The sequence below is a fragment of the Arachis stenosperma genome, chromosome 7 (genome assembly GCF_014773155.1).
Source record: "Arachis stenosperma cultivar V10309 chromosome 7, arast.V10309.gnm1.PFL2, whole genome shotgun sequence".
In the NCBI taxonomy this organism is placed as follows: domain Eukaryota; kingdom Viridiplantae; phylum Streptophyta; class Magnoliopsida; order Fabales; family Fabaceae; genus Arachis; species Arachis stenosperma.
Window position 1 is genome coordinate 71,748,275 of NC_080383.1, and position 72,089 is coordinate 71,820,363.

At 34.4% G+C, this 72,089-nt stretch overlaps 4 protein-coding genes and 1 non-coding gene across 6 annotated transcripts; 2 read left to right on the forward strand and 3 right to left on the reverse strand.

Annotated features, from left to right (window-relative positions):
• The first annotated feature begins 15,525 nt into the window (after positions 1-15,525).
• LOC130943095 (small nucleolar RNA R71) lies at positions 15,526-15,633 on the forward strand. The gene has a single exon (XR_009071629.1). It is a non-coding gene; the product is annotated as a small nucleolar RNA R71 (small nucleolar RNA).
• A 3,895-nt stretch (positions 15,634-19,528) lies between these two features.
• On the reverse strand, positions 19,529-21,377 carry LOC130939908 (uncharacterized). The gene is made up of 2 exons (XM_057867975.1): positions 20,099-21,377; positions 19,529-19,992 (listed from the first exon to the last, which is right to left on the reverse strand). The coding sequence occupies exons 1-2, from the start codon at positions 21,375-21,377 to the stop codon at positions 19,529-19,531; spliced, it is 1,743 nt and encodes a 580-aa protein (XP_057723958.1).
• A 23,165-nt stretch (positions 21,378-44,542) lies between these two features.
• LOC130939910 (uncharacterized) lies at positions 44,543-45,124 on the reverse strand. The gene has a single exon (XM_057867976.1). The coding sequence runs from the start codon at positions 45,122-45,124 to the stop codon at positions 44,543-44,545; it is 582 nt and encodes a 193-aa protein (XP_057723959.1).
• A 7,756-nt stretch (positions 45,125-52,880) lies between these two features.
• Positions 52,881-57,507, reverse strand: LOC130941601 (DNA repair protein RAD51 homolog 3). Of its 2 annotated transcripts, XM_057870162.1 has the most exons (9): positions 57,349-57,507; positions 57,099-57,203; positions 55,043-55,165; positions 54,838-54,871; positions 54,655-54,725; positions 54,340-54,566; positions 53,988-54,119; positions 53,611-53,677; positions 52,881-53,516 (listed from the first exon to the last, which is right to left on the reverse strand). In XM_057870162.1, exons 1-9 carry the CDS (start codon positions 57,458-57,460, stop codon positions 53,341-53,343), a joined length of 1,047 nt encoding a protein of 348 aa, XP_057726145.1. In that variant the 5' UTR covers positions 57,461-57,507; the 3' UTR covers positions 52,881-53,340. The 2 variants fall into 2 exon arrangements, with proteins under 2 accessions (XP_057726145.1, XP_057726146.1); XM_057870163.1 differs by lacking the exon at positions 57,099-57,203 and having other exon boundaries at positions 57,349-57,501.
• Positions 57,508-63,128: 5,621 nt separating this feature from the next.
• Positions 63,129-63,908, forward strand: LOC130939911 (uncharacterized mitochondrial protein AtMg00810-like). Its single transcript, XM_057867977.1, has one exon. The coding sequence runs from the start codon at positions 63,129-63,131 to the stop codon at positions 63,906-63,908; it is 780 nt and encodes a 259-aa protein (XP_057723960.1).
• Positions 63,909-72,089: the final 8,181 nt, after the last annotated feature.

The following is a 72,089-nucleotide window of genomic DNA, read 5'->3' on the forward strand; positions in this document are numbered from 1 at the left end:
TTCGTCTTTACAATCTCACAGATCTGCAAGAATTCAGTTAAAAACTGATAAGGATCTTCAGATGGAAGTCCATAAAACTTGCAGTTTTGTTGCATTAAAGCAACTAGTTGAGGCTTAAGCTCAAAGTTGTTGGCTCCAATGGCAGGAATGGAGATGCTTCTTCCATCAAACTTAGACACTGGCTTTGTGAAGTCACCAAGCATTCTCCTTGCATTATTATTATTTTCGGCTGCCATCTCCTTCTCTTGTTCCAATGTTTCTGAAAGGTTACCTTTAGAATAATTTAATTTAGCTTCTCTTAATTTCCTCTTCAGAGTCCTTTCAGGTTCAGGATCAATTTCAACAAGAGTATCTTTTTCCTTGTTCCTGCTCATATGAAAGAGAAGAAAACAAGAAAAGAAAGAGGAATCCTCTATGTCACAGTATAGAGATTCCTTTATGTTAGTAGAAAAAGAAAGGGGAGAAGAGTGAAGAAGAATGGGTTCGGATATTTAGATGGAGAGAGGTGAAGAGAAGTGTTAGTAATTAAATAATTAAATAGAATAAGAAAAGAGAAGGGAGATTTTGAAAATAATTTTGAAAAAGGGGTTAGTAATTTTCGAAATTTAGAGATAAAATGTAATTAAAATTAAAATATGAAACATTTAGTTAATTAAAAAGAATTTTTTTTGAAAAAAAGGTGAGATATTTTCGAAAAATTAGAGAGGGAAAAGTAGTTAGGTGGTTTTGAAAAAGATAAGAAACAAATAAAAAGTCAAATAGTTAGTTGAAAAAGATGTTAAAATCAAATTTGAAAAGATAAGAAGATAAGATAAGATAAGATATTTTTGAAATCAAATTTTGAAAAAGATAAGATAAAAAGATAAGATTTTTAAGAAAAAGATATTTTGAAAAAGATTTAATTTTAAAATGACTTAACTAACAAGAAACTACAAGATAAGATTCTAGAACTTAAAGATTGAACCTTTCTTAACAAGAAAGTAACAAACTTCAAATTTTTGAACCAATCACATTAATTGTTAGCTAATTTTTGAAAATTTGATATAAAAATAAGAAAAAGATTTTGAAAATATTTTGAAAAAGATTTTTGAAATTTTCGAAAAATAGAGAAAAAAAAATGGAAAAGATATGATTTTTGAAAAAGATTTTGAAAAGATAAGATTTTTTTAAAATTGAAATTTTGACTTGACTTGTTAGAAATAACTAATTTTAAAAATTTTTGACCAAGTCAACCCAAAATTTCGAAAATTTGGAGGGAAATAAGGAAAAGATATTTTTTTTTATTTTTGAATTTTTAAAGATGAGAGAGAAAAACAACAAAAATACTCAATGCATGAAATTTTTAGATCAAAACAATGAATGTATGCAAGAATGCTATGAATGTCAAGATGAACACCAAGAACACTTTGAAGATCATGATGAACATCAAGAACATAATTTTGAAAAATTTTTTGATGCAAAGAAAACATGCAAGACACCAAACTTAGAAATTTTTAATGCTTGGAAAATATGAATGCAAAGATGCACATGAAAAACAAGAAAAGACACAAAACAAGAAAACATCAAGATCAAACAAGAAGACTTATCAAGAACAACTTGAAGATCATGAAGAACACTATGAATGCATGGAATTTTCGAAAAATGCAAGAAAAATTTTTTAAAGCATGCAATTGACACCAAACTTAAAAATTGACTCAAGACTCAAACAAGAAACACAAAATATTTTTGATTTTTATGATTTTCTAATTTTTTTGGATTTTTATTAATTTTTTCGAAAATATTTTTGGAAAAACGAAAAAGAAAAGAAAAATTTTGAAAAAGTTTTTGAAAAGAAAATTACCTAATCTGAGCAACAAGATGAACCGTCAGTTGTCCATACTCGAACAATCCCCGGCAACGGCGCCAAAAACTTGGTGGACGAAATTGTGATCCATGTTCTTTGTATTTGTATGAAATCATTATTATGGCACCAGTTGAATTCACAACTCCGTTCAACTAACCAGCAAGTGTACTGGGTCGTCCAAGTAATAAACCTTACGTGAGTAAGGGTCGATCCCACAGAGATTGTTGGTATGAAGCAAGCTATGGTCACCTTGTAAATCTCAGTTAGGCAGATTAAATTTGTTTATGGTTTCGAAAATTAATAATTAGAAGAAATAATAAAAGGGATAGAATACTTATGCAGATTCATTGGTGGGAATTTCAGATAGGCGAATGGAGATGCTGTATGGCTCAAGAACGTCTTCTCTCCTACTGCTTCAACTCAATCCTTCTTACTCCCTTCCATGGCAAGCTGTGTATAGGGGTTCACCGTTCGACGATGGCTACTTTTAATCCTCTCGGGAAAATGGTCCTCTGCGGCTGTCACTCGCATGGCTAATCGTCAGGAGGCATCACACTGGCCGAAGGCTACATCCCATCCTCGCAGTGAAAACTACGCTCACGCGCTCTGTCACAGCACAGCTAATCACTGGTTGGTTCCCGCTCCTACTGGAATAGAATTCCTTGATTCTTTTGCGTCTGTCACTAACGCCCAGCACTTGCGAGTCTGAAGCACGTCACAGTCATTCATTACCGGAATCCTACTCGGAATACCACAGACAAGGTTAGACTTTCCAGATTCCCAGGATCCTACTCGGAATACCACAGACAAGGTGAGACTTTCCGGATCCTCATAAATGCCGCCATCTATCTAGCTTATACCACGAAGATTCTGTTGGGGAATCTAAGAGATACACATTCAAGCTCTGTTGCATGTAGAACGGAAGTGGTTGTCAATCACGTGCGTTCATAGGTGAGAATGATGATGAGCGTCACATAATCATCACATTCATCATGTTCTTGGGTGCGAATGAATATCTTGGAATAAGAATAAGAGAGATTTGAATAAAAGAAGATAGAATTGCATTAATACTTGAGGTACAGTAGAGCTCCACACCCTTAATCTATGGTGTGCAGAAACTCCACCGTTGAAAATACATAAGTAGAAGGTTCAGGCATGGCCGAATGGCCAGCCCCCATGATCTGAGAACTAATCGTCCCAAGATGTCAAATACATTAGTTAAATGTTCTATTTATAATAAACTAGCTCCTAGGGTTTACATGAGTAAGTAATTGATGCATAAATCCACTTCCGGGGCCCACTTGGTGTATGCTTGGGCTGAGCTTGATCAATCCATGAGCTGAGGCTTCTCTTGGAGTTGAACTCCGAGTTATGACGTGTTTTGGGCGTTCAACTCCGGATCATGACGTTTTTCTGGCGTTTAACTCCAGACAGCAGCATGTACTTGGCGTTCAACGCCAAGTTACGTCATCAATTTCCAAATGAAGTATGGACTATTATATATTGCTGGAAAGCTCTGGATGTCTACTTTCCAACGCCGTTGAGAGCGCGCCATTTGGAGTTCTGTAGCTCCAAAAAATCCATTTTGAGTGCAGGGAGGTCAGATTCCAACAGCATCAGCAGTCCTTTTGTCAGCCTTTTTCAGAGTTTTGCTCAAGTCCCTCAATTTCAGCCAGAATTTACCTGAAATCACAGAAAAACACACAAACTCATAGTAAAGTCCAGAAATGTGAATTTAACATAAAAACTAATGAAAACATCCCTAAAAGTAGCTTGAACTTACTAAAAACTACCTAAAAACAATGCCAAAAAGCGTATAAATTATCCGCTCATCAACCACTTATACGGAGTAAGGTTTAGCGTCTTTTCTGATCATAAGAGTCTCAAGTACATCTTTGATCAGAAAGAGCTAAATATGCGCCAGAGAAGGTGGATGGAGTTGCTTAAAGATTATGATTTCGAGTTGAGTTATCACCCTGGAAAGGCGAACGTGGTAGCAGATGCTTTGAGTCGGAAATCTTTAACAATTGCTTGGATGAGAATCAAGGAAGAAGAACTAGTGGATAAGTTTGTAGATCTTAAGCTGGATATTAGTGAAGTTGCCGGAAGAGCTTGTTTGAACCAGTTACAGATTTCAAGCACGTTTAAATCAGAAATACAAAGGGCTCAGCAAGATGAGCAGAAGTTTCAGCAATTGTTTCAACCAGTTGGTGATAAGAGACGCGAAGAATTCACTAAGGATGATGAAGGGTTATGGAGATACAAGGGAAGGATTTGCATACCAGATGTCGGGAGTTTGAGGCAAGACTTGCTGTTGGATGCTCACAACAGTGGGTTTTCTATTCATCCCGGGAGCACGAAGATGTATTATGACTTGAAGAAGATGTTCTGGTGGCCGGGGATGAAGGGTGATGTAGCTACAGTGGTATCCAAATGTTTGACCTGCCAGAAAGTGAAGATAGAGCATCAAAAACCGTCAGGAATGCTACAACCACTTGAGATTCCTCAGTAGAAGTGGGAAGGAATTGCTATGGATTTTGTTACCGGTTTACCGAGGACTAGGTCGGGGTTTGATGCAATTTGGGTGATCGTAGATCGCTTAACCAAATCCGCTCATTTTCTGCCCATCCGACTAAACTGTTCTATGGAGGAATTGGCAAGATTATACATCAAGGAGATAGTGAGGTTGCATGGTGTGCCGTCAAGTATAGTATCGGACCGTGATCCCCGATTCACATCAAGGTTTTGGGGAGCTTTCCAAAGAGCTTTCGGTACGAAGCTATCTCTTAGTACCATGATGTGGAGCATTCAACCCGGGAGTTGGGATCGTTACATGCCATTGGTGGAGTTCGCATATAACAATAGATTTCATGCAAGCATTGGGATGGCTCCGTATGAGGCTTTGTATGGACGAAAGTGTCAGTCTCCACTTTGTTGGTATGAATTTGGAGAAGTAAGTGTTTTGGGTCCAGATTTGATAGCAGAGACTACTGAGAACATTAAGAAGATTCGTGCAAGGATTTTAACTGCCCAAAGTCGACAAAAGAGTTATGCGGATCAGAGAAGAAAACCCTTAGAGTTTGAAGTGGGAGAACATGTATTCCTTAGAGTTACACCGACAACTGGGATTGGAAGAGCAATCAAGACCAAGAAGTTGAACCCAAGATATATAGGACCGTTTGAGGTTTTGAAGAGATTCGGTCCAGTGGCGTATCAAGTAGCTTTGCCACCTCATCTGTCTAATTTGCATGATGTATTCTACGTGTCACAGCTCCGTAAATACACGTCGGATGCGGCTCATGTGTTGGAGCCTGAATCGGTCAAGTTGAAAGAGAACTTGACTCTCCAAGTGACACCAATGAGGATCGATGACACTAGTGTGAAGAAGCTGCGAGGAAAGAATGTCCTATTGGTTAAAGTTGCTTGGGAGCGAGCAGGAGTAGAAGAGCACACTTGGGAATTGGAGTCTGAGATGCGAAAGGATTATCCCGAGCTTTTCTCAGGTAATTCAAATTTTGAGGGCAAAATTTCTTATTTGGTGGGGAGAATGTAAGAACCGCAACTAATTAACTGGGTAATTAAGTGAATTAATTGCTCAAATTAGATTCCGAAAGGTTAGAGAGAGAATTTGAGGATTTAAAGGTGATTTTTGGACTCAGTGGGTCTTTCTGAGTCAGAAAATGTGCTTTCTACGAAAAACCGTAAAAAAAATTACGAACCGGCAGTTGAACCGGTTCAAGTCTGCCCAGTAGCACACAATAAAAAGTGAAAACCGTCAAAAAACTTAGAAAAACATTAGAAATGGAGAACCGGGCTTTAATTTTAAAGGTTTGGCCCGAAGTTAGGCCAAACGGGCTAAAAACGCTAACGGGTTGGACCGGGCCCAAGTTGGGCCCAAGCCCAACATATAAATACACTTAAATGAACCCATTTCAGCCACTTTCACCCTCATAACCTAAACACAACAGCAGCTGAAGTGAGGAGAGAGGTGAGAGCTTTCCACCATTGTTACTATTCACTTCAAACTTCCCAAGCTCATGTCTTGAGCTACGGAGCTCCGATCGCCGCACCGTTTGCGGCTACGCGTTCCTTGTGAAGAGCTCTACAAAACCCATCCAAGAAACCCTCAAGGTAATCACGAAATCCTTCCAGTTCTGCTCTTCAAAATTTCGGGTTTTATTAGAGTTTTGGGTTAAATGGGTTTTTGTGATTTTGGATGTTTAGGTTTGCTCTAATCCTTGCATAGCTTTGGATTTGTGTTGTCAAATCTGTTGGGAAAGGTAAGAGCTCTTAAACCCTTGTGAGATTATGCTTATGTTGAACCCTAGGTTGATTTGTGGTGATTTATATGTATATAGTTTGATTATTGTGGCTTTGGGAGCTTTTGGAAATTATTTGTGCTTGTTGGAGTGGATTTGAAAGCTTGGATTGTGGTTGGAAGCTTGTTGGTGCTCATTTTGAGTTTGGGTGCATAAAGGGAATCAGCCAAGGTATGGTTTCGGTTTCCTCTATGTAGTATATAATATTCATGGACACATAGGCTAGTGACCAATAGGATAGGTTGAACTAAAATGATGGTTGGTGTGGTAAATGTTGATGAATTGATGAATGTTGAGTTGATTGTGATGAATTATAATGATATGATGATGTTGAATGAATGTATGGATTGGAAGTTGGTTCTTATGATGATTGTAGTGTTATGATTTATGAAATGGTGGGCTTGATGGTGATTTTGATCATAAGTGTTATATGGTTGATGTTGGAATTGAGAATAATGAAATGAGAAGGAAAATGTGGTGAGATTGATGTATTATGCTATAACAGGTACATTTTGATGAAAAATGGAGCTTTGGATGGTTTGGTATTATTTGGTATGGGTATGGTGAGATAGAGTGGTAATTGTGAAGTTTGGAAAAATTGAGTTTTTGGTGAACTTTGTTCGATCATAACTTTTGCCTCGGTTTTTGAAATTGATTGAAAATTGTTTAGAATTAAAGATCTTTGAAAACTCTTTGAATCGGTATAAAGTTTGTGAAAATTGGAATTTTGTAGAGGAAGTTATGATCATTCAAAGTTGGTGTTAAAAATCTGAAATTTTACAAAGTTGCAGAGTTTCATGATTTTTGATATGTGCGGGTGCACACGTCTTGTTTCTCAAAAATTTATTTGTTTTCAACTATTTTGCCTTCCCAACAAGGTTGTAAGCTTCTATAACACTATTTTAAGACGTTTGGGCCTAGTTTTGAGTATTAGAACATGGGATATAAATTAAGGGCTCTAGTACATGATTTTAAGATAAAATTAGAAAACGGAGGCATAGGTTTCTGGCGTGCTGAGAATGGTTTGACGTTAGGTGAAGGATGATTGGTATATGAGATGAGGAATGATGGATCTATGTATACTGAAAATGCTTTTGAAAACCACTGGAATACTATTTTTACATGACATTTTGAGACGCTATGCGCCTGGCAGGGACGGTGGTTAATCCTGCCTGTCGAGGTAGCGGCGGCGGCGTAAGGACGGTGGTTAATCCCGCTTACGTTGAGATGTGAGGTCTGAGGCAAGAATATCCCGCTCGCATCCCTTCGGATCTATAGGGCGAGCAGGCGCCGGTACCTGGACAGTGATCCGGGCACTATATATCGGGGGTTCCCATATGAGAAATCCGAAGGGCGACGTCTCCATGGAGATGTGTCGGGTTGGCAGTTGAACCGACAATGTGATATCACAGCCAATAGGGCAGGCATTCATCATATGCATTTCTTATCTGCTTGTATGCTTTGTCTACTTGTAATGGTTTGCCTAATTGAATAACATGCTTACTTGCTATCTGAATTATTTGCCATATATGCTACTACTTGTGCTTTATTTGCTTTGAACATTATCTGTGTTTTCTGCTGGGATTGAGGAGGTTCGGAAGGCGTTGGCGATGGGGTCGCATGGAGGATCGGTTGGTGAAGGCTGTGGGATAGCGGTGTTTGGTTAGAATAGAAATGCCTTAAGATAGATAACCTGGTTTATTTAAGTCAAGTTGGTATATTATGCTTAAATGTTTTAGAATGCTTTAAGTTGAATCTTGTGATGGATATGAAGCTTAGGATTGCCTTTGGCGTCCCGGGGTCTTATATCCTATATCACTGGGAACTGTTACCATACTGAGAACCTCCGGTTCTCATACCATATTGTTGTTGTATTTTTCAGATGCAGGTCGCAACCCACCTCGGTGAGTTGCTTTGGTTGGTGACAGGAGCGGAGAATCTTGGATCATTTTGGAGTTCTTTTTGGTTTATTTTGTTTATACATCTCTCTTTTTGTATTTTATTTTGCCTAGAGGCATGTATTCGAGAGAACAAAACTTGTATAAGCTGTTTTCACTGTATGGTTTTGTGTATCAGTATATGGCTAGCCGGCTTAAACTCCGCGAGTCATGGCTAGTTCTCTATGATATTATATATTTATCTTTTGTTATATCTTATCTGTTTCTTATGCCTTAAGCTAGTAGCTCCGTTAGTACGTTTAAGCTTCGAAATTCTGTTTTTGAGCTATATCTTTCATCGGGCTTCTAGATTATACTATTCTTTCTATATATATATTATGTATGAGTTTAGAACTGTCGTAATCTCTGATTAACCTTGGCTTTACGACGCGAGGTAAGGCTTAGGCTAATTAGGGTGTTACACTCCTCATCTTCAAGGGACTTCTTTGTGACTCTATTTGTGATAGGGTCCTTAACCTTTTTCTTTTGGGATTTCCTTCATTGTTCATCCTGTATAAAAGAAAAAGTCAAATAAAGCATCAACATAATTCAATTGCATGAAGAGAGAAAAATAAAGCATCAAAACTAATAAAGAACTGGGCATATGCATAATCATATGGCAGCCATATAATAAAGTAAACAAACCTTAAGATTTCATGAACAAATAAAGCTTGATGGACAAATAAATCATATAGCAGCCACATATTTTAAGAGGCTTATGGCAAACTACTGTCATATCAATTTTTGTAATCATATGGCAACCACATATAAAGCATCACGAACAAATAAAGCATCATAGACAATTTTTGTACTACCTCAATTTCAGCTTCACTGTCAAAATCATTAAACTCTATTTCTTTGTGGTTAGGTTTGATCTTGTTCGGTGTCACATCAACAATAATGGGTCGCACACCCTATCTAACTAAGTCTACCTCGCCAATATCACTCAAGGGTATCGGACTATTCGCCGATTCATGTGGCTCTCTTATGTTAGGGTCAAACTGTAATTGGACACCAATGTTGAACAAGTCCCTTGGAACCGTTTTCATCACATAATGCTTCTGGGGAATATATGGATCTTTCACATAAAAGCACTGGTGTGCTTGGGTTGCCAACACAAATGGTTTGTCTTGGTAACATTTTTTGTTGAAATGAACATATGTCAGACCATAATAATCTTCCTCAGCCATAAATCACTCACACTTAAATAACACAACTTTAAATTGGCTATAATAGTCTAACTCGATAATATCTATGATTCTACCATAATATCTTATATTGGCCTTGATTGTTTTTTCCTTAACACTCGCAAAGCTTGTAGTTTCAGCTACCACAGTGATACCACTGTTTTGCGTTTTTCGCATCACTTCTCGCTGCTTAGTATGAAATCTGTACCCATTGACGACATAAGCAAAAAATGATTTTGCAACTTTATTTGGACCCTTTGACAACTGTCATATACAACTGGGAACATCATCCTTCATGGCACGTCCTGTAAACCAGTTTATAAAGTCTTCATTCTGATCTTTAACAACGTTTCACTTTCGCTTCCGCTTGTCTTGCTTTTGTTGCTCACCATGTTCTCTACAAGGGATGTATATTATTATGTAATACTACCAAAATTAGTCTAAGGAATAGAACTAATAAAAAGTGCAAATTTACCTCATGTAAGGCTCCACGTTAACGCAATTGTTTAATACATATGCATTAGCTTGAAGTAGTGACTTCTCGTCCAAAATAATTAGTTGCCCTTTTTTTCCACCCAATGGACTTCCCTTGTTTGTGAACAAGTTTGAATCAGGCTCTTTGGTTGAAGTGCCTTCATCATTATTCTGAGATACTCTATTGAATCTTGTTTTCACTTCCTCATGCAAATATCTTGAACAAAAAGTTAAAAACTCTTCAGCCAAATAACCCTCCGCTATTGATCTGTCTGGACGACTTCTATTACGTACATACCTTTTTAGTGTGCACATATGGTGCACGAAATTGTGATCACTACTTTTACATAAAACAATCCCCTGGTAATGAATCCAAAAACTTGGTACTCAATACCATGGCATAAACACAACTTCGCACAACTAACCAGCAAGTGCACTGGGTCGTCCAAGTAATACCTTACGCGAGTAAGGGTCGATCCCACGGAGATTGTTGCTATGAAGCAAGCTATGGTCACCTTGTAAATCTCAGTCAGGCAGACTCAAATGGGTATAGTGATAAACGAATAAAGCATAAAGATAAAGATAGAGATACTTATGTATATCATTGGTGAGAGCTTCAGATAAGCGCATGAAGATGCCTTCCCTTCCGTCTCTCTGCTTTCCTACTGTCTTCATCCAATCCTTCTTACTCCTTTCCATGGCAAGCTCATGTAGGGTTTCACCGTTGTCAGTGGCTACCTCCCATCCTCTCAGTGAAAACGTCGCCTATGCTCTGTCACAGCATGGGTAATCAGCTGTCGGTTCTCGGTCAGGCCGGAATAAAATCCATCGATCCTTTTGCGTCTGTCACTAACGCCCCGCCTGCTAGGAGTTTGAAGCACGTCACAGTCATTCAATCATTGAATCCTACTCAGAATACCACAGACAAGGTTAGACCTTCCGGATTCTCTTGAATGCTGCCATCAGTTCTCGCCTATACCACGAAGACTCTGATCTCACGGAATGGCTGGCTCGTTTGTCAGGCGAGCACTCGGTTGTCAGGCGATCAACCATGCATCGTGTATCAGGAATCCAAGAGATAAACACTAGAGCCTTTGATTGCTTGTAGAACAGAAGTGGTTGTCAGTCACCTTGTTCATGAGTGAGAATGATGATGAGTGTCACGGATCATCACATTCATCAAGTTGAAGAACAAGTGATATCTTGGACAAAGAACAAGCGGATTTGAATAGAAGAACAATAGTAATTGCATTAATACTCGAGGTACAGCAGAGTTCCACACCTTAATCTATGGTGTGTAGAAACTCCACCGTTGAAAATACATAAGAACAAAAGTGATCATTGGTTTCGGCCCCAGAGAGGGAACCAGAAGAACCAAGATGAAAATACAATAGTAAAAGGTCCTACTTATAGAAAACTAGTAGCCTAAGGTGTACAAAGATGAGTAAATGACATAAAAATCCACTTCCGGGCCCACTTGGTGTGTGCTTGGGCTGAGCAATGAAGCATTTTCGTGTAGAGACTCTTCTTGGAGTTAAACGCTAGCTTTGGTGCCAGTTCCGGCGTTTAACTCCCATTTAGGTGCCAGTTCCGGCGTTTAACGCTGGAATTTCTGAGGGTGACTTTGAACGCCGGTTTGGGCCATCAAATTTTGGGCAAAGTATGAACTATCACATATTGCTGGAAAGCCCAGGATGTCTACTTTCCAACGCCGTTGAGAGCGCGCCAATTGGGTATCTGTAGCTCTAGAAAATCCACTTCGAGTGCAGGGAGGTCAGAATCCAACAGCATCTGCAGTCCTTTTGAGTCTCTGGATCAGATTTTTGCTCAGATCCCTCAATTTCAGCCAGAAAATACCTGAAATCACAGAAAAACACACAAACTCATAGTAAAGTCCAGAAAAGTGAATTTTAACTAAAAACTAATAAAAATATACTAAAAACTAACTAAATCATACTAAAAACATACTAAAAACAATGCCAAAAAGCGTATAAATTATCCGCTCATCACAACACCAAACTTAAATTGTTGCTTGTCCCCAAGCAACTGAAAATCAAATAAGATAAAAAGAAGAGAATATACTATAGACTCCAAATTATCAATGAAACTTAGCTCCAAATTAGATGAGCGGGACTAGTAGCTTTTTGCCTCCGAACAGTTTTGGCATCTCACTTTATCCTTTGAAATTCAGAATGATTGGCTTCTTTAGGAACTCAGAATCCAGATAGTGTTATTGATTCTCCTAGTTAAGTATGATGATTCTTGAACACAGCTACTTATTGAGTCTTGGCCGTGGCCCAAAGCACTCTGTCTTCCAGTATTACCACCGGATACATACATGCCACAGACACATAATTGGGTGAACCTTATCAGATTGTGACTCAGCTTTGCTAGAGTCCCTAATTAGAGGTGTCCAGGGTTCTTAAGCACACTCTTTTTGCCTTGGATCACAACTTTATTTCTTTCTTTTTCTCTTTCTCCTTTTTTTCGTTTTTCTCTCTTTTTTTTTCGTTTTTCTCCTTCTCTCTTTTTTTTTTGTATTCACTGCTTTTTCTTGCTTCAAGAATCATTTTTATGATTTTTCAGATCCTCAGTAACATGTCTCCTTTTTCATCATTCTTTCAAGAGCCAACAATTTTAACATTCATGAACAACAAATTCAAAAGACATATGCACTGTTCAAGCATACATTCAGAAAACAAAAAGTATTGTCACCACATCAAACTAATTAAGCTAGTTTTAAATATGAATTCAAAATCCTGTACTTCTTGTTCTTTTGTAATAAAAACAGTTTTCTTTTAAGAAAGGTGATGGATTCACAGGACATTCATAACTTTAAGGCATAGACACTAAGATACTAATGATCACAAGACACAAACATAGATAACATAAGCACTAAAACTCGAAAAACAGGAAAGTAAAGAACAAGGAGATTAAAGAACGGGTCCACCTTAGTGATGGCGGCTTATTCTTCCTCTTGAAGATCTTATGGAGTGCTTGAGCTCCTCAATGTCTCTTCCTTGTCTTTGTTGCTCCTCTCTCATGATTCTTTGAGGAGGAGGATCTCTTGTTTGCTCCATTCTTTTCTTAGTGATGGGCTTGAGGTCATGCCTTCTCAGTTAAACCGGCTTCCCTCTTGAATTTCTCTTCCATTGGGTGTCCTCTTCACAGATGTCTATGAGGACTTGGTCCAACCTTTGATCAGAGTTGACCCTTCTTCATGGCCACAACTTCATAGACGTAGTCTTGATGCACCCTTGAGATGAATCTCTCCATCTCCCATGACTCGGAGGAGGAAGCTTTTGCCTTCCCTTTCCTCTTTCTAGAGGTTTCTCCGGCCTTGGATGCCATAAATGGTTATGGAAAAACAAAAAGCAATGCTTTTACCACACCAAACTTAAAAGGTTTGCTCGTCCTCGAGCAAAAGAAGAAAGAAGAGAGTAGAAGAAGAAGAAATGGGGAGAGGGAGATGGCTTTGTGTTCGGCCAAAGAGGGGGAGAAGTGGTGTTTAGTTTGTGTGAAAATGAAGGAGTGAAGAAGGGTTTATGGGGAAGAGGTATTGAGGTGATTGGTGAATGGGTGAAGAAGAGAGAGGGTGGTGGGGTTGGTGGGGATCCTGTGGGGTCCACAGATCCTTAGGTGTCAAGGAAAAGTCATCCCTGCACCAAATGGCATTCAAAATCACGTTTTGAGCCATTTCTGGCGTTAAACGCCGGGCTGGTGCCCATTCCTGGCGTTTAATGCCAGGTTCTTGCCCTTTTCTGGCGTTTAACGCCAGTCTGGTGCCCCTTTCTGGCGTTAAACGCCCAGAATGGTGCCAGACTGGGCGTTAAACGCCCAACTGCTAGCCTCACTGGCGTTTAAACGCCAGTGAATTCTCCTCCAGGGTGTGCTATTTTTCTTCCTGTTTTTCATTCTGTTTTTGCTTTTTCAATGGATTTTGTGACTTCTTATGATCATCAACCTACAAAAAACATAAAATAACAAAAGGAAATATATAAAATATAATCATTGGGTTGCCTCCCAACAAGCGCTTCTTTAATGTCAGTAGCTTGACAGAGGGCTCTCATGGAGCCTCACAGATACTCAGAGCAATGTTGGAACCTCCCAACACCAAACTTAGAGTTTGAATGTGGGGGTTCAACACCAAACTTAGAGTTTGGTTGTGGCCTCCCAACACCAAACTTAGAGTTTGACTGTGGGGGCTCTGCTTGTCTCTGATTTGAGAGAAGCTCTTCATGCTTCCTCTCCATGGTGACAGAGGGATATCCTTAAGCCTTAAACACAAAGGATTCTTCATTCACTTGAATGATCAGTTCACCTCCATCAACATCAATCACAGCCTTTGCTGTGGCTAGGAAGGGTCTGCCAAGGATGATGTTTTCATCCATGCACTTCCCAGTTTCTAGGACTATGAAATCAGTAGGGATGTAATGGTCTTCAATCTTAACCAAAACATTCTCTACAAGTCCATAAGCTTGTTTTCTTGAGTTGTCTGCCATCTCTAGTGAGATTCTTGCAGCTTGTACCTCAAAGATCCCTAGCTTCTCCATTACAGAGAGAGGCATGAGGTTTACACTTGACCCTAAGTCACACAGAGCCTTCTTGAAGGTCATGGTGCCTATGGTACAAGGTATTGAAAACTTCCCAGGATCTTGTTTCTTTTGAGGTAATTTCTGCCTAGACAAGTCATCCAGTTCTTTGGTGAGCAAAGGAGGTTCATCCTCCCAAGTCTCATTTCCAAACAACTTGTCATTTAGCTTCATGATTGCTCCAAGGTATTTAGCAACTTGCTCTTCAGTGACATACTCATCCTCTTCAAAGGAAGAATACTCATCAGAGCTCATGAATGGCAGAAGTAAGTCCAATGGAATCTCTATGGTATCATTTTGAGCCTCAGATTCCCATGGTTCCTCATTAGGGAATCCATTGGAGGTCAGTGCACGCCCATTGAGGTCTTCCTCAGTGGCGTTCACTGCCTCTTCTTCCTCTCCAAATTCGGCCATGTTGATGACCTTGCACTCTCCTTTTGGATTTTCTTCTGTATTGCTTGGAAGAGTACTTGGAGGGAGTTCAGTAACTTTCTTTCTCAGCTGTCCCACTTGTGCCTCCAAATTCCTAATGGAGGACCTTGTTTCAGTCATGAAACTTTGAGTGGTTTTGATTAGATCAGAGACCATAGTTGCTAAGTCAGAGGGGTTCTGCTTAGAATTCTCTGTCTGTTGCTGAGAAGATGATGGAAAAGGCTTGCCATTGCTAAACCTGTTTTTTCCACCATTATTGTTGTTGAAACCTTGTTGAGGTTTCTCTTGAGTCTTCCATGAGAAATTTGGGTGAGTTCTCCATGAAGAATTATAGGTGTTTCCATAGGGTTCTCCTAGGTAATTCACCTCTTCCATTGAAGGGTTCTCAGGATCATAAGCTTCTTCCTTAGATGAAGCATCCTTAGTACTGCTTGGTGCATTTTGCATTCCAGACAGACTTTGAGAAATCAAATTGACTTGTTGAGTCAATATCTTGTTCTGAGCCAAAATGGCATTCAGAGTGTCAATCTCAAGAACTCCTTTCTTCTGGCTTATCCCATTGTTCACAGGATTCCTTTCAGAAGTGTACATGAATTGGTTATTTGCAACCATTTCAATGAGCTCTTGAGCTTCTGTAGGCGTCTTCTTCAGATGAAGAGATCCTCCAGCAGAGCTATCCAAGGACATCTTGGATAGTTCAGATAGACCATCATAGAAAATACCTATGATGCTCCATTCAGAAAGCATGTCAGAAGGACATTTTCTGATTAATTGTTTGTATCTTTCCCAAGCTTCATAGAGGGACTCTCCATCCTTCTGTCTGAAGGTTTGGACTTCCACTCTAAGCTTACTCAATTTTTGAGGTGGAAAGAACTTTGCCAAGAAGGCATTGACTAGCTTTTCCCAAAAGTCCAGGCTTTCTTTAGGTTGTGAGTCCAACCATGTCCTAGCTCTGTCTCTTACAACAAAAGGGAATAGCATCAGTCTGTAGACCTCAGGGTCAACCCCATTAGTCTTGACTGTGTCACAGATTTGCAAGAACTCAGCTAAAAACTGATGAGGATCTTCCAATGGAAGTCCATGGAACTTGCAATTCTGTTGTATTAGAGAAACTAATTGAGGCTTAAGCTCAAAGTTGTTTGCTCCAATGGCAGGGATAGAGATGCTTCTCCCATAGAAGTCGGGAGTAGGTGCAGTAAAGTCACCCAGCACCTTCCTTGCATTGTTGGCATTGTTGTTGTTTTCGGCTGCCATGGGTTCTTCTCCTTTGAAGAATTCGGTCAGTTCCTCAACAGAGAGTTGTGCCTTAGCTTCTCTTAGCTTTCGCTTCAAGGTCCTTTCAGGTTCAGGGTCAGCTTCAACAAGAATGCCTTTGTCTTTGTTCCTGCTCATATGAAAGAGAAGAGAACAAGAAAATATGGAATCCTCTATGTCACAGTATAGAGATTCCTTGAGGTGTCAGAGGAAAAGAAAAATGGAAGACAGAGGTAGAAAATTCGAACTTATCAAAGAAGATGGAGTTCGAATTTTGCATTAAGGAATAGTGTTAGTCCATAAATAGAGGGATGTGAGAAGAAGGGAAGTAATTTTCGAAAATTAGGTAAAAGATTTTAAAAACATTTTGAAAAACACTAGTTAATTTTCGAAAACTAAGAGTGGGAAAGAGATCAAGTGATTTTTGAAAAAGATTTTGAAATTAGAAATCAAAAAGATTTGATTGAAAACTATTTTGAAAAAGATGTGGTTAAGAAGATATGATTGGTTTTTTAAAAAGATGTGATTGAGAAGATATGATTTGAAAAACATTTTAAAAAGATTTGATTTTAAAAATTAATGACTTGCCTAACAAGAAAAGATATGATTCAAACATTAAACCTTTCTCAACAGAAAAGGCAATAAAATTGAAATGTTCAATCAAATCATTAATTGTTAGCAAGTATCTTTGAAAAAGGAAAGAAATTGATTTTGAAAAAGATTTGATTGAAAAGATTTGATTTGAAAAAGATTTGATTTTGAAAAACTTTGAAAACTTGAAAAAAAATTGATTTGAAAAACAAAATCTTCCCCCTTGTGCCATCCTGGCGTTAAACGCCCAGAATGGTGCACATTCTGGTGTTTAACGCCCAAAACTATACCCTTTTGGGCGTTAAACGCCCAACCAGGCACCCTGGCTGGCGTTTAAACGCCAGTCTGTCCTTCTTCACTGGGCGTTTTGAACGCCCAGCTTTTTCTGTATAATTCCTCTGCTGTATGTTCTGAATCTTCAATTCTCTGTATTATTGACTTGAAAAGACACAAATTAAAAATATTTTTGGATTTTTAATAATGAGGAATAATCAAAATGCAACTAAAATCAAATAACAATGCATGCAAGACACCAAACTTAGCAGTTTGTATATTATTGACACTAACAAAATGAGAATGCACAACAAAACACTCAAGTCAATAGAATTCAAAGATCAAAACAAGGAAATCATCAAGAATTACTTGAAGATCCTTAAGACACATGAATGAATGCATGCAATTGACACCAAACTTAAGATGAGACACTAGACTCAAACAAGAAACATAAAATATTTTTGGTTTTTATGATTTTGAAAATTTTTTTTTTGTGCTTTTTTTCGAAAATTATATGAAAAGAAAATAAAGGTATCAAAATTCTTAATGAGAATTCCAGGAATCATGCAATATTAGTCTAAAGCTTTAGTCTAAAGGAATTAGACATAGCTAGCCAAGCTTCAGCAGAACATTGCATTCAAGAGCTAAATTGATGAAGATCAATCAGCTTTGGTGATCATAAGAACATCACCTTGAAACACTAGAATTCATTCTTAAAAACTCTGAAGAAAAATACCTAATCTAAGCAACAAGATGAACCGTCAGTTGTCCATACACAAACAATCCCCGGCAACGGCGCCAAAAACTTGGTGCACGAAATTGTGATCACTACTTTTACATAAAACAATCCCCTGGTAATGAATCCAAAAACTTGGTACTCAATACCATGGCATAAACACAACTTCGCACAACTAACCAGCAAGTGCACTGGGTCGTCCAAGTAATACCTTACGCGAGTAAGGGTCGATCCCACGGAGATTGTTGCTATGAAGCAAGCTATGGTCACCTTGTAAATCTCAGTCAGGCAGACTCAAATGGGTATAGTGATAAACGAATAAAGCATAAAGATAAAGATAGAGATACTTATGTATATCATTGGTGAGAGCTTCAGATAAGCGCATGAAGATGCCTTCCCTTCCGTCTCTCTGCTTTCCTACTGTCTTCATCCAATCCTTCTTACTCCTTTCCATGGCAAGCTCATGTAGGGTTTCACCGTTGTCAGTGGCTACCTCCCATCCTCTCAGTGAAAATGTCGCCTATGCTCTGTCACAGCATGGGTAATCAGCTGTCGGTTCTCGGTCAGGCCAGAATAAAATCCATCGATCCTTTTGCGTCTGTCACTAACGCCCCGCCTGCTAGGAGTTTGAAGCACGTCACAGTCATTCAATCATTGAATCCTACTCAGAATAGCACAGACAAGGTTAGACCTTCCGGATTCTCTTGAATGCTGCCATCAGTTCTCGCCTATACCACGAAGACTCTGATCTCACGGAATGGCTGGCTCGTTTGTCAGGCGAGCACTCGGTTGTCAGGCGATCAACCATGCATCGTGTATCAGGAATCCAAGAGATAAACACTAGAGCCTTTGATTGCTTGTAGAACAGAAGTGGTTGTCAGTCACCTTGTTCATGAGTGAGAATGATGATGAGTGTCACGGATCATCACATTCATCAAGTTGAAGAACAAGTGATATCTTGGACAAAGAACAAGCGGATTTGAATAGAAGAACAATAGTAATTGCATTAATACTTGAGGTACAGCAGAGCTCCACACCTTAATCTATGGTGTGTAGAAACTCCACCGTTGAAAATACATAAGAACAAAAGTGATCATTGGTTTCGGCCCCAGAGAGGGAACCAGAAGAACCAAGATGAAAATACAATAGTAAAAGGTCCTACTTATAGAAAACTAGTAGCCTAAGGTGTACAAAGATGAGTAAATGACATAAAAATCCACTTCCGGGCCCACTTGGTGTGTGCTTGGGCTGAGCAATGAAGCATTTTCGTGTAGAGACTCTTCTTGGAGTTAAACGCTAGCTTTGGTGCCAGTTCCGGCGTTTAACTCCCATTTAGGTGCCAGTTCCGGCGTTTAACGCTGGAATTTCTGAGGGTGACTTTGAACGCCGGTTTGGGCCATCAAATCTTGGGCAAAGTATGGACTATCATATATTGCTGGAAAGCCCAGGATGTCTACTTTTCAACGCCGTTGAGAGCGCGCTAATTGGGCTTCTTTAGCTCCAGAAAATCCACTTCGAGTGCAGGGAGGTCAGAATCCAACAGCATCTGCAGTCCTTTTGAGTCTCTGGATCAGATTTTTGCTCAGATCCCTCAATTTCAGCCAGAAAATACCTGAAATCACAAAAAAACACACAAACTCATAGTAAAGTCCAGAAAAGTGAATTTTAACTAAAAACTAATAAAAATATACTAAAAACTAACTAAATCATACTAAAAACATACTAAAAACAATGCCAAAAAGCGTATAAATTATCCGCTCATCAACATGTATCTCTCAATCGGATACATCCATCGAAACTGGATGGGACCAACTAACCTTAATTCATTAGCTAAATGAATAGGCAAATGAACCATTATATCAAAAAAGGTAGGGGAAAAATCCTCTCCAACTAGCACAAAGTCTCTACAATCTCTGACTCTAAACCATTAATCTCTTCTAAAGAGATTTCCTTTTGACATAGCCGACGAAAAAAGGAACACAAGCGAACTAGAGGAACAGCAACATGATCTGGAAGAATGCTCTTGATTGGTATTTGCAACAGGTAATGCAACATGAAGTGAGCATCATGAGTCTTGTAACCATAAAGCTTTCTCTCTTCTTGTTGTACACAACGAGAAATGTTTGAAGCACTTCCATCAAGCAATTTTGTTTTCTTCAAAACACCGCAAAAAATGGATTTCTCGCCTTTGGTCATGGAGAAGCATGCTCTAGCAAGTTTAATTCTTTTGCCATCCTTTGTATTTATTGGGTGAAGATTCTTTCGAATGCCCATCTCTTTAAGATCATAACGAGCCTTTGCATGATCTTTTGTCTTTCCAGGAATATCCAATAAGGTACCAATTATACTGTCGACTATGTTTTTTTTCGATATGCATTACATCAAGGTTGTGCATGAGCATACAATGCTGCCAATATGGTAACTCAAAAAATATTGATCTTTTTTTCTATTGGCCATTACTTTTGCTTTGCGTCTTCCCAAGGGCATTATCTATTGACTTTAGCATATCTAGAACCTCTTCACCTGTTAACATTCGTGGTGGATCCCTGAATTCTGTTTTTCCATTAAAAGATCTCTTGTTAGACCTCCATGCATGATCAACTGGCAAAAATCTCCTATGGTCCATGTAAACTGCCTTTTGGCTATGTTTCAAGTAACAAAAAGAAGTATCATGGTTACAACAAGGGCAAGCTAGCTTCCCTTTCGTACTCCAACCGGACAACATCGCATACGCAGGAAAATCATTGATTGTCCAAAGAAGTGCATCATGCATTTGAAAGGTTTCTCCCTTAAAAGAATCATATGTATCTATTCCTGACACCCATAGCTCCTTCAGCTCTTCCATCAATGGTTGTAAAAAAATATCAGTATTATTTCCTAGTGAACAAGGTCCAGGTATGAGTAAAGAGAGCATGCAGTATTCTGACTTCATGGACATCCAAGAGGGGAAATTGTACACCATTAAGACAACTGGCCATGTGCTATATGACACGTTCATAGTTCGAAAAGGATTAAAACCATCACTTGCAAAACCAAGGCTCAAGTTGTGAAGTTCTTTTGAAAAGTTTAGGTACCGAGTGTCCAAGTTCTTCCATGCTTGGCCATCAGCAAGGTGCCTTATGCAACCGTCTTTCAAACGCTGCTTATCATGCCACCTCAATGCCTCTGCTGTGTTTGGGCACATAAAAAGCCTTTTAAGCCTTGGTATTAAAGAAAAGTATCTTAAGGTCTTTACAGCAACCTTATGAACTTTATTCGGAAGCGCAAAGTCATCTTCGTTGCCTTCCATAGTAGGAGTCTGATTATATCGAGACTCTCTACAGATATGGAAAACTGAGTCATTTATGTACTCATTCCAATACAGCATGTAGTCATTAGGACATGCATCAATATTTTCATAGTCAAGACCCAAGTCTTTAACCATATTCTTAGCTTTATTAGAAGAAGTGGGAATGTTCAAATCAGTTATAGCTTCTTTCAATAACTCCAAGAGGGAGGTAAAAGATGTGTTACTCCAACCATGCAGACACTTCAAGTGGTAAAGACGAATGATAAATGATAGTCTCGAAAATCCAATAGTACAATTCGGATATAATTCTAGACCTGCTTCATCTACCAGCTTATAAAATCTCTTCGCATCTTCATTCAACCCGTTGTTTTCCTCTTCAAGATTTGTCATATTTCCGAATGCATCACGCAGCAACCCATCAATATCATCAACGCCCCCTCGATCATCCATGTCACTATCTACAACTGTTGGGATTACTGATTCCCCATGATTAATCCATCGTTTATAACCTTCGACAAACCCATAGCAAATAAGATGCTCATATACGTCTTCTCGTTCACACCAATAAGTGTTTCTACACTTTGCACATGGACATTGGATTTTTTTTCCAACCGGTTTTCCAATTACTCGTTCTCAAATCTTGGTAAATCCATCCAATCTTTTGACAAAACATGATTAAACCTAAGAATGCAAATATCTGAACTTACTAAACATGATCTAATAGGTCAATTATAGTGACAATCTAGCTACCATATATCCGCTTACTACGCTAGTTAAATGTGCTATCAAATTATTATATATGGCAATTATGAGATAAACTTACTGCTTAGTTCCTTCATTTAGAGATGCCATATGAAGTTGTTATAAACGGTGCCGAGCAACTACTCAATTTTTGTTGTCTTTACCAGTACGAAAAAATTATCCTGTACACAAAATAAAGTCAAAATAATCAAGTTCAGAAAGGGAATACCAAATAATGCCCAATTTTAAGTTCCTATATTAATGTACATTTTTTTTTGCACTTATTAAGTTAACTTTTTTTATTAACATGGGTTTGCATCTAAAATAGGCAGAATAATTCCCATTAGTGTTCCATGATCTTAATATATACATAATATAGAGTAACAGTGCTAAGTGCTAACTAATAATGCAGTGTAATAATGGGGAATAAGGTTGAGCTTTAAATTACCGAGTCAATGTTACAAAACTGACGAGCTCAAAGGGACAGATTAGACTTCAGAAACCAAAAACATCGTCACTTTGTGGAGGTATAGTCGTATAGACTCATGAAATAGACCTGTGAACAAGAATTTTCTATACATGATTTAAAAAATTTTCTATACAGTAGCATAACAAATAATCACCCCTAAATTAATTCAAACCAGCAGCATAACAAAATCACTAATCACAAATCACGAATCACTTATCACAAATTCAAAATTCAAAACACTCAGTGCCATAAGTCCATAACAAAACAACAACTTAATAAGTCACCAATCAACATTTTATTATTACTTTATTTATTTTGTGTAAACTATCTATTAGAGTGTACTTTTCTACTATGGCTAAAACTCAATAAAACAAATAAAAACTTCACATAAATATAAACAACAGATAGAAGGAGTCGAACCATAATACTACGACATGAACAATTGAAAGCAGAAATTTATATCCCTTTCTGTACATAAGAAAGAAAATTAAAGACCACAATCCTTATAAATCATTAGTTTGTTAAGTGTTAGGCTTAGTAGTTGAAGAAACATAATAACAACATACTAGTTATGGTCACATTAAGGCAAGTAAGCAACAATTCCACAAAACTGTTAAGTTAAAATCAGTATAATACCATGACCATAGTTCTACTTATTCTTCACTTCTATGATCTGACTATTTAAATAAGAAAACTCCCTTCAAACAAGATTTTGAAATTCACTTTTACCTACAGCCAAATCCATATCTCAAAATTAATCAACCTTTGGCACACTAATACACATTCAATTGAAGAATAACCTTATTCAAATACACAAAAACCACCTTATTGATTTAACACTTTATTAAGCACTCTGGTTGGCAGAATATTATAATACACAATTTGATAGAAGACTCAATATGGTTTACTAAAAATTAAATAAATGTTAAAAAAAATCTAACCATCAACAGAAATTATCAACAATATCAGTGACTATAATACCAAAATTTCATTGAGCATGAATTCAAAGTTTTTGCAATGCAAAACCCCATAAACCTTAAAATTGAAGACGAAAAAGGAATAAAACCTAGAAAGAAACATACCATATGGTTACGAAAAATAAATTAAGAAAATCTAAAACGGAAAAGGGAAACGACGTACCAAGCAGCACCAAGATCTGAGACACCGAAGGAGACGCCGTAGATGAAGATGATGTGCTGAGCTTTCTGGATTTTGCAAAACAGGGAAGAGAAAGAAGAGACCGTGCTGAGGAGCTTGGGACGGCGGCAGCAATGGGGGGCTAGGGTTATGAATTGGGGAAAGAAAGAAGGCCAGGGGGGATTTCAATTTCCTTCAGTTCTTGTTCACCGTGTTACGAGTAGGTTTAGAAAATGAGTGTTTAATTTTTTTAAATTAAGATAATAAAATTGATATATTATATAAATTACAAATTTTGTAATAATGAGCCTTTTACTTTTATTTTTTACAGAATTATTTTATCCAACATACCAAGAATTAATTTATCCTACGCATTTAAATAAACGAACAAAATTAACCACTCAAATAATTTAAATTAATTATGATATGATGAATCTTTCATTTTAATATTCTACAATTATTTTAATAAGTTTTAAATCATTTTTTAATTTAAAATTATCAATAGTATTCAACCTAATTTTATATTTATAAAATTAGATTTAAAATTTTAATATTTAAAGTAAATTATATAAAATTATTATTAGTTTTTAATTATTAAAATTTTTTAATTTTAAAAAGAAAAAATATTTAAAATAATAAAAAATACATAAAAATCTTAATTAATTAAAACTCAAGTGATTAAAACTGTGACCATAGACCACTTTAGGTCACCCCCAAAACCGTAACCATAAACCATTTTAAGCCACACTTCTGAAAAACCGTAACCATAGATCTTTTTTTATCACTGTAAAAAACCGTGACCATAGACACCTTTAGGTCACCCCTAAAACCGTGACCATAGACCTTTTTAGGCCATCCTTCTGAAAAATCGTGACTATAGACCCTTTTTGGTCACTGTAAAAAACCATGACCATAGACACCTTTAGGTCACCCCCAAAACCGTGACCATAGACACTTTTAGGCCACCCCCAAAACCGTGACCATAGGCCCCTTTAGGTCACCCCCCAAAACTATGACCATAGACACTTTTAGGTAACCCTTTTTAAAAACCGTGACCATAACCCCTTTTTGGTTACTATAAAAAACCGTGACCATAGACACCTTTAGGCCACCCCCTAAAACCGTGATCATAGACCCTTTTAGGCCCCCCAAAACTATGACCATAGACCCCTTTAGGTTACCCCCTAAAACCGTGACCATAGACCCTTTTAGGTCACTCTTTTTTGAAAAACCGTGACCATAGCCCCTTTTTGGTCACTATAAAAAACCGTGACCATAGACCCCTTTAGGTTACTCCCAAAATCGTGACCATAGACCCTTTTAGGCCACCTCCTAAAACCGTGACCATAGACCCCTTGAGGCCACCTCCCAAAACCGTGACCATAGACCCTTTTAGGTCATCCTTTTTTGAAAAACCGTGACCATAGACCCCTTTAGGTCTCCCCTCAAAACCGTGACCATATATTCTTTTAGGCCACTTTTTTTTAAAAAACCGTGACCATAGGTACTTTATGGTCACCCTTTCCAAAAAAACCGTGACCCAAAAAACTGTGACCATAGACCCAAAATGTTGTAGTGTGAAATGTCTTGTGTATACAAATGAAAATGGAGAACTTGTCAAGGAAGTCTGCTCAAATTTCCTGTGTAAGGATCAATAGTTTGAGTTTTTAATGTTTCTATATGTGTTCTTAATGAAATTCAGGTTTAAATTTTAGCCTTTCTTTTTAGAACTTATGTTGTTATTTATTCAGGTGACTTGAAACCAGGAGCTAAAGTAAAGATTACTGGACCTATGGGAAAAGAAATGTTTAAGCCAAAAGATCCCAATGCTACTATCATCATGGTACATCATTATTTTAATTCAAAAATGCAGTGCTTGATGATCCCTTTATTTACACATCCTTGCTGTTGTTTTGAGTTTCATAGTTGATTATGCAAATTTTTTCTATGCAGTTGGCAATTGGGACTGGAATTGCTCCATTTTGTTCGTTTTTATGAAAAATGTTCTTCGAGAAGCACGATGATTATAAGGTAAGTGAGCCACAAAAACAAATTAAAATTAAATCCGATGCCTAGACAGTGAAAATGACGATGTAAATATATTGTATGTATATGCTCAAAGTCTATGATGCTGTCCAATTTTATTCCAACTAAATGGAAATGCTTAATTCTATCTTTGTGGATATTTTAAGAATTATCAACTATACTTAGCTAGTAAGCATAGGCAAAATAAAGCATTTGTTGCTTTAGAAACACGAAAAATTTAATATACTAAATATGTTTGTATCTGCTGGTTTTATTTGATAGTACAATGTAGTCCTTTATTTACTAGTTTTATCTGCTGAAGACCATGTGCCAAGTTTCACCAGATGCATCATCCCCAATGATATATGATTTTATGTGACAAGCACACTTGCACATGAAGTTTAAATTCTTTTAGTTATATAATAGTGGAAGAGCAGTGTTTTTCATTCTTTTTGCCTTCTAAACTTTCAGGATGATTTGCTCAAGGGTTAGGAGTCGGACAAAGTAGATGTCACCTTACTCCCAGAAGAGCTGGAATCGCTGGGTAATGTCTTATCTACAAATTTTTTTTCTAATTTATTTTTTGGTGTCTTAATTTTGTTGGCTATGTTAACTTTGTTTTTCCAAAGTGGAAAAGTATGATTTATTACTTATGTTGGAACTATACAGGTATGAAGAAGCAAGGAAAGAAGAGAGGACATGTAATCAGCGTGAAGATTACAGTGACATGGTTGCAGAGGTATGTAACTTTCAGCCTTCAAAATTATTCTTATAGTGTTTCTCATTGGAATTTGACAATTTTTGCCTTTTTTTCTTTATGATTCTTTCTCCATTTCTTTGGTACATACAAAACAATTCGATTATCTTCTCTTACTCAAGACTACCTCTTTCTCTGAACAATTCAATCCGCTAATAGAGTGTCATCTTTGGGGACCTCTTGCTACCTCAAATTTTATCCAATTCTTCTCAATAATACTATCTGGATATTCCACTTGTGACAAATTATCACTAGTTATAAATCACTTTTTTAGCTTTTTCATCAAATTAAACCTAATTCCACTACGATCACAGTTTAGGTACCTATTGCTTTGATCAGAAAAGGAATTAACAAAATCTCCACTACTACTATTCACAACTGGTTAGGGGCTAGCTGGCTTATCAAAATCCATTGGTGAATATGTGTTCTTCAATTCATTTCTTAAACATGAATTCACCCACCTCAGGTATGCAAGCTCCTCAACCTCATTTAATATTCTCTATCCTTAGTTGTCAATTAGAATTGAATTAAATCATAGATGATAAATGATGAATTATTATTAAATTCATTCAAAATGCTAAAAAATGAATTATCCACTATGAAACACAAATACTTCATTTTTACTTGTGTGTGTGTGTTGTCTCTATGTATGCATCTCATATTTGTGCAACATAAATCATCCAAAATAGAGGATGGTTACCTTTAAAGATTTGGCAAGACAAGACAACTGATATTCAAGAGAAGAGAACCTGTAATGAGACTTCTCTTCTGCATCTGCAGCTCCATATTGACCCTCCTCAACTCAACAACCTGGCCTTAAGCTCAAGATCCTGCATTGAACTATCCTTTTTCTTTTTAACCACCAGTTCATCACTCTCAGAAGAGACACAGGTCAATGTAGCAAGTTGCTCAGAAAGGTCATGTTTTTCTTATTCCAATAATGCTACCTTCTTCACAAGCTCATCAACCTTAGCATGATATTCATTTGAGTAATTAAGTTGTTGTACCGGTTATCCAGTGAAGCATGTTGTTTCTTCTCAACATAGACTTGTAGTATTTGTGTTGTTTAAATTTGTATTATATGTTATTACTTTTCAAGAAAAATTTGTGTATAAATATTTTATTTTATAGTAATTAATTTTAGTATATTTATATTATGTACAATAATAATTATTATTGGTAAAAATAATTTAAAATTAAAAAATAGGTTGTTATTTCTAAAAGAATGAGTATAATTAAAAAAGTCTTAAGATTTTAACAGCAATAGTAATGACAACTAAAAGTGAATAACATTACAATTTTAGAATTATTTTCAGTGACTATATAAATTGCTGATAAAATAGGTTTTAGCGGTAATAGTAATAGCCACTAAAAGTGAATAACATTGCAATCTTAGAATTATTTTTTGGTGTTCATATGCATATAAATTGCTAAGAAAATGGCCGCTAAAAATTATATATTTTTTGCGGCCATTAAAAAGGTATTTACCGGCAAATGTTATAATTGTCGCTAAAACCTTTTAGTGACAAAGCATAAGATGGCTAATGCCTAATTGCCGGTAAATGTATTGACGACTACTTTTATTGCTGCTAAAAGCAAAATAAATGGCCACTAAAAGTAATTTTTTTTCCTAGTGAATTGGTACGATGAGAAGGTAGAACTTGTTTTGGAGGATACCCAGATGAGGAAAGCTGGGCTGTGTAGTGAGATAGGAAAGCTTGTTCTGTGAAATAGGTATAGGTATGCAATTGAGTTGTTTGAGATTTTGGAGCTTGAATGTGGTGGTAGATATGCTGGTTCTAGTACTTATGATGTTTTGACGAATGTTTGTGTTGGTTTGAGATACATCAGAGGGGTTAAAAAGGTGTTTAATTTTATGATTAGTAGTGGGTTTGAGTTTGATTTGTATATGATGAATAGGGTGTTGTATACGCATGTTAGATGTGGTTTGAAATGGGAATCGTCGAAGCTGTTCAATAATATGCCAAAGAGAGATAAGGTCTCATGGAAAATGATGATTGGTGGGAGGAGTTTAATGATCGCAGTCCTCATACTTTATTTACCACGGTCAAGGTAGCTGTCAGGTTAGCTCTTATTTATGTGGGAAGACAAATTTAAATTCATTCATGCACTTTGAAGATGATAGTTTTGTGTCTTGTTTAATTAAGAGATTCATTTCATCTTATGTGGTGTTGTAGTGCTAGCTATTGTTGTTGTGTTTTGACTTTTGAGATCAATTCAAGTAGGTATCCTTTAAATATGGTACAATATTCAACCTTTTATTACAATAATTTAAAAAAATAAAACAAACACATCTAAAAATTATGAATAGATTTAGTGTTTTTTTAAAATTAAATACATATTTAAAATACAAACTAAATGAAATAGAAATTTAAAGTTTAAATTTTAAATTTCTGTTTCAGATTTAATATATTTAATTATTAATATATTACAATTTAAATACACATACAAATAAATTAATTAAAATTCAAAATTTCAGATTTTAAAATTCTAAAATAAATCTTAAATCATTTAATTATTAACTAAGCCTATACAAAATTCTGAAGGAATAAGAGAAGTCACATTCTAAAACTTAGAGGCGCGCATCGAAAACCCAAAGAAGTCATGCTCTGCCGTCGTTCATCCACGCCACCCTCCTCCTTGGCGCTCATCCTCGAGGCTGGCTTCCTCCTTGGCGCTCATCCACAATGCCGCATTCCTCTTCGTCAATGCTTCAAACACACCCAACTATCATACACTACACCACTGTCTATGTCCGCCACTTTATTTTGAAGCAAAGTATGGAGTATTATACATTGCTCGAAAGCTCTGGAAGTCAGCTTTCCATAGGCGTTAAGAACGCTCTATTTGGACTTCTGTAGCTCCAAAAAAGCTCTTTTGAGTGCAAGGAGGTCAGATGCAAACAGCATCTGTAGTGCTTTCTCTGTCTTTGAATCAAACTTTTGCTCTAACTCCTCAATTTCAGCCAGAAAATACCTGAAATTGCACAAAAACACAAAAACTCATAGTAGAATCCAAAAATATGAATTTAACACTAAAACCTATGAAAACTTAATAAAATTTAAATAAAACTTGCTAAAAACTATATGAAAATGATGCCAAAAAGCGTATAAAATATCCGCTCATCATGTGTCAAACACTGTTGAGCTAACAAAAAGAGCAGAAGAGGTAGTATACAGGAGGGCCAATAGGAGAAACAAGAAAATATAACACTGTTCAAATATAATTAGCTATCAAAATGGACATAATTTTTGCTCTTTAATCTAGGATGTCATCTCTTTATTTTTCATGTTGTACTCAATTAGCCATATTTATTTTGCTATATTTATCTTTTTCTTAATTATTCATTCCTTGTGCATAAATTATACTTGGTTATAGTAGGTAAAATTTTTTGCAAATGCCAACTAGATTGATTTTCAACACATCCAAAATAATTTTTCTTCTTCATCTCTTGCATAATATAAGAAATTGTGTACAGAATTTGAGTAGTATGTATGTACTTCAACACCGTAAAAAGTTGTGTTCATAATATACTAGATGTTTGAAAACTAAAATGGGTAGAATTCAATTTACGAAATTTGAGATGAGTATAAAACTAAACTGGATTCAATTTAATACTGGTACAATTCAATTTACTTATTTTATTTTTTTACTCATATTTGATTCTTGAAAATTATATATAAGAAAAAACCTTGAGACCTACTGTCATCTAAAGGACTTTTTACGTGACTTTTTTAGTTCCACAATTTATTAGTCATTTAATTGAGAGAGAAAGAATTTTTGCAGTTTCATTCAAATATAATTAATTATCAAAATAGACATATTTTGTTCTTTAATCTAGGATGTCTCTCTTTATTTTTTATGTTGTTAGGATACTCAATTAACCTTAAATATTTTGCTATGTTTATCTTTTTGTTAATTATTCATTCATTGTGCATAAATTACACTTGGTTATAGCAAGTAAAATTTTTTCCAAACGCTAACTAGATTGACTTGCAACACATCGAAAATAATATTCCATCTTGAAAAATGGTTCCTGCATACATCTAAAACTCATTCATTTGAACCAATGAACCTAGCCTTTACAACTATTAAGTAATATAACACAAGTAAGGTTCTCTATGTTAATTAAACAAATTGCTATTTAAAAAATGAGTAACATACTCTAGCTTTTTACGACACATCAAAAAGAATATTTTAGCTCTACAAAAAAGAAATAGAACACATCCAAAATTTATATGTACAAATAAAATTGTCAACAAATAGAAAATAAAAATCAGGATGCACTCCAATATGAAATTGGGATTTAGAATATGTAAATGCCGGAGCTGCTATTGCATGTGTTTCCTATAGTCATTATTCCTATAAGAATGCGCCTACAAACAAATACAACAAACTAATATTAACAAAGAATGAATGAATACAACTTAATATATAAATAAAAAATTCTCTGAGGAAAAAATCTTACATGAATAAAAGGGTTCTGGAATGAATTCAACAATGTTGTAAATCCAACTGAGCTTAGGGAATTCATTTGCGTATTTGTGGCATGATGAAAATGATCAGAGATACAAGAAAAGGTGTTGTCGGTAAAACAATCTTCTTCAATAGGAACAAAATCCTGCATCCATACATGAACGATATTTAAATTACAGAATACAAAACTTATAACACACTCTCCAGAAATAAACACTAAAATAAACCTTAGGGTGTTTACTAGCAGTAATGCGTCTCTTGGTGGCCTTATTTAAATGTTTGTCTCCTTCAATAGCTGCAACTTCCTGTACATATGAAAATATCTTAAATTCAACAGGCTAAACACTTGAAAAATATAAACAGAGAAAGATAATTGTGTAAACCATGGCCGTCATAACTAACCTTTGAATGTTTACTACTAGCTCGACATTTCTTAGTAGCCTTCTTAATTTTCCAGTCCATATCCGCCTCGAGTCTCTTGAAGCTTGGATGCCCCCTAGGTGCCACATGAGGAGGACTCCGCAGAGCATTTAATCGATCAGGACACTCACTTATGCGTACGCTTTCTGAATGTTTTGCCCAATGTTCGCTAAGTCCCATTTTAGCACTCGCAAAAGCGGAACGCAATATATCAGCCTCCTCCTTGTCATGCACAAAGTCCTGAGCCACATTGTAGAAGTCAACACACAGTCCCCTAAATATATTCATGTTTTCATCAGAGCGCCGTGAGTCATAACTACTTCTAATATGGGTGTGCTTGCGATAAACATTCTTGCTCCACCGAGATAGTATATAGGACGAGTTCACCTTGTCAACCCTACAATGGGATAAAACCGATAGGACATGGAAATAGAGGATACCATATGATTCAAACCTAAAGCAGTTGCACCTAACCTGGTGCAAAATAGGACAAAACACAACTTCATACTCGCTATAAACAGACATCCCCTTTACTATCTTCTATTGAGTCACTTTATAGAAGTATTGGTTGTTCTTCACTACCCTTGGAGACAGGTTGTAGTCGCACTTTTTGATAAATTCGGCTTGAACATCGCAAAATATGAAGTTGGTGTACTCATATTAGAACTGCTTCTCAATAGGAGTGTTTGATACACATGAGATCAGGTCCCTATTGTCTGCTGCATCGCATTCCAACTCCTGTTGTTCCTTATCTTCAAGACAATTGCCATATTGGTACACATATTGAATTAAGCTGCTCCTACACGTTAGGTACTTATCAAAGAAAGTATGCATGCTTTCACTCTATTATGTACTCCTCATGTCAGTCCAAAATTTGTGCTCTAGAAAAACAAGGACCCATATATTGCGAATATGATAAATACTGCATTTTGAAACACATATTTGCTATTAAAATACTCACATATGTTGTGACACTAAACCTGTATGAAAGGATATTTATCATAAGTTCATTTCTTTCACAAAATCTTGTCAACAATTAAAACGACAAATAAACAGACCAATCAAGTTTTGAATGTGTATTCATACCATTGAGCCAGTTGTTGTCATGAAGGGTGTACTCTTCAATGAAGTCATACCATGAACTTTCAAATGATTCTCACGAACGAGACTCCTAAATAATCTCGTTCATTGTAGCTCTAATTTCTTCATATCGGCTCAATCGTCAAAGTTTATGTGGTATCTTCTTCATGATGTGCCAAATGCGCAATCTATGCCTGGTGTTTGGCATGACATTTTGAATGGCTGCTGTCATGTCCCCGCACTGGTCAGTTAAGATGTCATCTGGTGTTTTTTCCATAGATTTTACAAATGTTTGCATGAGCCATTCAAAGGATTCAATATCTTCATTGCCCAATAGAGCACACTCGAAAAGACATGACCTTCTATGGTGATTGACGCCTATAAATGCTGCAACTGGCATCTCAAACCTATAAAAAACACCAACACATAGGACAATCAGTGAGCTTGTAAGTTAATGAATCCTTAAAAAAATAAACCAAGAAAAATAAGTTACTTGTTGAACTTGTATGTGGTGTCAAATGACACCACGTCACCAAAGTACTCGTAAGCAGCTCTTAATTGAGCATCCACCCAAAATACATGCTTGAGACTATTGTCACTATAGACATAAATATCATAAAAGAAATTTGAGTTCTGCTCTTTCATCCTCGTAAAATAGTCCAGCATCTCTTGCGCATCAGTATCATCTCCATGGATTCGGAGTTTACCAGATATATAATTTCTAACATCCTTCTCCAGAAATTTCATATTAGAATGACCACCAGCTTCATTAGCAAGCGCCTGAAAAGTCTTCGAAGGTTGTATACCAGCCTGGTCGTTGCACTCAATGACATCCTTAACGTGCATGGAGAGTTTCCTATTTTTCTTAAACATCCATGACAAACTGGGATCACACCGGTACATGTGAGCTAATTCTACCTTCGACAGTCTCCATTGTCCAAGCTCTTTGTCAAGTTTCACATAGATGCGAGCTTTATAGTATACAAATGAGACTATGTTTGACCTTTGGATTGCCGGATTCTTCTTTGTTCGGTATCCATCTCTATTGCACTGTATGGATTGGTTAATAGGTGTCCTTCCATTCTTGTCGAAGTTAATGTTTCTTATATGAGACTCGAATCCCACTTTATTGGCATAGTTGTAGTAAAATTGGCGTGCTTCTTCGAGGGTTCCAAATAGCATTCCCACTTTTGAAATCTTCTTGTCAGAAATAGTGGGATGAATTATGACCTAAAAAAACAAAACATAATGACAAAGATTGTGGCACAAGAATGACAAAATAATATACGTATACATATATATTTATAGTGTCATTGCTCGGATATTTGGATGTGTTTATAGGAATATATTAAAATATAACATATAATTAGCATGCAAGTCAAAAAGTCGGCCATAAATATCAGAAGAATAAATTATTACATTATCAAAAATTTTAAAAGAAAAAATGTCAACTACCTCAGTCGTGCACTCAGTCTCTGTAGAAGAACTGTTTGAACTATTATATATATTTGTATCGTCCATATCAATATGGTTATCAAATGAGTCAATTTCTTCTGACGACAGCTGCGTGTTCAAGTCTATCACAAATGCTAGGTTGATGCCCTAAGATTATAAATAAAATTATGGTCATCATAATATTAGGAAAAGAAAAAATTGTAATTGATTAAAATATATACAAATTAATAACTAGATATTCATATTGGTTAAACATTTTGGATTAGTAAGACCAAAGAAAAAAAAAACACATCTTGGATTAGTTTAGGACCGAAACCGATAGCAATAGTTAAAGGTTTTGTTTTTGTATGGAATGTAATAATTTAACTAATTTATCAATCCATTGGCATTAACAACAGTGTGGTATGGATAATAATAAATATTTGTCATAAAAACTAACCAATTAATTTAAAAAAATTTGTATATCCTAAAATCAAAACTTAAACAACCAAAATATATCTATTTATTTACATATTAATTACGATCTATTTAACAATCTATCTATCTACTTATACTTAATACAGTAAAACTATATTTATCTTTAAATTATTTTCTTGTGTTTATAGCATTTGAATAAGAAAGCATATAGGTGTGTTTTCACCGCACCGAACATATGCATGTTGATACGTATTATGTCAAATAATAATAAAATGAGATACGACATTTTATTGTAGAATTTTATATTTATTTGATAAATTTTTGGATGTGTTCTAAAAATATTTTGAGTACGATTGTATTATTTTGTATGTGTAATAAACTTACGGAATAAACTAATTTTAACCATTACCTAAAATACCAAACAATAACATCAATAAAAAAAATTAAAATGAATAAATATTAATGCTCAAACAAGTAATAAATCTAATTAATACTATGATAATATATGTTAGATATATTTTTATTCATAAGATCTAAAAAACTTAAATTAATTGTTGATTTTAATAATTTTGAAAACATTAATGTTCAAATAAGTAACAAAAAACATCTAACTAATAATTAAATAATAGATATTAAATGCATTTTATCGAATAAAAAATTAAAAGATTAATTGTATTATTGACATTTATATTTAAATTCTAGAATTTTATGATTTGGATGTGTTTCAAAAATATTTTGATTTTCTGTGCTTCTTTACTCAAACTAATTAAGTACAAATTACTTTATTTGTAACAACTCTATTATTAAAATCAAATAAGATCAACCTTATTGTAATTAAATAAAGATAGATTATTATGTTTATTTTTAAATATAATTAAAGACGTTGGACATAATATTTCTTAACAAACTAGAATAAAATAAATAAAAATACAAAATAGATTATCACATAAACAATGGGACAAATAATAATAATAATAATAATAATAATAATAATAATAATAATAATAATAATAATAATAATAAGATGAAGAAGGTGCTACCTGGCTTTACCGATGAAGACGTTCTGGTTGAGCTCCAAGACGAGAAGGTGCTTCCATGTTATCGCTGTTAAGAATGTAACCTAAAAAAAAAGAAGAAGGAACTGTGTTTCTTATATGAAGTAACATAAAAGAAGGAAGAAAATAATAACTAACTATGAAGTGGGTAGGGATATTTTCTTAGAGGTATAGTGCTCTGTTAGAGTTAAAAGTATTCTGTTAGGATTTTCTCAAACGAAGCCTCTATGCCATCAAGGCTTATAGTGATCAAGGTGATTAGCTTTCCACTCTTTTCTTGTGAGCATCTGGTTGACCAAGTCTTTTTCATGAAACTCTGTATGCCAGAAACAAGGAACACTAAAGACCAACATGGGGAATCAAGTGAAGAGGAATTAGAGGAGATTGTCTTTTTGGAGGAAGAAGATATATCAAAAGGTGTGAATGCTTGCACTAACAGTCTCTATGGTAGAATTTTTTCTACCAGAATATTCTTGATTGGAACCATGGAGAATGCACTAAAGGCAATCTGGGGTAAACCAGAAGGATTCAAAGTCTACGATATGGGCGATAACAAATTCCAATTTTTCTTCTTTAATGAAGTGGATGTAATTCGTATTGAACGTGGAGCACCGTAGCTGTTCAAAGATTATGTGCTTCATGTCAAACGGTGGAATAAAGAGTATAGCCCTAATGTGGAGATCATAACTAGTTTTTCGGTTTGGACACAATTTTAGGGATTGCCAGAGCCGTATAAAATGCTAGAAGTTGCCAGGAAGTTGGGGGAATGGATTGGCCCGGTGGTAGAGGTCAGACTCTTCCAAATGAGGGGTAGAGAGACAAGGATTCTCAAAGCGAAAGTCAGTATGGAGGCAAACTGAAAAGTTAAAGATAGCTTAAAAATTGCTGGGCTGAATAGGAAGGAGATGGTGATTGGCATTTGATATGAGAGACTTGGGATATGATGTCCTTATTGTGCTCGCATGGGGCATGATGCAAAACACTGTCACAACCTGATAAGAGAGATGGAGGCTGATAAAGTTACATAAGACAGAATAGGAGAATGGGTGAAAGCCAGTTAAATTGGTGTGCGTATATTGATAGAAGGGAAAAATAACCATAACCATTCCAATCTAACGCAGAACAGCAGCACACAGAGAAAGAAAAAGCCCGTTCTAAGTTGTCTTTTAGAGGAGTTTGCTGGGATGAACATGAAGGATAAAGTGGAAAAAGAGAAAGTAAAGACACATTCTGCATTACCAGCATTTCTCTTACCCCAAAACCGTGAAGATGAGACTGAGAAGATGGAGGTTGTTGTAACTGCAGAACCATCTCCTATGGCTGCCCGGGACAAGTACCCGCAGAGTGACCCTGAACAGAGCCCAGAGATTGGAAACGGTAAGAAGTGGAAGAGCCTTGACAGACAAGGACCATACTCAATAGAAGCCTAGTTAGGAATAAAGAGACAACTGAAGAATGAGGGGACGGATGAGTCTCCGAAAAGGGCCAGATTCGAAGAAGAACAGCTAACATGTTTAATGGTGGAGGGTACTAGCCTTCAAATGGTACCAAAGACACCATGAAAGTTTTAGTGTAGAATTGTCGGGGTTTGGGGAGACCCCTGACTATCAACAATCTTAAAGGAATAAGTAAGCCCCATTCTCCCGAGATTGGTTTCCTTAGTGAGACAAAGAATCAATCTCGACAAGTGGAAGCAAAACTTCGTTCATGTGGCTATGGTAATTGGAACATTGTGGACCCGATTGAGGTGGCTGGTGGCTTAGTTTTGGGATGGAGGGACACTATCAATCTTCATATCCGAAATAGTGGTGATTACTTCATAGCAGCAGAGGTTCATGACACAAGCAAGAACCAGATTTGGGGACTCATTGGAGTTCACCTAAATAGCTCATACACTATTCGAGACTCTCAGTATAATGAGCTATTCTCTATTATTCAGCAATTCCAAGGTAGAGTGGTTATTATAGGTGACTTTAATGCTATAGCCGAACAAGAAGAAAAATAGGATAGTAGTGAAAAATCAACAACCTCAATTCTAGCATTCAATAACTTCATTAATGTTAATGAGTTATTGGATATTGGAATGGTGGGTCATCCCTTCACATGGACAAATAGAAGGCAAAGTTCAGAATTAGTACAAGAGCGACTGGATCGCGGGTTAGTTGGATTGAGTTGGAAAACACAATACTCGCGTGCTATACTAAACAGGCTTTCAGAATTAGGCTCAGATCATGCCCCTTTCTCTTGGAAACTGATCCCCAAATCTGGCACAGTAAACAAAGGTTTAAATTCCAAGAGCAATGGTGTTATGAAAGAGAAGTCAGACAGATTGTGGCGGAGGCCTGGGGGTTGGAAGTAGAAGGCTCAGTAGTGTATTCTTTGGCCCAAAAACTAAAGCATTATAGACACAGGATAGTCCAATGGCAGATCCACCACAAAACTAACTCAAAACGAGAGATTGAAGAGTTATAATCAGCCATAGAGGAACTTCGGGCAGGGGGAGTTCATGGTGTTCACGAGCTGAATGGATTGGAAAAAAAGTTAGAACTGGCGTTCAATAAGGAAGAAAGCTATTGGAGAGAGAAATCTCGTGTCAAATGGCTCAAAGGGGACCAGAATACAAAATTCTTTCATCAGAAATTTCAGTCTCGGATGCGGAAGAATAGAATTTAGAGATTGATTGGTCGAAATGGTGAAGTCGCATCCCAACCAGAACAAATAGCAAGAGTGGCAGAGGAGTACTTTCGAGATATATTCACATCCAATGATACAGCTAATCCAAACCGGTTCCTTGAGGATTTGGAGCCCAGGGTTACAGCTTCCATGAACCGGAGGCTCCAAAGACCAGTTTCTATAGAGGAGATCAAACGTGCAACTTTCAGTGTCTATCCTCAAAGTGCTCGGGGTGATGACGGTTTCACTGCGAAATTCTTCCATTCCTTTTGGGATATTGTAGGGGGCGATGTGTTTAAAGCTGTCAGGAGTTTCTTCCATAATGGTCGGATCCTAAGAAGTTTTAACCATACTCATATCTGTTTTATCCCTAAAATTCCTGATGCCAGCACTATGAACCAGGTGAGACCTATTAGCTTATCTTCTGTTATATACAAAATTATTTCTAAGGTTATGGTGCATAGAATGCAGAGCATTATGAATAAAGTCATTAGTCCTAATCAGAGTGATTTTTTAAAGGGGAGACTTATTTCAGACAATATCCTTATTGCACATGAATGCATGCATTGTTTGAAAAGTAAAAGAAGTGGTCTGGACTCTAAATGGCTATTAAGCTTGATATGAGCAAGGCATATGATAGGATGGCAATTTCTGTGGTTTATTATGGAAAAGCTAGGCTTTGATTCAAAATGGATTAACTGTACAAGAGAACTAGTAACGACTGTTTCTTACTTTGTAGTTGTGGAAGGACAACCTTTTGGTTTTTTCAGACCAAATAGGAGTCTTCGCCAAGGCGATCCTCTATCTCCATATCCTTTTCTTTTCTGTGCAGAAGGACTATCCTTCTTGCTACACAAGGCAGAGCAAAACAGGAAAATTCAAGGTGTTCAGATTAATCGGAGATGTCCATCAATTAATCACCTGCGTTTTGCGGATGACTTTATTTTATTTTGTAAGAGTTCAACTGAGGCAACCCAGAAGATTTTGGAGCTCTTAGACAATTATGAGAGTTTCAGTGGTCAAAAGGTGAACTTAGATAAGTCTGCGGTCTTCTTTAGTCATAACACCCCCCTAAGAAACTAGACTTAACATTGCTCACAACCTCAATATTACTCATATCGGAGCCCAAGATAAACATTTGGGACTCCCCTCTGTTGTTCAAAAATCGAAGGAAGTCATGTTTGGAGACATTAAAGATAAAATTCAAAAGAAGATACAAGGCTGGAAAAGAAGTTTGTTATCATCTGGTGGGAGGCATACTCTATTAAGAGCGGTTGGTGAAGCAATTCCCATATACTCGTTATCTTGTTTTAGACTCCCGAATACTTTACTCGATGAGATTCATAGAATGCTGTCTCAATTTTGGTGGGGCCAATGAGGCTCAAAAAGGAGGATCGTATGGATTAAGTGGGATACTATGACAAGACCCAAAAAGAAAGGTGGGCTCGGAATAAAAGATTTACGGGCACAGAACCTAGTTCTACTCAGAAAACAGTACTGGCAAATTGCTAAATACCCTAATTCAAATATTTTCAGATTACTAAAGGGCAAATACTTTAGATATAGTGATATACTGAGAGCTGAGTTAGGTAATGTACCTTCTTGGAGTTGGCGCAGCATCTTAGAGGGCCGAAAAGTGGTTGAAAAGGGCTTGTCATGGAGAATAGGTTCTGGAACGTCAGTTAGAATTACCCAAGATCCTTGGTTGCCTCCCCTGGTGCCATTCATTATTCCCTTATCAGGCTTCCAGCAGCAACCTAACCATTCTCTATTCTATGTCAGCGATCCAATGACTCCTGATCGAAGATGGAACCAAATCCTAATAGAGTTCACCTTCACTGCGGCTATTAGCCTGAGAATCCTGCCAATAACACCAGCAAAAGGGAAAGATAAAATTAGTTGGATCTGGTCCAAACCAGGAACATGCAAGGTAAATTCAGGTTATAAAATTGCTTATTCTTTCTACCATCCACCACTTTTTCAATTTCCCAATCTTTCTAAAATCACAAAGTCTGGGATAGTCTGTGAAAAATAAAGTTGCCGCACAAGATAAAGATTTTTCTGTGGAAATGCTTATATGAAAACTCCCGGTGATGAGCTTATTGCATAACAAATTCCCAGGCACTCCTGGTACTTGTCCTTGCTGCCTAGTCCAAGAAGAAACCATCTGCCACTTTCTCTTTCAATGCACCCTTTCTATAGCAATTTGGAGATTATCGTTGATTAATGATATATGTGGAGCGATTGCTTAGAGTCCTTCTTCCATTGGTGGCAAAAAGTTTGCATGCATGGGACTGGGAATTCGGATGGATGCCAACTAAACATACTTCTGGTAGTGCTCTGTTGGAATTGCTGGAAGGCAAGAAATTGGTACGTCTTTGACAAGGAAATGTGCTCTGATCTGCAGATAAAATGGCTCAAGATTCTCACAAACTAACTAACAAGATTTTGGAAGCAAGTCTAACTTGTTTTTTTGGTTCCCGTACTTGAGTGCTTCACCACATACTGTTACTCTTTTGTTTCTCCTTATCTTTAATTTTTTTTGCTCTGACACCTGTATTAATGTCATTTGGGAGGCCCTCATTCTTTATATTGTTTCCAATTTTGAATCTCTTGTTATTTTTTTTAAGTTCTAATAAATAACATATATTTTTAAAAAAAAATTATGAAGTAGGTAGAAAGTTAGAGAAATTTTAGTTTTTTAAATTTAAATTTAATTTAATTATAAATATATATTAAAAAATAAGAATATGTTTCAATAAAAAAATAATTAAATAATATTATATTGATCAAAGCCTAAATTTTGTTATACAAATAGTATTTTTCTTTTGAGATATCTGTTGCTGTGTATTGTGTTGTTTGGTGAGTGAGTGTATGTTAACTAATTCTGTCTAGTGGAGTTCAATTTTTCATTTTTTTTGTATACTTGTAATTAATGTGCTTATTTCGTATAGTGCGACTACAATTAGTGCTTTTGAACTATAAAAAAATGATATATATATATATATATATATATATATATAATAAAATAAAAATTTATAAATTTAATGGCTAAGAGCAACATTTTTTTCATACAAATTAAATAAAGAAAAAGAAACAGAAAGTAAAAATAACACAGAATTTTCGTGTTATTATTTTTAAAATTATGTATTTTTAAAAAAAATGTGTTTATTATAAAAAAAATAAAATTAATACAAAAGTTTGCATTATTATATACAAAAGTAAATACTAAATAATTACATACACAAAATAAAAAAGTTCATAAATATTTAGTTATCGAACACAATAATTTTGTTACATAATAAACATAAAGGAGGAGGAGGTGAAGGTAGACATGGAGGGGAGAAAAAAAAATAATGCATAATTTTTGTGTTATTATTTATAATAAAGCTATCTTTTCTTTTTCTCAAAAATTTATGTATTTTTTGTCAAGAAAAAATTAATAAAAAATACATAAAGTTTTGAACAAAACACGTAATTTTATAAATAATAACAAAAAAATTATGTATTATTAATATTTTGTTTTTTGTTTTTTTTTTTAAATAAATACATAAATTTTTAAAACATAATATATAACTATATAAGTAATAATACAAAAATTTTGTGTTATTTTTTTCCTCTTCTTTTTCATTTTATTTTTTTCTTCTTCTTCTTTTTCTTTCTCTTCTTTATTTATATAACGAAAAAAAATGTTTGGCAATTAAAAATTATCAACTTTTTTATTTTATATTATTTTTTTACATAATTATACAGCTTTTTGTATCACTTGTTTTACAATAGACCCAAATTTTTTAAAAGAAACACATAACTTTATAAATAATAATAATACAAAAATATTGTGTTCCTCCTTCATCATATTTGACAATTTAAAATTTATAACCTTTTTTTTTTGCTAAGATAGGTTGTTTTATTAAAATAATGAAAGGTCCAAATTTGGACAACAGACAAAAAGAAATTGGAATAGTTTCACCAGCGTTTACATAAGAATAGAGGCTATTACAATTTGGGGAAAAGGCAATTGGAGAATTAGGTCGTCCTCTTTCTCTCAGTTATTATTGTCTGTGCAAGCTCCACACTAAGAGATGGTGATCTTCAAACTCCTTCAAATACCAATTCATTTCTTGCTTTCCAAAGCTGCTAGAGTAGATTGGCCACTAGTTCGAGCTTCTTGTTTGGCTCTGCATTGCTGTTCACCTTCTCCATGGTGCTGACCCACCATCTCCAACTCTCATTCAACTCTTCTGGAACTTGAACTTGAGCTTTCTGCCAGGCTTCCAGAGAATCGGGACAAGTCAGTAGACAGTGGGTAACTGATTCCTCTTCTTCTTCACACCTTAGGCATTTTGGATTTATGTTTGGAATCCTGGAGTGAAGCTTGCTCCGAACAGGTAGCTCTTCATGCATGAATTTCCATATGAAGTTTTTAACCTTTGGCTGATTTTTAAGCTTCTATATACTTGACCAAACAGATTTATTTCTGCAAATTTCAGGAAGAAAGTCAATTGGAGGATGAAAAAATTGGAAGGCCAACCGGTATCCAGAAGTCACTAAATATCCACCATTTTTCTCCTTCATCCAGGTAACTAAATCATCTCCTTCATGTATTGTAGTGTTGAGAATTGATTCTGCGATGTCTGTGCTGAAAAATTGTCTAATTTTTGTTTGGTTCCACTGTCTAGTTGGTAGGATTAATTCTGAGACTCAAACTGGTGTATAATTTGAATATGTATTAGTAATTGGAGAAATTGCTAGGAAGTCCTTAACCCATGAATCTTCTTTTATCCGGATCACATGACCCCTTCCTACTCTCCAGAGAATACCTTTCTCTAGTACTTTTCTGCCATCCAACACACTTCTCCAACCCCAAGATGGGTTATTGCCTGCCTGCGCTTCTAGGAATGTTGAGAATCTGTAATATTTAGCCTTATAAACTTTGGCAATCAGAGAGTTTGGATGCGTTAAGAGTCGACAACCTTGTTTGGCTAGCATTGCAAGGTTGAAGGCTTTGAGGTCCTTGAAATTTAGCCCTCCCTGACTCCTTGGCCTACATGAAATCTGCCAACCAACCCAGTGCATCCGCTTTTCAGAGGCTTTTTGACCCCACCAGAACTGTAGAATAGCCTTTTGTAGTTCTTCCAAGAGTGATTCTGGGAGTTTAAAATAGCTTAGAATGTAGATAGGAACCGTCGATGCCACTGCTTTAATAAGGGTCTCTCTACCACTAGTGGATAGTAAACCCCTTTTCCAATGTTGAAGCTTTTTGTTAACCTTATCTTTTATGTAGTTGAAAGTCGTCCTTTTAGATCTTTGAATCACCGATGGCAGGCCTAAGTACTTATTCTGATTACCCACATGAGGAACTTGAAAGATGTTGGCTAAGTGATCTCGTAGTGGAATAGGTGTGTTCTTGCTGAAAAACACTGACGATTTGTTTAGATTAACTATTTGGCCACTAACTTCTTCATATGTGTGTAAAATATGGATTAACCTCTAGCAATATTCTTCTGAAGCTTTGCTAAAGAGAATCGAATCATCTGCAAAAAATAGGTGACTCACTCTAGGACATATGTGATTGAGGCTCAGCCCAGTAATTTCCTGCCTCTGTTCTCCTCTGTGGAGCATATGGGATAAACCCTCTGTGCAAAATAAGAAAAGGTAGGGAGAAAGAGGGTCGCCTTGACGTAGCCCTCTACATGTTTTAAAAAACCCATGAGGTTGTCCATCCACAGTAACAGAATAAGAGACCGTCATCACACATTCTTTGATCCAAGTCAACCATTTGTCGCAAAACCCCAATTTCTGCATCACAGCCCACACAAAAGACCACTCCACTCTGTCGTAGGCCTTACTCATATCTAGTTTCAGGGCAAAATCACATTCTCTGTACGTCTTATTTTTCAGGAAATGCATAAATTCATGCGCTGTTAAGGCATTATCACTGATTAGTCTGCCTTTAACAAAAACACTCTGAGAATCGCTTATCACTCTATTCATGACCAGTTGCAATCTATGCACTAGTATCTTATATATGATTTTGTAGAAAACGCTACTAAGACTTATAGGACGAATTTGATTCATAGACCTAGCATTATCAATCTTTGGAATAAGACAAATATGAGTATGATTGAATGCCTTTAGGATTTTACCTCCCGAGAAGAAGCTTCTTACTGCTAGTATCACATCCTTTTGTATAATCTTCCAGAAAAATTGAAAAAATTTTGCTGTGAATCCATCATCTCTCGGGGCAGAGAAGGGGTTGATAGAGAACGTAGCATTCTTGATTTCATCATCTGAGATAGGCCTGACAAGTGTTCTATTAGTGGCAACAGTAATTTTTCCTAGGATACCCGCAATTTCCCCTGCTGGATCTCGCGGATTACTTGAGGTAAAGAGTTTAGTAAAATAGTGTTGAGCCATATTTGCAATTCCTTCTGCATCTTCTGCTATGTTGCCCTCTTCATCTTCCAAGTGGTGAATCTTATTTCTTCTATTCCTTGCTTTATATTTGGAATGAAAGAATTTTGTATTTTTATCTCCCCACTTTAGCCACTGTACCCTCGATTTTTCTCTCCAAAACCGTTTTTCTCTTACCAACTCGTCCTCCAGCTCTGCTTCTAATACTCGAACATCAATCGGGTCAGCCAGAATTCCTTTATTAGATTCTGCAGCAAGTCTGGTTTTATGCTTGGATTCTGATTAGTGAATTTGACGAGGAATTTTTCTGCCATTCTACTAACTTGTGTCTGCAGTGCTTCCATTTTCCAGCAAGTCTGAACATAGGGGAACCCTCCAATTCATGCTTTCAAGCTTGCTTGATTAGATTAACTACGTCTTCGTTCTCGCACCACCTTTCTTGAAATCTAAACCTACTCTTATTTTTCCTCATTTTTCATTCCTCACACAATAATAAAGGCCTGTGGTCTGAACCAAAATCTTCCAAATGGGTAACATATGCATTTGAAAATTCTTCTCTCCAGCTCCTACTAACCAACACCTGGTCCAACCTCTCCCTAATTAGGTTTCCTCCGAACTGCCTATTGCACCATGTAAATTTTTCTCCTTCATATCCCAAATCCATTAGATTTCCAGAATTAATGAAATCATTAAAGTCTTGGATAGATGTATTTGATTTGGATCTGCCGCCTTCCTTTTCATGGTGAGTTGTGATTGCATTGAAGTCCCCCATGATTGTCATTTTGTTGCTGCCTATGCCAATTAATTGATTTATTTGATTGAACTGATCTATTCTTTTTGCTTCATCAGTGTCCAAATACACACCAAAAACCTCCCTTATCGATTCATGTTGCTGGCCTCTGCACCTAAAATGGATATAGAAGTTGTCCCAGTTTAGGATTTGCACCTCCACTTCTTCCTTCCATGCCACCATTAATCCACCTGATAATTCTATTGGTTCCACTATGTAGAAAGAGGGAAATCCAATCTTCCTCATAACTCCTTCAACTTTCGACATACTATTTTTTGTTTCACATAAAAATAGTACATCGGGGGAATGAGACCTAACGATCCCTTGTATGTTGTGAACTGTCAGGGGTTTTTCCAAACCCCGACAGTTCTACATCATCAGTTTCATACCTCCTGGGGTGCCATATGTTGGGTGGCACCCTCTCCCATTTCAGCTGGTGTACTGACTTCTTGGTACAACTTTTTACTACCTGCATTATTTTTCTCCTCCTCTAATCTTTTTTTAGACCCCAACACTGAACTGCCTATACCCTTTCTTGCCAGGTGTTTCAAGTTCTGTCTTCTTATTGTCTTATTACCATTTGTATTATTAGTTTTACTGCTCAAAACCCTGCATTCCTCTGTATTGAGCTGGATTGAGTTTTCTGCATCAATTGTACCTTTTTTACCTCTTTTTTTGAATCTTTCCATACTCTCCGCTCCATCCTCCTTTTCTCCTCTTTCCCCCTCCTGAGTTTCTCCCCTTCTTGGAACACTCTCTATTCCTCTAATTTGAGAGTTGCTGTCTTGAACCGATAGGCTAGCAAACCCTCTTATTAGACTAATAGGAGTTGGTTTTTTGGTCTTGTGCTTTTCCTCCTCTGGATTTGCAGCAGGGTTTGGGTTTTGGTTTTCCTTTTTCTTATCCACTCTCCACCCAGTCTGCTCAGCCCGAAGCCATGCCCCCCACATCTCCTCTCTATTTTCACCAGCTACTGAGGCTTCCAGATAATTGCTGCATGTTCTAACTTCATGACAGATATATCCACAGTAATGACAAAAATTTCCGATCCTCTCGTACCGGAGCTTTAATTCAGTCACTTTATTATTGTTGCCCGCAATTTTGATACATCTTCTTAAGGATTTTGTGATATCCAGCAAAACCTGAATCTTGAGAATTCTCTTGTCTTTCCCTCGAATCGTGAACAGATCTATATCTAAACCCTTCCCAATGCCTCCCCCACATTCTTTCCCAGGTTTTTTGTTTTGCAATGCTCTGAGACTCCCCACAATTGTACCCAGATAGGTGCGTGAATGAACTCTTCTTTCTTTATATGCAGGTCTTCCTCCCATCTTTTCAGGTTCAAAATATAATTCTCAAAGAACCAAGGTGCTCCCTTTTCGACTCTAATCAGATCTATCTCTTTATCAAAAAAGAATTGAAAAACATTGCCTCCATGATTCAGAACTTTAAACCCATCTGGTTGTCTTCAGATGGTTGTAAGAATAAACTAGTCTTTAATGTATATTTTGAGAATAAGTATTATGCAACTTTTTTTATATTATTTATAACCTTTTTATGAAGAAAACACATAATAAATAATAATACACAAAATTTGTGTTATCTTCCCCTTTTCCTCTCCGTGTTCTTTCTTCATTCTTTATTTGTGTAGCAAAAATACTATGTTTGAAAATTAAAATTTTATGAAATTTTTTATTATATATATATATATATATATATATATATATATATATATATATATATATATATATATATATATGTAATTATTTCATATTCATTCTTTTACATAATTATACAACTTTTGTATTAGTTTTTTTTTTTTTTTACAATAAACACATAAAAATTTAAAAGAAAACACATAATTTTATAAATAATAACATAAATATTCTTCACCCTCTTCTTTTCGAAATTGGCATGAACCTCTGTCACCAGGTTTGGCCAATGAGATAACATTATTCATTTTTGTGGTATCTAATGTGTCCAGACTTCATTTAATTTTGTTCTCTATTTTTTTATATATTTCGTTTTTTTTTTTACTTTTTCAGATTTCCCAGACGAGCATATTACTGCAAATCAACCGATAATGTTGCACTAGCTAGTAAATACTAAGTAGTATAACCACTACTTTAACAACTTAAATTATTCAATTAAAATAATGGAAACAAAAGTATCAAAGAAAGCAATAAGGCTAAAAATTAAAATGATGAGAAACTACACAAAAGGCAATGTATTTGGTGACAAAGGTATTTGGTAACTAACCGTAACATGCTGTTTCTTTTTGCCTTTTCTTTATTTTGCCCTTGTATATGAGAAACAGAAACTAAAAGAAAATTGTAATCCCAAATTGGATGAGGAGAGAATATATTTGTAATTTTAAATTTTTAAAAGAGCAATCATCAAAACATGACACATTGGATAGGGTAACACTTGGATAGGGTAAGTTATCCCTCATTTATTCAAGGTAGCTTAGCATTCATCTAAAACTAATTATTGTACTTATTATTAATATTATTATTGTTATTATTATTATTCTTAAGGTTAACAAAAATAATTTTCTTATAAAATTTTATCTAAAAATACAATATATATATATATATATATATTAAATCAAGTTAACAAAAATAGAAAATTGTGATACTATTTCGATTAAAAAATTTATTTAGTTGAAATTATATTCTTGAATTTTTTTCTATTCAATTTTTATATTTATTAGTAAATTAAAAAATTTTGTATTACATCTATATTTTGATATTTAATTTTCAAATATAAATTGAATCAGAAGTCATTTAAAAATTAATCGAGAAAAATGTGATAAATATATTACATAAATAAAAAATGATTAGTTAAACATAAAAGAAAATTATATTTTTCATGATTAAATTACTTAAACATGAAAAGGTTGTGCATTACATACATGAATAATGATTTACCTACCTAATCAAACTATATATGCATGATAAAGTAATTTAAATATAATATGACTCTTTTATAAATTCCAAATATAGATCAAGGCATAAAATACCCATAAAAATAAAATATATTCTAGAAAATTTACATAACTTAGATCAATCCACCATATATTAAAAGTTATAATTGACTTTTATTTTATATCAATAGTTATAATGACTTATAGCTAAATGTCATGTTAAAATTATTTTAATATTTTAAAAAATATAATTTTTATTCTTTATAAAAAATTATAATAAATAAAAAATATTAAAAATAATAAATTTATATATTAAATATAAAATGACATATTTTTTGTTTATATAATTAATTTTTTTATATAATTAATTTTTTTTTGAGTTAATTTTATTGTCATAATTTTTTTTATTTATTATATTTTTTTTGAATTAATTTGCTTGAAACTGTTTCTAATTGTTATGTTGAGAATGAAATAATCATAAAGTGATGAACTATATATTAAATATTTTGATAATTTGTTTTATATTTAATTAAACATTTTAAATCCCGATTAAATTTCGGTTAGATCATTAAATTATTGAACTAATTATTTTATCAAATTTTTTAACTGGTTTGATTCTCGCAAAGAAAAGTATAATTAAAAAAAATATAATTAAAAAAATATTTAATTAAAAGTCTTAATCTAATATAATCCTACATGGATTCGGTTACAAATTTTTAGGCTATAAGAATCTAATTGAAAATTTAATAAAATTATAAGAACTAATAGAGTAATTAATGGTAAACTATATAATTGGAATATGAAGGGTTGAGAATATAATTTTTTCCTTCTAAAATACTCTTTATCATATATAATTCATAAAAAGCATGTTTTTTTTTTTTAATTTCAAAACTCGAATAAAAAACCTCTCAATTAGAAAATAATCTCTTTACCATCTTGATTAATTTCTTATTTACTATTATTATATGTATTTAAGTAATGAAAAAATGAATTAATAGTCACATTAATACGTATTAATTCTTGTTTGAGTGCCATTAAATTAATAAAAAATAATTTTTTATTTTTCAATGTATTTGGTAAATTTTTAGTAATAAAAGTAAAAGCACTAAAAAAATAATTTTTAAAAAACTACCATTTATATCTTTTTTAAAAATATATTTTTTCTTTAAAAAATATATTTTTCACATAATAAATAAAAAAAGTACTTTTATATTGTTATACTTAAATATAATTGATAGATAAAAAGATTTTTTTGCATGAAATATCTAAATATAAAATTATTTTACTTTTTTAAAAAATCTTTTAAAAAAAGATTATTCAAAAAAAAATCTTCTATCAAAAACTCATCCAAATAAATCCTTAATATATCAATATTAACAATAAATAAATAACAAATTATTTAATATTTAATATTTTCATGTTATTTAACTCAACACATTTTGATACGGTTATAAAAAAATTTTATTGTTCTCATGTGTTATATATTTGCCTGCACGACCTAATATTTTTGAATCTGTGACTAATTAACATGTGTTTTATATGTTAAGTTACTCTTTATTTTATGTAATTATTTCTCTTGATTTTTTATTTGTTTTTTTTTTTCTTCTCTTGTTAACTTGTAAAATTTTAATCTAGAAAATCCTAAAATTTCAACCACTCAACTAATAAAAAGTCCAAAATATTTATCATCAAACACAATTCTACTCCCCAAAATTAACATCAATAATCCAACCCAATATGGTCAACAGCTCAGAGAGGAAGGCCAACTCAATTTATATTATTATCAAGGGTGTTCATCCTTATAGCATTCTTAGGTTTATCAATTCTTTAATTGTGACACTTTAATTTGTTCTATCTCTTCTGTTTGTACTAGAATCATGATTAATCATTATGGATACTAGTCTTTAGCCCTCGTCTATATCTCCAAGTATACAAATTGGATTTCAGTGATTCTTGATTGTAACTCTTTTATTTATTTATTTTGTTCAAGGATTGTAACTTGTGATTTAGAACGTGGGCTTTTTTTTGTTGTAAAATCGTGGAATTCGCTTGTAACTTGAGATACTGGGTACCTCGTGCGAATTCTACTTTCTTTTTTTTTTCCAAGTGGTGAGTGGTGCGAATTCTACTTTCTTTTTTTTCCAAGTGGTGAGTGGACTATGGAGTTTGGGTCATATCAACGTAAATCTTCTGCTGCAACGTAAACCTTTTCCGCCTCCTCCTCCTTCTTCTTCTTCTCTGCTTGCGTTTTTCCTTATTGATCTGCATTGCCTTTATCGTTCTCCTTTGGTTGCGTTCATCTTCTCGTTTTCTTATTTTGATCTGGTTGCATTTATCTTCTTCCTATTCTTTTTCGTTTTCTTCTTCGATCTGCACTTCTGAATTGAAACAATAAATGACTCAACTTCAAATCAGGAGAGCGATTTGGATTACTCTTCTGAAACGAATCAAACTGACAAAGTTTGGATTATTCAATTTTGAATCGAATTGAATGAAATGCAATTGCTAATTGAATTGAATTAAATGGACGGAGGTGTACTGAATTGAATTGAATTGAATTGATAATATGTAAATTGTAGGCAGAGTTATTTGAATTTGATTTTATATAATGGATTATGTTTCGTTCACTCAGTACTATACAATTGTTTCACCATGAGTACTGTGTTCGGTTCACCATGAGCACTGTGTTCGGTTCATTCTGCAGAAAGCTGTTTGAATTTGATTTTATATAATAGATTATGTTTCGTTCATTCAGTACTATACAATTGTATTGTGTTTGGTTCACCATGAGTACTATGTTCGGTTCACCATGAGTACCGTGTTCGGTTCATTCTGCACTATTCAAAACTCTTCTTCCTTACCTTTTAGTGCTTCTTCACCAGAGAGAAGGAGAAAAAGACAAAAAAATACAGCAGCAACAACAACAAAAAAATGACGATAGAGTTTCAGGGTTTAGGGTTTATGGGTTCAGGGTTCAGTGTACAGGAGTTCAGTGTGTTTCAAACTTTCGGTTCGTCCCATGTATTAATTTCGGTTTACCGTGTTCATGATTGAGGGTTTAGGATTTAGGGGTCTAGAGTTTAGGGTTCAGGGTTCAAGGTTTTAGGGGTTTAGGGTTTACGGTAAGGTTCAGGGTTTAGGGTTTAGGGTTTAGCATTCAGGGTTCAGAGTTCAGTGTTCAGGGTTCAGGTTCAGGGTTTAGGGTTTAGGATTTAGGGTTTAGCGTTCAGGGTTTAGAGTTCATAGTTCAGGGTTCGAGTTCAGGGTTTAGGGTTTAGAGTTTAGGTTTCTAGCATTATTTATCATCATTTGATTGAATAAAAATTTTATTTTATCTGAAAATTTCAAGATTTCTCAACCTAAAGATCATCCATGTTAAATCATTAAGAAATATAACTGAGAGCGCGGAAGCGTCCCTTCATTCGAGAGCATGATTGAGATCAGAGAGCTTGGCTCTTGTGGTTCTTTGATCATCGTCAACCAAAACCTTCAGTATCCCTGATAAGGCTGAATCACATAACCGTTATATAAATCATTTAATGTGAAATTACTTAATTTGTAATTATAATTAATATATGTATTGCCCATAAATATATTAAGAAATAATAATTTCATAACAATCTTCAATTTGGGCTATACATACATATTTTCATGAGATAATCATTTCTTATAAATTTCACGCGCACATATGAATGTTATTTCCAGATTACTTTAATAATCTGATGTGTCTCATACATAAATTATGAAATTATTGCAGCTTTTATTACATTAGTGTCGCAAAGAAACCACGATAATCGCCATACTAAAATACTCAACCACATAGATCAAATTTGGATCAGAAAATTCAAAAATTATATGCAAAAATAATTTCATGCATGCCTATTTCTAAATGATCCAACTTGAATAAAAATTCTATTTTATTCGGTAACATAATCAGATGAAACTGCAAGAGTAATGCTCAAACTCATAGCGACGATGACTAAGTGATGAGTTTGTGAAGGAAGATGGGAGTTGTGAAGGGGTAGGCGGCAATGGGCTCAGCAACGATCATCACAAGAGTTATGAGGATTTTTGTGAGAAGCCGAGAATAAGAAGACTTTGGGTGAGGATGACTGGGTTTCTCTTGTATGGCTATAGAGTATAGACCGAAGTTATGAATAACTGAATATGTGATGTGAGGCAAATCCTAATTCCTAAAAAGTGTTTATATGTATATATCCGGGGCATATACACCCTAAATCCAACCACGCCCTGTCCTAAGCAAAATCAGCCCTGACTCGGGTCAAGTTATTACCCTCCCCAATTGGGTATGGACGGATCGGGTATTCCTGTCAAATCTAACCACGTATTGATGCTCCATTTATTAAGGGTTTATCGCTAGTTAATGGATTGCTACACACACAAGACGAGATTCTAACTCCTAATAATTGTTTAAGCGTACGAATGAGATGACTACTCAACAAACTCAAATTGATTAAGACAAATATTAATTATTATTAATATTTTAATATTAAAAATCTTGAAAGTTTAATTTTAATTATAACTTTGTAAAATATTTATAATAATAATTAATGCATATATTTATTTAATTTTTTAATATAATTTTTTATATAATTTTATGCATTATCCCATATAGAATACAAAAACAAACACTAATATATTTAACTATTAAGTTATCAAAAACAGTTTTTGCACTTTATACATTTAATGTATCTATTAATAAATATATTTTGTATCTTGTGTTGTAAATTTTGTACACATTTTTTTATTTATTTTTTATATTCATTTTATTAATAAATGTATTATACGCAAAAAAATTCCTACAATAAATATTACTCTTTTATATAGAATATGTCTATTAATAATAGTCATAATATATAGCCATAATATGGTCGTATAATAAATATCTTAACATTAATTAGGAATTATTTTATAATATCATTTTTTATTCACGTTCATTAGAAAGTAGAGAACCAGAAATCCTGAAGAATATGTGCGTTTAAGTAGAAGTTTCATTTTTATTTTGTTATTTTATATTATATAATATTGGACAGTATCCGAAATAATGTAGAAAAGCCTATTATCAAAGAAATCTTTGAATTAAAACAGCAAAGAACTTGGATTTCTAGTTTTGGTTTGATCCAAAAGGGAGGCTAATAAAGTTGCCAATTCCTAGCTAAAGAAGGAGCTCAATCAGAATTAGATTTCCGGTAGTGGCTAAGTGCAAATAGTTCGGTTCATGCCGCTATTATGTTTTATTGTGGTTGTTAGGAATTTGGATTCTCTAAATTTTAAATTTTTACTTGAAATGGTAAAGTGTGATCTCTTACTTTTGAATAGTTTTCTCTCATATTTTCTCTATAAATGGTGAGAGATCATACTTTACCCTTTAAAATAACATTTAAAATTTAGAGGATTCAAATCCTGTTGTTAGGAACCTAGCTATATTAGTTTTTTATTGTCTTTAGATTTGCCTTTTTCTTTTCTTTCTCTTTTGTATCTCATTCACTCAAAACAAAAGAAAAGTTTTAGAGTGTGTTCCCAGTCAAAAAGAATCTCACACCATCTTGATTCGTTTGCAGCTTGAATTAGAATTACGGATCCCTCTAGTGGTCACGGAATACGCTGCAGATGCTGATTTCAGAGAGGGAGATTTGTCAATATACGCATGCCGTTCATCGCCATTCCAAAATAAGATGATCCGATTCGTGCATGAATGCGACCAGCTATCGCCTGTTTAATCGTTATAAACAACAAACAAAGCTTTCAACAAAAATGCATCTGATCGAGGGATGAATTCAATAAAAGTAAAAAATAAAACACTTACCTAGTGCAAGGGTCAATTGATATGAACCTTCAATGTACTTGGTTGTCACTTGATTCAAAAGAACAACCTACCAAACACAAAATCAAGATTTAGTTTTTGTTCACTGTTAATGAAAAAAAAATTATACAGACATCTATTTATATATGATTACATCAGTAAGCATAAGAACTTTTTATATCCACAATATAAAAGAATAAATTTGATCGAATGGAAAAAATCTAAGGTGGTAAAGAAGAGTAAAAGATAACAGAGAAAGCCATCAAGTATTGGGCATGAAGAAGTCAAGGTAATAAGAGCAACTTGATTTGGTTCCAATCACATATTATAAAGTTCAAAACAAAACGCCTCTGGCAAAAAGAATAAAAGTAGTTTCTTACAGCCGAACAGAACTTTCTTGCAAGTTTCATCAACTTCAAAGCCATTTCATTCAATAACCGAGTCCTGAGTGCCATGTCTTCAAAATCTTGGCGGAAATGGAAGGTGACACTGTCAATAATGATGATTTTTACCTGGAATAGCATAATCAGTACCGATCATGATAGAACTCTTAAAAATGTACAACAAATATTAATTGAAAACAATTGGAAAGAAAACAAAAAGCTACTTCTATAGGTCCATGAATAGAATCCAGCAAATACTATGTGACTGACTTATGCTAAAATAAAAATCGAGAATTGTCATCAAGATGCATTTATAAAAGTTATCAATTAATGGATAAAATATACTCACATCTTTATGCTCTTCGATGAATTTATCTAAGTAATTCACCAAAGCAATTTGTTCAGTATAGCTGCAAACGCGAAAATAGAATATATTTTCCAATATACTATTGGGATGCATTTTGACTTCGCAATCTTGAACATTGTTGTGAAAGTGGTGGCTATATTCTGACATGTCTTCTATGCATGCTTCCGCAATTTGTAAAACACGTTCAACCATAAAACTTCCCTCTGTGTCTGAGTATAACACAGGTGAAAAAATTCCAATAAATGATCTTAATAAATCAAATATTGCATGAGTTATAGATCTGATTAAGGCTCTTACCAATGTATATTGCCTTCCCACCTAGACCACCATACTCTAGTGGAATCTGAACATTTACTGCAAGTTGAATCCTGCAAACATAAACAACCAAATTTCACTACTAAAATAAACCAAAATAATTCACAATTTAGGATGAAATGAAAACAAGAACATGAGGCAAAAAATTGGGATGACAAAGCATACCCAATTTGTGTTTTACCAATGCCGGGAACTCCACCTAATTAAATAAACACAGAATTATATTGCAAACCGCGATAAGGAAGAAGGAAAGTAGAAAACTGTTGTAAGTTGTAACATTCATGCTCATAAACAAGTTAAAGAACATACAATTTAATCAGAAATCATAAACAATTTCATCATATTAGGAGAATCCAAAGCAGTCGCTAACCTAATTCAGTAACTTCTTTGCAGGTAATCCCTCCACCAAGGATGTTATCTAGATCCACACAAGATGTTGTAATGCGAGTATTAAACTTTTCCTCATTGAGCATAGTCCATGCAGTCTGACCACCTTACATGACACAAAACAAAAAGGAAGGATTATATGAAATTCTTTGGACAATCATGCACAGTAGAATCCTAAAGCAAATTGAATTCACGTAACACACAACAAAATATAAGCATTCCAATAGTAAGGGAAAGTCACATACTCACATAACATGGTAACCGTAATATTTTATAAAGAAATAGAATGTCAAATAACTCTTTAAGCATAGCCTCCTAAAAGCCTTTCAAGTTTCAACTTCTCCATTAGCCAGTAATGTTCACAACTTCACATACTCATTGCGCGGACAATCTCTTTTGACGAAGATTAAACTAATGGTTTAGGAGAGTCAACTACCTAGCTATTATTACTTAGTATAGATTCAGTCATAGCATCTATAAGGTAGCGTTTGTTTTCGGAAACAGGACACAGAGACATGGACACCGAAAGTTTAAAACGTGTTTAGAGGTAGAGACATGGACAGGGAACCATTGTCTCCGGGACACTATTTTATATTTTTGTGTCCACTCTTTTACGAAGGATAATGATGGACACGGGATTTAAAAAGATGGACACGGAGTTTTTAATCAAAATTTTTTCTCTTTCTATCCTTAGATATTTTTTATTATTCTACTATTATCTCTTCTTATTTTTCCTACTTTTAGCTTCTCTACATCGGAGTTCTTCTTTCTCTGCGTTCTTTTTTTAGATACTTTCTTTTTTTTGTAGAATTTTTTATTTGACTGGATAATTAATTTATTCATTTTTATTGTTCATTCTCTTCTTTATGGCATGCTGTATTAATGGAGATTTAATTCACTTTTCTATTTTATGTTATTTTATTTATTCTTAATTTTGTTACTTTAATACCATTTATATCTTATTGGTTCATGGACCTATTTTTCTTATAATTTTTTGTACTCCTACTTACTCTTATTTTTTATTAAATTAATTTGTACGATGTAAAAAATTTGGAATTACATGGCTATTTCAGTCATTTTGCATATTATTTTAGTTTTGTCCATGTCTATCCAAACATAATACAGGACATTCCATCAGTGTCTTGTCTATTATATCCAAACACAAAACACAACAAATAATATTTAGTGTCTCCGTTCTATTATTTCTGTCTTAATGTCATGTTCTGTCCTGTTCCCAAAAACAAATGCAGCCTAACATAATCCAAGCTTCCAAAAGCTTTGATCACATAACCTGAAACTTCTGTGGCACGGTAGTTCTATTTTTCAATAGTACAGCACCAAAAACAAATGAAGAGAGCTTTCGTTGTCCTCATTCTATTTGAACCATTACTTTTTAACATAAATTAACAGTATCCACTCTATTCCTTAGAGTAAACCCCCATTTTGAACTCACAAAAGATTGGTGACATCATGCCCCCAACAAAAGGATTTAGTCCGCCTCACAAAATGCACTGAAGTCAGATTAAATCAATCCTAATTTCCTTGTTACTTCACCACTACAAAATAATGGTGTACTCATTCAAGTTCATAACCGAACACAACTATTACATATAACAATACCAAAAAAAAGAAAAAGAAAAAAACTCCCAAAATTGTGATATCAAGCCAAAACTAAGCAATTGCTAAGATAAAAATTAGAAAAGAGAGAAAAACAAATATGAAATAGCAATGCTATATGGCCAGCAAATATTATTAATTTGGACCAGTATTTCACTTGCAAAAATTTGCACCAATATTTACAGTATTTGTACACATAAAGCACATGGTTTACACTTATATTTACCCAAGTTTAAACATAAGTCAACACAATTTGCACCCACATTTATCAAAGTTTGCATAAATAAATCAGTAAAATTTATTTGTTGAAGATAATTTGATACTTATACTGACCAAATCCTAGTCCAAATTGATAAAAAATGCTCAAGAGTTTCTGAAAATGAAAAGTAGCCATTTATAAGAAAATCAGAATCATCACATACCATAGAGGTTAGAAGTATTACTATTCCCAATTGATGGGTCCAAAGCACTGGTTTGGGATGCATATTTTAGAATTTCACAAGCCTCGTCCTGACTTACTTCGATATCTATTCAAAATCAAATAATGCGCATGTCAAAAACTAAAACTGCTCTCTTTCTTTCTTTTATTGAACCCTAATAATTGAAAAATGCAGGGAAAAGAGAAAATCGAAAAAGCCAAAAAACAAAAAAAAAAAAGATCGAAAGGTTAACCTGTGGCAAGTTGTGAAGCGGAAGCACGGGAAATGGAATGGAGTGAAGTATAGCCAGCTGCCAAGAGCTTCCCTCTCTTCGAAGCTGATATTGGAAGCATTCCCACCTCCATATCTCTCTTAACTATCTTTCATCTTCTTCACTCTTGACTGGTTAGTAGAGAATGTTTGGAACTACAAGAATCGGAATTCATTTAAAAATGGAATTATTTTTGTTATAGTTTGAAACAAATAAAAATAAATAATTTTAATTTATTTCACAATTTTAATTTTTATGTTTAAAAATTAGATTAAAAGTGGCCAATTTTTAAATTAATTCTCATAATAACCATGTTTAATATTTGAAATATAAAAACGAATGAAATTTAGACACTTCGTTGTCCATGTGTCAGGTGTTCAACGCATTTCAGACACGCATCGATACTCATTTGACACGCGTGTCTGTGGTATCTAGTGGTATTTTAATAAAAGAATAAAAAAAAATTTTCTGAACACGTTTAAACACACCTAAATACAATCACGTATCAACATATCTAACTTTATTTTTAACATATATTCTTGAAATAAATTTATAAATACTATATATTATTATTTATTTAAATGAAAAAAATATTTTAAATATTTTATATAATTAAAAATAAAATATTAAAAATAATTAAAAAATAATTATATTTCAATATCAATAAAATATCAAAATAATATTATATTTATTTAAAAAATAATTTATATTTATATATATATGTGTCTCTATGTCTTATAAAATTCTAAAATTCGTATGTCAACTTATTTCGTGTCAGTGTCCTGCATCATGGATAAAAACTATTCCTACTTATGGCGGAATGTTTTATAAAAAAAAATAAACTATCAAAGTTCATATCGTTTACAAAATAATTCCAAAACATACAAATGAACGAATAAATACTTATTAAAAGATTTATAAACGTGACAAAAATATATATATTAAATATATATTCTAAAAAATATTTTAAAAATTAAATTTTAATATAAATTTTCACAAACATTATTAAAAAATAAGATATTTTTATTCTTAAAATTTGATAATTTTATGCTAAGTTAATTTTTAAAAAAAAATATTGTGAATTATGAAATTTTCTTGAAAAATAAAAAAATTTTAGAGATCATATTTTGCTTTGATTTTTTGTCTACACTATCTAAATAACTATTCAAATATTGTCACAAAATTTTGAATTAAATAGATAAATTATTTGCCAAATAAAAATATTTTTTTCACTTATAAAAAAATATAATATTTATTAATTATTTTTGTTAAATTTTCTAATCATTCAAAGACTTATTTATTATTTTTATCAATGACATAAATTTTTAAATACTATTTTAATAATTTATCCTTAAATGAACTTATCTATCTATAACAATACATAGAGGGGATATGAGAGTTGATGTCCAATTCTTTTTTCTCATTTTACCTCTATGCACTATAGTCCAAAATCACGTGTAGTTATTCCTATCATGGAGCAGTTTCTATTACTATAGAGTCCATTTGTATGTGTAGTTATTGTTATTTCTATAATTTTGTATATATTATTCGTATTCTCTTATATCATTATTATCATTATCATTTTTTTTTGTATTTTTATTCTCACTCTTTTTTAATTCTTTCTTCTATTTATATTAACTTAGACGTTCAATACAAAATTCTACACGTACAATTACAACAAACAAAAAATATGGACACTAAACTTCTTTCTTTCAATTATTTATCTTTATTATTATATATTTGTGTTCTTTTTTTCTCTTCGAATATTTGTTGTTTCTTCTTTTTTTCAACTATAACATATATCATTGCAAACACAATTAAAAGTAAGCATATATAATACGATAAATATATTATCTTTTAATTTATGTTAATTTTAGTTTGTATAATTTATTAAGAATGCAGTACTCTGTGAGTATTGTATACAATTCAGTTTCACTCTAATCATTCTATTAGAATTTCTTTGTAATGATCAAAATAAATACTATATGTAAAGATAGTATTTTTTCCTCTTCCTCTCTTCCGCTCTCTCATATTGTTTAGTTTTATATTAGTCTTAGTTTATACTATTTGTTCTCAGCGTTGTATAGAGTTTGCTCTCACTTTAATTATTTTATTATTTTTTTTGTAATGATAACAAAAACTATGTATAAAGATAGTATTTTTTCTGATTTTTTTTAATAAATAAAATAAATATTTTACTTACCAAAATAAATAATTTGGAGCATTTTTACTGTCGCTTTTTTTATTTCGTTTACAGCGTAAATAAATTATAAGATTACAGGTATTTTGTTTATACGGTAAACGAGATAAGGTCGAATAGAAATAAAGTGTATATATCGTTTACAATGTCAACAAGATACATGTAATCTTATTTCGTTTACATTGTAAATGAGATAAGAGAGTCATTATAATGTTTACAGTGTAAACAAAATACGTAAAGACAAATTTTCAGCAGCTATAAAAGGATGTGCAACCCTTTGTATTCTCCACAAATATTTCACTACTTCTTTTCTACCTATTTCTTCCTCCTCTTCACATTGGCGTCACTTTTGTTCGGGAGAAGTCGCCTGAGGGAGCCGTTGAACCTTCCATAGTCATAGCGGTGAGGAACGTTGCCGTCGAGCTACCGCGAGAAGAGTTAGATGAGATAGAGATAGAGGACGCAATGAAGAAGAGTAAGAAGATACAGACACTTAAATCGATTTAGATTTTTTAGTAAAGATATGAATTTCAAAATATCGAGGTTGGAAGCTTGGGGTTTCACGGTTTCTCTCTCTCACTTACGGTCTTCCTTTCTTTTCTTTTCTTATGGCTTCGATTAATGAGAGAAGATGTGATGTTGATGATTATGATTAATAAATAAGGGGGTTAGATGTCACAAGGGGTGTTGGGTTTCACTTCCTTAAGCTGCTGAGTCAACATTTCAAGTTATAAATATCTTAAATAGATAATTATGAAAATTGAATATATTAAAACACGAGTAATAATATATATAGGAATAATATATATGAGTTACTAATATAAATGACATTAGTAACTTAAGGATAAAAGATATTAGATGAAGCATTAGCAACTCTAAGCTCATCAAGAAATACCGATAATTACTTATATCGGCAAAATATCGAACTTGATAATAATATTAACTAAATTTTATTTTTATCCTTTCTCAAAATATCTCGTTATAATAAAAATTATATAAAAATCTTAATTAGTTTAAACTCTAATTATCATAAAATCAATTATGTAAAATATCTTATTATAAAAAATTTATATAATAATCTTAATTAATCCAAACTCAAATAATAATAATAATAATAATTATAAAATCAATTTAACTTTGTCTATTAAAATAGTTTCTAATAAATAGTTCAAACTAATAAAATAAATCATAAATAATTTATTATTTAATTTTTTAGAAATCTGAGATCTTACTACACCTCGTCGACTCTTGCTATAAAAAGCACGGCCTACCTCCTCACCTCAAAAGTAGGTCTCTTGGCAAGATCAACAATGTCATTGCTGAGGACTTTGAAGATAGCAAAGACATTATCATCCTCTATCATGAAGAAGCTAATTGTTGAAGTGGTTCATTCACTCCAGCGCAAAAACAAGCTTTTCTAGCTCTCCTTCAACACTATGGAACATCCACTACTCATAGTGTCCATCAAGTTTTAGCTGCAAATCCTGTCCCTTGCAATGAAGGTAATAATGTGGTCATGTCATTGTCTTTATCACACTATCATAGTCCCTGGATCATAAACACAGGTGCAACCATTCATGTGTCAATCTCACTTGAAGCGTTTAACACTTATAAAACTATCACTCCTATTAGGGTCAAGCTGTCTAATAAGTGCATCATTACTGCATCAATTTTAGGTACCGTATGTTTTTCAGAAAAATTGTATCTCACAAATGTCTTATACCTCCCTTCTTTTGCATATAATCTCATATCCATGTCTCAACTTGTTGCATTAATTGATTGCCAAATTGTCTTTAATAAATTTGGCTGTGAGATACAGGATTACCCAACCATAAAGATGATTGGAGCAGCTAATGTCAGAAAGCTCTTTTAAAAGAAAACTCTTTCACTCACTACACATACACATCACAATTACCATTTACTGCACAAGTAAAAAATAGAAATATGGCATTAGAGGCTTGGACATTTTCTGTTTAATAGAATTCATTTGTTACAGAAATCATATCCTTTATTTCAAAAGTTAAAAATAAATAAAGATGTAGCTACACACTCTTGTGATCCTTGCCATTTGGCTAAACAACAAAGACTACAATTTCATTCTAGTTTTAGCAAATCTAAATTTTGTTTTCAATTACTTCATCTTGACATTTGTTGTCCAATTAGGGTTCCATCAACTATGGATAATAGATATTTTTAACTGTTGTTGATGATCACAACAGATTTACTTGAGTATTTTTCATGAAACTCAAATCTGAAGCACCAACGCTCATTCAAAATTTTATTACTTATGCAGAAAAATAATTTAATATGAGTGTTAAGTGTATTAGATCTGATAATGGAAGGAAGTTTCACCTCAATCAATTTTATCAATCAAAAGGAATAATTCACCAAAAGTCTTGCTTTGAAACACCACAATAAAATGGGATAGTCGAAAGAAAACACCAACACCTTTTACAAGTTACAAGGGCTATGCTATTTCAATCTAATGTTCCAAAGTGCTACTGGGATTTAACAGTTCTTCATGTTGCAACTATAATCAACACTTTTCCTAGTCCTCTATTAAACAACAATAGCCCATTTTTTAGATTTTGTTCAATAGGAATCCAAATTTTAACAAATTCAAAGTCTTTGGTTGCTTAGTTTATATCTTAACTACAAGTACTCATAGGAAGAAGCTAGATCCAAGGGCAAAAAAATGCATTTTTTGGGGTTTAAATCGAGTACCAAAGGGTTCTTAGTTTTGGACATTCAATCTAACAATTTAATAATTTTAAGAGATGCAATATTTTTATGAAACTGAATTTCCTTACAAAGATACCACTCAACCAAATGTTGATTCCATTCCCACATCAATTCAACACTCTCCTCATGTACAATCTTCACTCATTAATGATATTTTTACCAACACATCTCAATTTTCAAACATTTTGCATAACTTTCAAAATGATTCACCACCTATTGCATCAGATTCTGCATTACAGCCATCTAATACGATGGACACACACTGACATACAAATCATAAATTCACAACCTCTAAGGAGGTCCACTAGAGAAAAAAGACCGCCTCCATACCTTATTGACTTTCAATACATAACTATCTCTATTGACGAATCTGCCCAATCAATTTTCTTAAGGTATCCAATTTCAAATTATCTGTCTGATCATCTTTTATCTTCTAATCATAAAATTCTTTTTGTGGCTATTGCATCCTCCATCGAGCCCAAACACTGAGGAGGTTGTTGCATACTCTTGTTGGAGTTTGGATATGAATAACATTTGGTTTCTCACTTCTTTACCTCTGGGTAAGCATGACATTGGATGCAAATGGGTGTTTAAAACAAAATTGAAGTCGGATGGGAGCATTTAATGACACGGGGCTCGATTGGTAGCAAAGGGGTACACGCAAACACCCATATTTGATTTCTTTGACACTTATAGTCCAGTTGCTAAAATGGAAACTTTGAGGATTCTTTTAGTAATTGGAGATGCAAAGAACTGGCATATATAGCAACTGGATGTCAACACAGCTTTCCTACATGAGGACTTAGATGAAGAAGTTTACATGAAGATCCCTCAAGGCTTGACAGTGCCGGAAAGCAATCTTGTGTGCAAGCTTCAGAAATCCTTGTATGGGTTGAAGCAAACTAGTCGGCAGTGGAATGTGAAGCTTACAAGCATGTTGTTAGACCTTGTATATACTCAATCAAGACATCGTTACCCTCTCTTCACTAAGCTGGAAGATGGTCATCTCACAACCATTTCAGTTTTTGTAGATGATCTGATTTTAGCAGGCTCTAACTTGGCAGAAATTAATTTTCTAAACCAGAAACTATATGAGGCCTTTAAAACTAAAGATATTGGAGTACTAAAATACTTTTTAAGTTTGGAGATTGCAAGAGGATCAAAGGGTATCACTATGAATCAGAGGAAACATGTCATTAATCTGCTTGAGGAATTTGGCATGATAGATTGCAAACTGACTTCTACTCCGATGGACTATTCAGCAAAATTGGCGAAAGATGGTGCTCCAACCTACTCAGATGTTCCCCATTATAAGAGATTACTTGGAAGGTTAGTTTACTTGACCACAACTAGGCCAGATATCACTTTCGCAATTGAAAAGTTGAGGCATTGTTTAGATTGTCCAACCCAAGCTCACTACACAACGAATTTATGTGTGCTTAAGTATCTCAAACAGTCACCAGCCACTGGCTTGTTCTTTGCTACATCCTCAAACCTCTCTTCAATAGGCTTCTCGGATGCTGGTTGGGCAGCCTGCCACGATATAAGACAATCTCTAACAGGTTACTGCTTCTATCTTGGCAACTCCCTTATATCATAGAAGAGCAAAAAGTAACCTACTATGGCTCGATCATCCTCTGAGACAGAGTATCGCGCACTTGCTCTGGCTATTTGTGAGGCTCAATGGATATCCTTCATCCTTGCTAATCTCCACCTCCCGATTATGTAAGACCCCTAATTTTGAAAAGTTATTAATTAATTATTTATGATCTATTATATTTATTTAAGATTGTATTTTTAGAAATTTTTATACATAAATTGAGTAAATCCTTATTTACTATTTAGAGTCCTTATAATTGAAAAAAATAGCGAATATTTTATATGCTTTAATTTTAAATATTTAGATTTCTAACCTTACCTTATAAATAAAGGAGAATTAATTTACTTATCTCCAATTTTTGTTAAATAAGCATTTGAATGAAAATAATTTAAAAATTATATTTAGAAGGTATTTTTGAGATAGATACTCTATATTTAATTTGGTTTTCAATTATTATTCTATTTTTATTTATTTTATAAAATTACATTATTATCCCTATTTTTATTTAAATTTCCTAATCTACCCCACACCACCCTAAACCCTAACATTACACTCACCTCACCCACTCACCCCACACCCACAGCGCACACACACAACTCACCCACTCACAGTAAAGAACAGAAAGAAGAAAAAAGAAAGAAAAGGGAGTGAGGGTTGTGAGAGAAGAGGGTGGACCCGAGAGAGGGAGAGTGCCGGGAAAGAGAGAGATGTACTGCTGTCGCCGCCAGAACCGCGAGGAGAGGGAGTCGCACCGTCAGCCGCGCCACCACCATCCAGCCTGTCGCGCCGCTGCCATGGTGCCGTCGTGGTCGCCGAGAAGAGAAGAGAGGGAGAAGAGGAACGTGAGCCAGTAGCCAAGGGAAGGAGCCTCGTGTGTCACTGTCATCGTTGCCCGTCGTCACCCTCACCGCGTATCGCCACCACTGAGTTGCTGCGCGCAGCCGGGAGTAGTCACCGTCGCCGTCTTAGATCCATCAACGTCGCCGAGCCGTAGATCATCACCTCCACGAACCGTGAACAGAGGAGAGGGACAGAGACACTTTCGCGAGGGAGCTGCCACCGTGGAGGAGCCACTGCCGCCAGATCTGCCGCTACCGAAGCTCTACGCTGCCTGAATCGCCGAAAACCGTCACTGAAGTCCTTTTTCCTGGGTAAACCTTATCGTCTCTGAAACCCTTGAAATCAGTATTCCGTAATAGCCTATTATAGTAACTGAGATGATGGTAATGTAGGGCTGAGTTGTGGTTCTTGCATGCTGAGTACAGTACCCGTGCATGCGACATCAAGTTACTGCGTCGTCAACAGAGTCACCGCCGTTCCATTTTCCCGGATACTCGTAGGTTCAGTAAGCCTTTTCCTGTTCCGATTTCTTTTAGTCACTATTCTATGATATATTTTTAAGGTCCTTGCAACGTTAATGCTTTAGGTTGAGTTCAGTTCTTACGTGCCGTGGTTAAAGTTGCTGTATTTGCTGTGAAAGAAATTAGGGCTGAGGCCTAAGATGCCGTTGATTTCGGGCTGAGCAAAAAGAGTTCAGTTGACACGTGTGGGTTATGGTTTTGCTTATCGAGATAGGGGTTTTTCTTAAAATCTATTTTACATTACAGATTTGTTATAAATAGATATTAATGTGAGAAACATATGTCTGTGATTATGATTGTCTTATAAATGTGGTTGTTTGCTGGACTGAATGACTGATTGCTTGATTGCTTGAGTAGTTTGTGATTGCTGAAAAGAAATTAGTTTGAAAGGTTATTTAATTGATTATTATGAAAAATGGCTTTCTTGGTTTTGAAGCTGTTTTTGATAATGTAAACGAATTGGCTTTGGAAATGATTTGGAATATGAAACTGAATTAATTTTGGAAATTGTTTAATTTTGTGTTAGTCTGATTTTATAAATGATTTAGTATTTGAGTTGGTTTGATTTTAAAAGAGATTTATTATTGGCACTGATTCGCTTTGAAAATAATTTGATATTAGAACTGGTTGAATTTTGGAAAATAATGAATGAGATTTGGAAATGGTTGAGAAAAAAGTTTGAGAAATATTTGGATGGGACCCAAAAAGGGTGGCAAAGTCCAAGTTTTAGGGGAGATGCAGCCGAATTTTCATAAAAAAAAAATTTAGATTCTGTTTTAAAATGTGATTTAGAAAAGGATTGGGATTTGAGAGGTTCTACGAATTGGTTCTTAATTTATTAAGAAATTGGTGTTTCGAGTTTAAGTTGTTTAATAAAAATTTATGTTTCCCGATTGTTTTAAATACGAAGGGGCCTATGTTTTGAAGTTTGATTAAAGAAGTACTTCTGGAAGAATTTTAGTGGATTTTAGAAGAAGTTGAACTTTGATTAATTAGGTTCGTTTTGCTTTTGAAGTTTTCTTAAAATTTTATCTTAACAAGACTAAACAACTCCGAGCTTTGGAAAGGTTTCCGATTTACAAACGAAATGAAATTGGCTTTGAAGCATAAATAAGTTGGTTTTGAAAGTGGCTTGGAACTTTTGGCCTACATGCCTTGGTTTTGGTTTTAAGTTTCCATTTTAAATGATTTCAATTTCAGTAATTATGATTTCGAGGATTTCTAAAGAGTTTGAGAAGTGAGGCAGGTTATTCTTCCCTAAAGTCTTATGTCTTCTCAAAGAAAGTTCCGTTTTAAGGTGATGATTGAAAGTCTCTTGGAAGTTTTGTAAAATGTTATATTAAACGACTAAGATTTGAAAAGGAATTGATTTTGAAGAAAGTTGAATTATGATTTTGAAGAGATTTGAGAAATAAAAAGTGACTTATGGCTTGAATAATGATTGGTTTGATATGAATTGTTAATGAAATGCGGAAATGATGATGGATGAATGATTATGAATAAACGTATGTGGCTTCTGCACGTTTATATGAGATACGAGTTCCCTGGGTAAAGAACCGTGACTTGCCACCACGTGTTCCAAGTTGGATCACGATACTCTGTTGACCCTACGTCGTAAGGGTGACCGGACACGTATAAATTCCTGGATATGGATAGCCCTCAGTGAGTGATTTGAATGATGTATAATGTAAAATCTATGCATAAACTCATGGGGATGCGGGACGGGGGACAATCTAAGGACAATTCAAACTTGTCAGGTTGACCGGATAACCGACAGATGAGCCTCATCAGTCATAGGACAGGCATGCATCATATGCATTTGTATGCTTTGTTTGGGTTTGCCTAATTGCGAAACTATTCTTAACTGCTACTTGAACTATTTGCTGTAACTGCTACTTTCTTGTGCTTTCCTTGTCTGTCTTGCCTGTGTTTGTCCTGACGTGCTACATTTGAGAATGAACTTTGGTGCTGAATTAATGATTATGTTGTTGATTGCATGGTTGGTTTCTGATTGAGAATTTCTTTTAAGAAAGGAAAGGTTTCGGATTTTTGAAAGATTAAACATTGTTTATTTGAAAAAATTTTGAACGTTTACTTATTGGTTTTTAAAAGATTCATAAGGCATTGATAATCACTGAGCTTGAAAACAGTTTTCTTATTAAATATCTTCTTATGATAACTTTGAAATTCCGTGGTGAGACCGTGTGGTTAGGTTCTCACCCCCCTACAACTTTACCTTTTGAGGAACCGGAAGAAGAAGCATTAAGAGGTGTTATACTGCGTTTGGTTTATATGATGTTGATTTACTTAGATTATTTTCTTCCCTCACCTTTGTTATTACAATTTTGTAAGAGGGATAGGAGTTTTATGTTATATATATATATATATATATATATATATATATATATATATATATATATATATATATATATATATATATATATATATATAGATATTAAGTAAGAAGTCTTGTATTTGAATCTATGTGTTTGTTTTTTTTTTTAAGATAAAATTTTTATTTTCGGTTTTCAAAGAAATCAGCGATACGGTGTTGAGTCACAGGCTCCTATTTTAATATTAAGTATATAAAGTAGTTGTAATAATTCTTGCTATCAGAGTGGCACAGCCGGAAGCGTGACTTTCTAGTAGTGAGGGTGTTACATTATGGTATCAGAGCGGTCCTTCCTGTAGAGCCTGAGGAATTGACTGACTATGCTTCAATTGCATACTCTGAGCATTTGTCATGTAGTAGGTCTCGTTCAGATAACGAGAATTTAAGCTTTATACATATGACATTCTATTGATTAACGCCATTATTCTTGCATTGCATAATTCCTGGTATTAAGTTTGGCCGGCTTAACACTAGTGGATTATGTACGTGGAAACACCAATGGGTTAACATAGACAATATGCGAGTTATAGGTAACGTGAGTCGCAGGTTTTGGGAACGTTAGAAACTATTTCTCGAAGTTACTCGGTTCGGTGTTTTGAACTCTGTGTATGTCATGTGACTTGTTCTCCCATAAGTTTACCTTGGAATCCGCAACTATTATTTCTTTTGGGAAGTAAATTGATGTTTCCTCAATCCTATTCTTCTGTTTATATGCTGCCTCGTTTGATTTTAATCGCATATGTCTGCTTAACGTCCTTGGGGTGTTTGTCTTTCTTTGTTTGAACTCTTTTCTTGATCCATGTATTATTTGGTACAATTTTGAACTTATTTTGATGCAGTGTATTCCTTTAATCTCATATTTCAAATTTTGTTTTTGTTATTTTAAAGGCGTGATTTAATTTTTCTTACTTGACTACTCTTGAAACTTTTATAAAATTGTTTTTGATTTGATATGATCTTTTCCATATAAAGCTTTTCTAAAAAAAAAGAAAAAAATCTTTTATGCCGTTTAAAAAAACTATTTACCCTCAATAACTCACCAGTTTTTTTACTGGTTTATAAAAATATACTTATTTTAAAACATATGTATGCAACTTGATTTTTTAATAACTATATTACAATTTTTATGAATATTTTTGCTTGATTATGTATTCAGATACTCTTCAAAGGAAGATTTTTGCCCCTTTCTAGTTGTTTTCGTTTAATAAACTTCACCTGATTTATTTTTAATTCGAATTTGGTTTAGCATAACACGTTAATTAAGCATTCTTTGCTCTTTTGAAAATGTTGGATTCATATCTTCCCTTTTAAGAACGGACCAATTCCTTTTTGAGCCTTTCACTTCTATGGATGTCATATTTGACTCTGTATTTAATTACTCTCTTACTTTTGTGCACGTCACCGTTAGTCTTAATTTTTCTTCTCTTATGAATCTCACATTCATCCGACCCAGCTTGACCTTGTTTCTATCTAATGCACCGTTTACCCTCTTAATTGTCTTTCTTTAGTTAAAGGTTCGTTCTTGAGAATTTACTATTGATTGAATTGTCTTTCCTTGTGTGTCTTGTATTCCTTTGGATCAATTGAAAACTTGTTTGATATTCCAAGCCTAGTGAGATTTTGTTTGAATTCATTTGATTTAAAGATCCTTTCTTCCATGGGCTAATTAGTGAGATTTTGTTTGAATTCCTTTGATTTAAAGATCCTTTCTTCCATGGGCTGATTACCTTTTAAGCGCATCGTAATCTTCTTAAATGATTTTTGCGAGGTGGTTATCCCAAGTATACTTTCAAAATTTTGTTTTCAACCATTTTTGAAGAAGTTTGGAATTCTTTTGGGAAAAAAAATTAATTAAGTTTTGAATCAACCTTTTAAGTTACTGAGTTCCTTTCTTGAAATGAGTTGGTTTTCTTCTTAGCACATCTTAATATTATTGAACATCCTTATAAAGCTGTGATATCAAGTATATTATTGGAGTTTTGCTTTAAACCTTTTTAAACAAGTTTTGATTTATTTTTATGCAAAGTTGTTCTTGACTTTGCATTCCTTTACTTGAGCAGTGCCTCTCTTTGATGTGATTTGAACTTATTTTGGTGCGATATAACTGTCTATTGAAGTTTTAATAAAATCGTTTTCAATTCAGTCTACACTCTTTTACCTTATACTCTGAAAATTTCTGTATGTGATTTAAACATGTTTGATTGTAATGTATCTTCTTTTCTTTTATGAGTAAAACTCTATCTCAGGTTTCTTTCCAACAAGATTGTAGTTTTCATATATGCTTGAAAAAGAAGAGAAAATACAATGTTGCTCTTAGCCAAATTAATCTTTTCATTTACAAAGTTTGTGTAATCTATTTCCACTTGAATTTATATTGAGATAATGTCACGTTTACGCTTTTATTAATCTTTTGAAGGATGTTTGTTACCCATTTTCTTTTTCAAAACATGAAATGATTTTTCCTTAAGTTTTCCATTCTTTACGAACAATGTATTCGAAAATATTTTTAAACCATACTCTTGAGTTCTATAAGCTTTATCTTTGGTTTTAAACACTCTTTTTCTGTAAACCTCATATTCCGAGACTCGACTTGATTTTATTTCAAACTACTGCACTACTTTTCTTTTTATTATTCCTATCAGATTTCAATAATTTTAGAGTCATTCTTGAGATTTCCGAACTAATCTTCTTTCTGGCACTCTTCATTCTTTGTGCATACCTGCTTATTTGTGATCTCAACAATTCTTTCAAGCTCTTGCGAATTTTGTCCTTGTCGCTTGTCCTTTTCCAATGTGTTATATCCTTCGAATAAACTCGGGGATGGCTTTAGAGTCACGTATGACCTTTAGGCGTAATAAGCGAAGCGTTAGTCTCTTTAGAATGCAGTTTGTAAACGTGAAAAGGGAAAGCAGTAAATATGCAATGTTATTAGGAGTGTGGTAGTTTTGTTCCTCTTAAAAGTTTGCAGATGATTATGCTTGTGGCGGTTAAGGGGTTGTGAAGTGACTGATAGAATTGGGAAGTTGAAATTTTGAATTTAGTACGAAATCTATGCGCAAACGTTATCCTGTTTGTTCACGTCAACCTGTTTTCAAACTTTTGCCACCTAGTTACCCCCTTTGTTTTTGCAAACACCTAACTTGAAAACTTACACCTTCTTGTGCTCCAAGTTTTGGTAAAATAGTAGCCCCTATAACTTTTTTGCTATGAACCATCCTTTAACTTTAGACCATACTTTTTCCTTACATCTAAGTTTTATGAATTATTCGGTATTTGGAAAACTATATACTTATATCTGCCAAGACCTCTATTTTTCTAAAGTATACCAAAGTAAAGTATTCAAAACTATTTTAGTATTCTTTGTATTAGCTTAATTTTTGAGGACGAAAATTTTAATAAGTGGGGTAGGATGTAAGACCCCTAATTTTGAAAAGTTATTAATTAATTATTTATGATCTATTATATTTATTTAAGATTGTATTTTTAGAAATTTTTATACATAAATTGAGTAAATCCTTATTTACTATTTAGAGTCCTTATAATTGAACAAAATAGAGAATATTTTATATGCTTTAATTTTAAATATTTAGATTTCTAACTTTGCCTTATAAATAAAGGAGAATTAATTTACTTATCTCCAATTTTTGTTAAATTAGCATTTGAATGAAAATAATTTAAAAATTGTATTTAGAAGGTATTTTTGAGATAGATACTCTATATTTAATTTGGTTTTCAATTATTATTCTATTTTTATTTATTTTATAAAATTACATTATTATCCCTATTTTTATTTAAATTTCCTAATCTACCCCACACCACCCCAAACTCTAACGTTACACTCACCTCACCCCACTCACCCCACACCCACGGCGCACACACACAACTCACCCACACTCACAGTAAAGAATAGAAAGAAGAGAAAAGAAAGAAAAGGGAGTGAGGGTTGCGAAAGAAGAGGGTGGACCCGAGAGAGGGAAAGCGTTGGGAAATAGAGGGTTGCACTGCTGTCGTCGCCAGAACCGGATGGAGAGGGAGTCGCGCCGTCAGCCGCGCCACCACCATCCAGCCCGTCGCGCCACTGCCACGGTGCCGTCGTGGTCGCTGAGAAGAGAAGTGAGGGAGAAGAAGAACGCGAGCCAGTAGCCAGGGGAAGGAGCCTCGTGCGTCACTGTCATCGTTTCCCGCCATCACCCTCACCGCATATCGCCGCCGTTGAGTTGCTGCGCGCAGCAGGAGTAGTCGCCGTCGCCGTCTTGGAGCCATCAACGTCGCCGAGCCACACATCATCACCGCCGCAAACCGTGAACAGAGGAGAGGGACAGAGACGCTTTCGCGAGGGAGCTGCCACCGTGGAGGAGCCGCCGCCGCCAGATCCGCCGCTGCCGAAGTTCTACGACGCCTGAGCCGCCGAAAATCGCCATTGAAGTC

Excerpts from the sequence above, each read along its gene's own strand:
- LOC130939908 (XM_057867975.1), bottom strand. The coding sequence starts at position 21,377 with ATGGATGATCGAGGGGGCGTTGATGATATTGATGGGTTGCTGCGTGAT. Across the intron at positions 19,993-20,098 it reads TGGGAAGACGCAAAGCAAAA|TCGACAGTATAATTGGTACC; the intron begins GTAATGGCCAAT and ends AAAAAAACATAG.
- LOC130939910 (XM_057867976.1), bottom strand. The coding sequence starts at position 45,124 with ATGTCGAAAGTTGAAGGAGTTATGAGGAAGATTGGATTTCCCTCTTTC.
- LOC130941601 (XM_057870162.1), bottom strand. The coding sequence starts at position 57,460 with ATGGAGGTGGGAATGCTTCCAATATCAGCTTCGAAGAGAGGGAAGCTC. Across the intron at positions 53,678-53,987 it reads CAAGAAAGTTCTGTTCGGCT|GTTGTTCTTTTGAATCAAGT; the intron begins GTAAGAAACTAC and ends TGTGTTTGGTAG. Across the intron at positions 53,517-53,610 it reads TCAATTGACCCTTGCACTAG|GCGATAGCTGGTCGCATTCA; the intron begins GTAAGTGTTTTA and ends ACGATTAAACAG.
- LOC130939911 (XM_057867977.1), top strand. The coding sequence starts at position 63,129 with ATGAAGATCCCTCAAGGCTTGACAGTGCCGGAAAGCAATCTTGTGTGC.